This window comes from Sorex fumeus, unplaced genomic scaffold (assembly GCF_029834395.1).
Source record: "Sorex fumeus unplaced genomic scaffold, SorFum_2.1 ptg000039l, whole genome shotgun sequence".
Classification (NCBI taxonomy): domain Eukaryota; kingdom Metazoa; phylum Chordata; class Mammalia; order Eulipotyphla; family Soricidae; genus Sorex; species Sorex fumeus.
In genome coordinates, this window is record NW_026606096.1 from 36,904,386 (window position 1) to 36,975,144 (window position 70,759).

Sequence of the window (70,759 nt, forward strand, 5' to 3'; positions counted from 1 at the left end):
CATCCTGCCTTTCGGACCCAGGATTTGCACCAGCGTCGGCTGGGGCTCCATCCCCAGGGCCCGATGGTATGACACCGCGGGCCTGCAGACTGCAGAGGGACTTGTGGGATGTGGAGCTCTGGGGTCACCTCTCTCTCTCTCTCTCTCTCTCTCTCTCTCTCTCTCTCTGCCGTTCCGCATCATCCCCTCACTTTTCAGCTGAAAACTGCCTGACCTAGCAAGCAGAAGACTGGAGTTTCTACTCTGCAGTGTGGTGCTTAAGCAACTTGACAGCAGGTCCCCGCGTGCCCCTTCCTGGGGTGGGAAAGGAAGGGGGCTCCCCGGTCCCTCCCTTCCCACCCTGGCACAGCCCAGCCTGTTCTCAGGAAGCACACGCGGGAGGAAAGGAGGACCGGCTGCGTGTTCTATGCTCCCAGAAACCTTACTGAGAATTTCCTCGTGCATTGCGATGGAAAATGAGCAAAAGCTGGTACCGAGGTGGCCACCTAAAGAAGTCAGGCCCATCGCCGAGCCAAGACTGGCACTTGATCCCGCCTGCACAGTTCTGGTGGGGTTCCCACAAACTCTGCACTTCGCTCCAGAGGACCGGAGAACCTGCTCTTCCCTTCTCGCAGGCTGATGTTAAAAATGACCTTGTGTGGGGCTGGAGAGAGAGCACAGCGGGTAGGGCGTTTGCCTTGCACGCGGCCGACCCGGGTTCGATCCCCAGCATCCCATATGGTCCCCTGAGCATCACCAGGAGTAACTCCTGAGTGTGCATCGCCAGGTGTGATCCAACAAGCAAAAAAAAAAAGTGACCTTATGTGGTGCAGGGTCAGGGGTGAGTGACTAAGTGCTTCCTTGCTCTAATGGAATTTTTTTTCCTTTGGGGATTCCCAATAGTGCTCAGAAAGGGGGCACCTAATGTGCTTGGGCGGGGGGATGGCCACACCTCATGGCGCTGTGATGCTTAGGGTGTACTCTTGACACTGTGCTCAGGAATCACTTCCTGGTGCTGCCCAGGGTCTGTATGGGGTGCCTGGGATTGAACCTGGCTCCAATGTGTACAAGGCAAGGGCCCTCCCCAGTCTACTATTTTTCCATCTCCCTCCCTCCCCCTCTCCCCGCTTCTTTTTGGTTTGCTCACCTGCAGGTGCTCAGGCGCTACTCCTGGTTCTGTGCTCAGGCATGACTCCTAATGGTGCCCGGAGCGCTACTTCTCTGGCCCCTTTAATGTGGTGTTGTTTCTAAATACACACGTGATGTTGGTCCATATACATTGGACCCAACTTAGGGAGGCTAGGAAGTGGCTAGGCAGAACTCTGCATCAGGCCTGCTTTCTCCCGGGCAGTCATGTTTGGGTCTGAATAGACTGTTCAGAACATCCTCTTCCTCTAAATGTGGGGTTTGCATACAGCAGTCGTTTTACCACCAGCGTACAGAGCTCCACGTGCAAATCAGTTCAGCAGGACTTCCAGTAAGAATGACACCTGCCCTTTCCATTCTAAACTCCTATCAAAATACTCTCACAAAATAGATGGATGGGGGCTGGAGGGATAGACAGGGCTTAAGGCACTTGCCTTGCATCCTACCAACCCCTGCACCGAATGTGGTCCCTCCAACTCTGCCAGGGGTCACTCCTGAGCACAGAGAGAGGAATAGCCCCCAATATTACTGGGTCCCCCCTCCTCCAATAGACAAAGAGATTTCCCTCAAAATAACAGTCCAAAATTAGCAAAAGAACCAAGCTGATATCAGAAACCTAGCATTTGAATGACAAGGAGTCAAGTGTGACTTAAAAATGGCCTGTTAAGCTCCAATTAGATTTTTAATGTTCAGTTTTCCACTTTGCTGCCATTTTTGAAGGGAATCCCTTGGAAATCTTTCATAAGTATGCGTATTTGCTGTGAGTCATGGAATTATGTTGAATAAACAGACTGTTGGAATGCCTGGCACAAGAAGGTAAGAGGATGCTGGACGTCCCTGGTAGTTTTCTAAAAAGAAAAGAAAAAACTATCCACGTGCCTTTTTGACAGAGATACATACATATACATACATAAGTATGCATGTAAATTTACATATATTATCATGTACATAATATTTACGCATTCAGTTCCCCGCGTTGCCAACCGTTTGCATCAACGAACGCGTTAACAGCGGAGTTGTATGTTTACCAATGCACATAAACGTGTCTTTACACACACCCGCTGGACACAGGACGGCTCCCCGGAGTTGCACGCGAAGACCGCGGCATCTTAGCCCAGCGCCCTGCAGGCCAAGTCTGGGGGCGCCGATCCCGTTCTCCGGCGCGATGCCCCCGACCCCCAAGGGCGCGGGGCAAGGGCAGCGGGCGGCGGAGGCGGCCCAGGCGGCCCGGGCGCGCGGAGGGGAGGGAAGGTGCGGGGACGCGGCGCGCGGAGGCCCCGGGGCGCCCGTCGGCGGCCGTTGGGCAGCAGGTGCCGCGGGGCGCACGCGCATGCGCGGTTAGCAGTCGCTGCTGGGCGGCCGCCGGCGGCGTTGGTGTGCGAGACGCCGGCACCAAGTGGCAGCGACTCGGACATCTGAGCTGCCACCGCCGAGACGGGCCCGCCAGGCAGGTGCGTGCGCCGCGGGCCACTCGGCCGCGGGGGGCCGGACGGGGTGGGGGGCGGCGCCGCTTCTCCCACCTGCCCCCCGACAGGCGCCCGGCCGCGCCCCTCTCTCGGCTGGACGCTGGGCTGGAACCACCCTCCGCTGCCCGCACCGGGTCGGTCGGGGGCTCCTGGTGGGCGCGGGGCTCCCCCCACCCCCGTCCGGCCTGCGGGCACCCCGGGGCGCCGAGGCCGTTACTGCAGCGGTTACCTGCGCCGCCCCGTTCCACGCACTCCCCCAAGGCTGGACGGGGACCCCCCACGGGCGCGTCGGGGCGCTGCCCTGCCCGCTGCCCCGCGTCTCCCGAGCGCGCTCCCAGCCCGAATCGACCCCAGGCAGACCCCCGGCAGACCCCCGGCAGACCCCCGGCAGACCCCAGGCCCACCCCAGGCCCCGCCGGCCCCGCGCCCAGGCAGGCGCTGCCAGGAGCCAGGTGTGCGCGCCGGGGGACCGCGCGCCAGGGCTGGCTGGATCCTCGCGAAACCCTCATTACGGGAGACTCATTATCGCCTAAAGCCTGTTTACGATCAGACACTTTGGTTGCTTTTATTTATAGCTGCGGTCCCACGCTGCCAGAAGAGGCACGGGCCTGGGGGTTTCCAAGCAAACGGCCGCAAAACTGGCGCGCGGGTGGGCAGACCCCAGGGAAAGCGCAAGACTCACATTCCGAGTGTTCCTGTAGCTGCCTCGAACTTTTTCTTTTCTTTTTAACGCACCGACGCTCTGGTGCTGTGTTTCGGGCCACACGTGGCGACGCTCAGGGCTTCCTCCCGGCTCGGCGCTCGGGGATCACTCCTGGCTGGGCTCGGGGGACCGCACGGGTGCCGGGGATTGAACCCTGGTGACCTGCTGCAAGGCACATGCCCTACCAAACATGCCCTACCTACCACATGCTGTCCAATCTCTCCTAACTCCATCTTTCCCTTCCCTTCCCTTCCCTTCCCTTCCCTTCCCTTCCCTTCCCTTCCCTTCCCTTCCCTTCCCTTCCCTTCCCTTCCCTTCCCTTCCCTTCCCTTCCCAACAAACAAGCAACAAGAACAACAACAAGAAGAATTAGGTTCCGTGGTCATTCTGGGGGAAAACCCCCAAACACACACTTTGGGTCTTCTTCAGGTCTGATCGCTTTCCCCCAGATGGAGTTTTGCTTTCCCATCTAATTGGCTAAATCCTCCCACCACGTTGGAATATTGGATCTCCGCGTTCTTCAGGAGCACGGAGATCCCCGCATGCTCCCTGGGGAAGGGGTGGGGGGTGAATGAGATTCATGAATGAGACTCATTATTGCGTGGAGCCGATGTTAGATGATCAGGACCTGGAGCCCGCCCAGCTGGGCTGTGTGTTCCCGGGCTTTAGGGCTCCACATTAGCAGCTGCAATTGTGGATCTAAATGACTCTTTCTTTAAGGCCATTAAGTCCTTTCCCCCTCTCCCTGCCCAAGGGAACAAAAGGCCAGAGGGATTTTTTTGCCTTTTGAGTAGCAGCACTAGACACTGGTCTCGCCCCCAGCTGGTGTGTACATGGTGACATGGTTCAGTGGCTGAGTGCTCACGCAGCAGAGACTTGGGATCAGAGGTAATTTTTTCAACACCATCTATTTTTTTTTTTTTGCGGGGGGAGTCACGCCCGGTGATGCACAGGGGTTACTCCTGGCTCTGCACTCAGGAATTACTCCTGGTGGGACTCAGGGGACTATATGGGATGCTGGGAATCGAACCTGGGTCGGCCACATGCAAGGCAAATGCCCTACCCATTATGCTATTGCTGCAGCCCCTCAACACCATCTTGTGGCAGACCCCCGTGGGTGTATCCACAGGCACCCATGGACACTGAGTTGGACACAGTGGCAGGAAGGGCGGCAAGGGGCCCGGGAGTGTGGGCATGGCGGGGAGAAGGGCAAGGGACAACCAAAGGTCTTAGGGGTACAGAATTGAGACTGAAAACTGAGAACTGCCACGTGACCCCACAGGTAGTGGCCATCCTGTGAGAGCCTCAGCCTGAGCTGTCAGGCAGGCGACTGGTCAGTGCACAGGGGAGAGGCGGGGCCGACGGGCCTTTTCTAGAAATAGGGACTATAGTTAGGCTGTGGCCTGCAGGTAGGACCGCTAAGAAACTGGGAGGTGTGGGGCCAGAGCGATAGGACAGCGGGTAGGTGCTTGCCTTGCACACGGGCCAGCTGAGTTCGATTCCTGGCATCCTGCCTGTTCCCCCAGCACTGCCAGGAGTGGTCCCCGAGTTCACTGAGCATCGGTGACACCTGAGCATTGCCAGGTGTAGACCCCAAACTCCCCCAGTGAGAGAAAGAAATATGCAGATGTGTTTTTGTCACCAATCACCTCGAGGGGAGGGGAGCCAACCGAGACTGTCACTGGACTTGCGGCTCTCTGGTGGGAGGAATCCAGGGGCTAGGGGGAGCAGGTCTGGGGAGGACCCAGTTCCCAGTCGTTAGTAGTGATTGGGAGCTGACAGTGGTTCTCCTGCAGTGAGATCTGGCCAGACTTTGAAAGTTGAAACCGAGGGTAAGTATAATCATGTAAGAAGAGAACCAAAGAGAGAGCACGGGAAGGAGAGTACTTGCCTCCCAAGAGCCTAGTTCCAATAGCCAATATGCACCTGAGTGGCCGGAGATCACTCCTGTGCTCACAGGACCAGAAATAGCCCCTGAGTACCACTGTGACCCAGATCCCCACCCCCAAAGAGAGCCTTAGGATCAGAACTCCTAGGAGCTGCTTACCTCCCAGCAGATGGGCCCCTACCCTGGACCATATCACCTCTTTTAAACCAAGAGATGCCCGAGAGAGAGTACAGTGGATAAGGTGATTAGTTTGCAAGCAGCTAACCTAACTTTGATCCTCAGCACCCCATTGGGGCCCCTGAGATCACCAGGAGTGGTCCCTGAGCTCAGAGCCAGGAGTAAGCCCTGAACCCTGCACGTGTGGCCTAACCTCCACTCCCCTGCCAAAAAAAAAAAAGGAGGTATCATCCTTTTTTAGATTAAGAAATTTGGACTCTATTCAAAAGAGAATATAAATCCATGGACAGGATTAAAGAAAGGGGGTGAGATTAATTTAGATTTTGTATTTACATCCTCCCTCCACTGACCTATAATTGGTATGACTGTAATGAGATGCGTCTGTTACTGGTGCCCTCACATATGAAAGGTCCTCCCCACCCTCATCGCTCCCTCCCTGACCGCCTCTTCACTGAGTCCTGGGCATCATTTTGTTGTTTCTGTGCTTCCCTCTGCTTTCGTTACTCACATTCCACACACGAGCGAGAACTTCCAGCAATTCTTTCACTTGCTTATTCACACAGCACACCTCTGATTCCACCCATTTTATCCCAAGAGACACAAATTCATCTTTTTTAATGACAGTCACATCCCATAGAGAATACGGACCAACAGTCCTTTATTGAGTGACTGCCAAGATTTAAAGTGTCATGCAAATATAAGGTCATATTTTGAAGTTAATAATTAATGTATCTTAAAGCGGTTTTAAAATCTATGCTGGAAAGGTGTGTGTGTGTGTGTGTGTGTGTGTGTGTGTGTGTGTGTGTGTGTGTGTGGTGTCAGAGATCAAACCCATGACCAAACACAGGCAAAACAAGTGTTCTTTCACTGAGATGCATTCCTAACTGCTTTGCTGAAGAGTTTTAAAGTCTGTTTAGCCAACAGTATGTGTGCAGAAAACATATTTTGCAAATACCTAGACATAGGACCTTTAAAATCTAAAACCCACACAAATTGGAACATGTCAAAAGCTTGAAGTATCATTAAAAATTAGTCTTGTTTTATATTTTATAGACCTAGAACTACCTGGTTACTTAGCAAGGATCAAATTATTAGACCTTCAGGGGCTGGAGAGATAGTACAGGGGTTAAGGCACTTGGCTGAAATGCAGTAGTTCCAGTTTGAACTCCTGCCACTGCAGAGCCCAAGTTTTCCCCAAATCGAGCCAAGAGTGATCCCTGAGCACAGAGCCAGGAGTAAGCCCCAAGCATTGCTGCAATAACCATGACTCCCAGAGCCTTAGTCCAGGGATAGAGGCAGATGTCCCAGCCTAAGCCCGAGCCTGCCCCATCTGGATGGTAGCTGGGCTGTTCCTGGCCAAGTTACTGTCTCCTGAAAGTGTGGTCCTTACAGATCTGTGATAGGTTTACAGAGCATGTCAGAGAAATTGGGATTAGTATCTTGAAACACAGCAAGTACTTCCTCTTCCTGTTCTCTCTCCTTCCCTTTTAATTCTTCCTACTGCTTCCTTTGTTCTTAACCTAGGAAATCAGGGCTCCCTGTCTGGCCCCCTCACTTTGTGTCCATTTCTCTGACTCTCTTCACTGCCTCAGTGCGGTTCCCTGAGACAACTAAGTCTTAGACCTAGTTAGCTTTCCTCTGGCTTGCTATAGTTATTACACCCTGGGCATTGGTTTAGTGTGGAAACTTTTGCAGGTGGTGGTGGTGATGGAGTGCTGTGGGAGGCATATATGTTTCGCTGATTCCTGCAAACTCAGTGGCAAACCAGAGTACCTGGCACATAAGAGACAATCAAAATGTTTGTGAAGTGAAGTCATGAGTGATGAATTTCGTTATCTGCTGGCTGACCACGCCTGCATTTCTAGCATTAGCCATTGCAGAATGACTCCATCCCTGAGGCAGTTTATTCCACAGCAGGCTGCTTTCGGAGCCAAAGGAGACAGCCTCAGAGGAGAACCCGCCAGTACTGTTTCTCCTCTTTCTCTGTGCTCCGTGCAAACACATTTTCTTGAGGTGCTACAGCGCCAGACAATGCCCAAAATACCCTCTCATTCTGGTGGAAATTTGTCTGGTTTTATTTGTATGATGTGACAACACAAAACTTTTTCGTCTGAAGTTTCTGACGCTAACCTGTCTAGACGAGTAAATCATGAACTGAGCTGCTGAAAGCTGGTTGTCTGGAACAAGATTCTGAAATAGCTCCAGATAAGAGCTCTATACTCATCCACGTCGAGTGGTAGAGTGAAAACGACTTATTTCTGCTTGCACTCTTAGATCAGAACACGGCCGACTTTCTCAAGACCATCGCGTCTCTCATCCATAGAAATAGTTGTCAACAATGTGCCCTTACTATTGAAAATTTCTGTGAACAAACGTTGACATCATCAGTTCTTGCTCCTAAAACCAGAGTTAAAGACCTCTATTCTATGAAGATTCAGCCCAGATGTTTTCCCTAGGAGCTAATTCTAGAGAAAAATGTTTCCTTCCACAGATATTGTAGGTTTTTGCAGATACTAGGAAACTCCCCCCTCCCCCCACTTTTTCACTGGCCTCTCCCTAATTGCCTAGAAGTCTTCTGCTGACTTTTCTGCAACACACTGGTCCAGTCGGTTGCTTAGTAACATGCATCTCCGTCCTCTGCAGCCTTTCCTCCTGTCACTCCTGCACTGCCATGCGTTGTAGACAGGACCCTGCTCCACTTACCCAGCCCCCAGGAGCCCTCAGAAGGGAGAGTTCCAGTCCTGCCGAGCTCAGATTCTCTGTCTCTTTGGTGTTGGACAAATTGCTGTGGGCTGTTCTTTTGGAACTTTGTAGATGGTTCTCCAAACTATGGAATTTTTATCCTACATACCTTTAAGAAAATAATATCAAGCTTGTAACGACAGTATTCTCCCCCCTCTCTACCCCCCCCACACACCCTGTGGTAGAACCGGGTAGTTGAAGGCAGGCTGAAGGGAACAAAGACCCAGCGGGACGTCCTGGGTTCCCTGTCTTGGGCCTACCTGAAAGCCGTGCACTTCTTGGGCCAGGAAATGGGCTGGTTCCACCACCGACTCTCCTGGTTCTCCATCCTTCACTCAGACTAGTGCGATGTGCTGGCCTTTCCCTGGGTCTCCCCTAGCTCTCCTCCTCCTCTCTGACATCACACCTCACTCCCAGTCAGTCTCCGACTGCTCCCACTCTAGCATGGTGGCCCCAGGCCCGTGTGCAGGGTCTCTTAGAGACGCTGCTCCCAGGACGGGAGATTGAGCCTGACTTCCTCCCCTGAGTGAGCCGCACTTCACCATTGGTGGTTTGGCCTGGTGGTGGATTCGGCAGGGCTTTGAGGTGGTATCGGTGGAATCCTTTGCCTTGCGTCAGGGACTGGGGAGAAAAACTTCCCTGCCCGTCCCAGGTCGCTCCTGCTGCACGGTGCTGTGAGCGGGCCCAGGCGCAGTGCAGAGAACCAGCACAGGTTCATGCTCCCCAGGGTGCCTCTGCCCTGCTCAGCACCAAGGCATCCAGGGTACCTGATGATGCCAGGAGCATCCTCAGCTGGCCTGGCCTGGTTTCTGTACACGTGCCAGGAGGGAAGGCAGGTGGCACTAGCATTAAATACCATACCTCAGACCCCGTCAGCAAATTCCTGTTAAAACCATGTAAGAGCAGGCAACCCAAAGGAAGGGGACGCCTTGGGAAGGGAATACAGAAAACACGCATACAGAAAATTCCCGCCCCGTACTGATGCCTCACCAGGACTTGCCCATTCCCCGGACATGCATTTCCCCACTTATTTGTGTCTTCCAAATTTCTGTTAGCAATATTTGTTGGCTTTCCCATGCAAGACTTCTGTTTCTGCTAACATTTATTCCTGGCCTTTTCCTTTTTGAAGCCGTTGTCAGTGGAAGTGCTTTCTGAATTGTCTATTCATTGTTGATAAATGCAAATAAAGCTATTGTATACTGTTTTTTTTGTCCTAAAATTCCACGGAATTCCTTTATTTTAAAAGGCTTTTTTTTGGGGGAGATGGGGGGAAATGGGTGGGACTAGGTTTTACTCCACATAAAATAAATGTTGTATCTGGACAGAGAATTTTACATCTTTTTAATTTGGCTGTCTTTCACATCTCCCTCTTGCCTAGTTACTGTCACTTGGACTGAGTGGCACTGTAGCACTGTCCTCCCGTTGTTCATCAATTTGCTCAAGCGGGCACCAGTAACGTCTCACAACAAATTGTGAGACTTGGTTCTTACTGTTTTTGGCACATCGAATATGTCACGGGTAGCTTGCCAGGCTTTGCGGTGTGGGCGAGATACTCTCAGTAGCTTGCCGGGCCCTCCAAGAGGGGCGGAGGAATCGAACCCGGGTCAGCCGCGTGCAAGGTAAATGCCCTACCCACTGTGAGTAGAAAAGAAATAAACCAGATAGAAAACCATGCAGAGGAGAAAAGACATAAACAGGTGGCCTAGTTTTGTTCCAGGGGTTGAGAGGAAAGATCTCAGTCTTACATCATTAAGATGGTATCAGTTATTGGATTTTTCATAGAGGGTCTTTAAGGAAGTTTCTAGTCCAAGTTTATCGAGTGTTTCTATGATAAAAGGATGCCAAATCTTGTCATATTCTGTTTCTACACTAAATGAGACCATTATTTCTCACCTTCCCACCTCCATTTGGGATCTCATGAATTGAATTTCCTAAGTTGCAAAGGTGGTAACTGCTCACTACTCTGTCACTGGTGTGGCCGTGAATCCTGTAACCCTCTTAGTGCTTTAATTCTGCTATGATTGGGTTACAGCAGAATACTGTCAGGACAAGCTGTGGTCAAATACTTTTTCTTTTTGGTATTTTTATACAAATGTATTTAGGTTTCATGACAACATTTTCAGTTGTATGTTTAGATATCTCAATGGCATTGTAATTTTTTAAAAAGTGATTTAAACCTTTCAGAATCATGCATTATTTTCCTGTTTTTTTGGGGTGGGGTGGGGACCCTGTGTGATGTGAGTTTGAGTTTCTCAGACTCTGTGGTTATGATTTTGCTCCACTGTCTCTGGGTTTTGGAGGCAGCGGTAAAATTGGTGTTCATGAGACTTGAGGACTGAATTTTCACTCCTTCAAAGCATGGCTTAAATAATTTTGATGAGTTTGTATTAAAGGCTTAAATAATTTTGATGAGTTTGTATTAAAGGCTAGCCTCGATTAGAGAAAGTATTTGGGAAGAATTATTCTTTGTAAGTCTACCTGCATGTATTTTTCTCACCTTAATTTTTATTTTCACTTCAGAGACAACCAATATGCATTTCCAAGGCTTTTGGCTATGTTTGGGTCTTCTATTCACCTCAATTAATGCAGAATCTGTGGATGATGGTGTTGAGTTGGAAGACTTTGATGAAAAGTCAGAAGAGATTGATGGGAATGAAGGTGAATACTCCTCCGAGGTGAGATTATTAAAAGAGCGATAAACTCTTCCTTTACATGTCGGTAGGCAGGAAGACCTGGGTGCCCAAGACCGATCTCTGTCCTAAAGGTGTTGAGCTTCTAAATAAATAGAAAGCATGGCTTTGCTCGAACCAACTGATGCCCATCTTGTGCAGTGCCACTGACTATGGGGTATGAGCACAGCATGTCACAGGTTTCTCCCAGGAATCACAGCAGACGTGTTTAGGCAGGAAAGGAGAATGTCCCTAGCAGAAGGATGAAGGACTTAAGCTAAATAAAGGGTTTTCCAACCTGGTTTCTGACCCTCTGTGCCCTTTTCAGATAAAAGCAGAGGTGACTCTAGCTCTCCTACAAGTAAAATCAGTGTCTTTTATTTCCCTGAGGAGAGAATATTCCAAGTTGGAGGATGACTTAGAAAGAGAGGTGTGAGGGAAGGGATTTACTACAGCTTTCTCTCTCCACAGAGCTCAGATCTGTGTTTTGATCTGCTGTCTAACAGGAATTCTCCAGAAAATTTGGTAGTGTTTTGGACACTCTGATGATCCCTGAAAACGCACACATATAAGCACTTTAGGGGCTGGAGTGATAGTACAGGGTTAAGGCTCTTACCTTGAATGCGACTGGCCCGTGTCGGCTGACGGTTCCTGGCACATGCCCATGTGAAACTCCAGAGGCCTCTGAGCACCACCATGTGTCCTGTACCATCCCCAGTCCTGCAGGGCCCAAGAGCTGACGGGAACCGTGGGGAGGGGTCCCGGGTACGCCAGGAGACCCTCCCTCCACCCCAATAAGAAGGCTTTATCTGAAATCGGAGCGTTTTTTCCAGTAGTATTTTTGGTGCTGAGAAACGTCCATTTTGTGTGTGCCATACTGGCTACGGGTGAGTCACAGAGAAGGACGTGAGAGCACTGGCATAAGAATTCTCTCGGAATCACTTCCAGTGGAGGTCTGTATGAGCAGCAACGCGGTGTTGGTCAGCTGTTCATAGTACTCATTCATTCTCCCTTCATTTTTTTTCTTTTTGGGTCACACTTGTCGATGCACAGGGGTTACTCCTGGCTCTTCCCTCAGGAATTACTCCTGGCGGTCCTTGGGGGACCATATGGAATGCTGGGAATCGAACCCGGCTCGGCCGCGTGCAAGGCAAACACCCTACCCGCTGTGCTATCGCTCCAGCCCCTCTTTCTCCTTTACAATTCCAATTCCACAAGGTGTTTTGCTCACAGCTTATTCCTGTGGCCTGCAGAGAGGCAGACATGCACGTGCCCACCATGGGGGTGCCACTCCTGCAGGGGGCCTGTCGGGTGGTAGGAACTACCACTGGCAGCTGCCACTCCTCACTGGTGCTGGGGATCACTCACAAACATGGTTAGGGCGCGATTTTGAGACTTCTCGAGTCACTGAGATAGAATCACCTGTCAATCCAGTGTACGTAATGGCACGCATGCTGCTGGTGAGTGGAGGGTGGGCTGAGAAGGGCAACTCATGTGACACCAGAGCCCATCTGAGGCCAGAACCCACGGAGACATTGGAGCCCACGGGACCTGGCACCCACCAGAGGCTGGAGCCCAGGTGCTTTCCCAGTCGTGGCTGCCAGGGCAAGAGACAGCTCAAGGAGCAGAGGGCAGGCTTCGGACCTGCCACTGAGCACCACTGGGAGTGACCCGGGGAGCCAGAGCCACCCTGGGCATCCCTGGGTATCCCTGGGCAAGGCCTCTGCCCTCCACAGGCTGCGCTTGCTCTCTCTGGTGGGCCATCTGGGGGCAGGGAGGTATGTGGAACTGTGTTTCGTGCTTACAAACTTTTTTTTTTACAAGCTTTTGATCAGCCTAGTTCTATGGCTTCTAATCTTTATCCCCAGATGTTGCTGCCTGTTAGAATGTTAGAATCCTTCCAAGGGCATGTCAGCCATGATGGTGTCTTATTGATGACTCAGCTCCTATTCTCCTGTTAGGAGCCCCCAAATCTCTGTGTGTGTAAGCTGGTTCCCCGCCCCCCCCTCATAATTAGACTTCCATATTTACATATATTTTCACCACTAAAATGCAAAACCTAGAGATCAGAGATCCTGCACCCATGTGTTTTATTTTTCCCTGTGGGTGCATTACATCCTGCTGGGCCAGTGAATTTAATACAAGTATTTGTGGAGATGAGTACCTTCAGCTTCTTTCTTTTAAAAATCTGTTTTCTAGATTACATATAAGACACCGCAACCTTTAGGAGAGGTCTACTTTGCTGAAACGTTTGATAGTGGGAAGCTGGCTGGGTGAGTGTTTATTGAAGGGATCGTTTTCATTGATTTGGTTCTCTCTGGAAGCGACTGATTATTGGCCTATGGAAACTGCCTCTGCCTTAGAACTCTGGAAAGGACTTGAGTACTTTGACGACAAAAGGAGCACATTTTTGTTATTGATAGAAATGTTTAGTTTGAATGGTTACTTGTTTACCATTTATTTACAGTCTGTACTGAATATATCATTCATATACAAAGAAAATGCACTAATGAATTATGAATGTAAAGCATTTCTTCATTCCTAAGAACGGATTATATGACAAGCTCAACTTACTGTTATATCCTAAGTAATGGTACAAATAAAAGCTATTATTATAGATACTACCCTAAGAGATATTATTATTTTTTCTGAAAGTCTTTACTACCTTTTTTAAAAATTTTTCAGCAGCAGTGCCCACCCTGCATTTCTTTATTTTTATTTTATTGATGGGGAATTATTTCACAGCTAGAAAATTGAAGATTATAAGTTTATTTTATTGGTGGGGAATTATTTCATAGCTAGAAAATTGAAGATTCTAAGTTTACCTTAACACTAGCCTTGCAGGATAATGTATAGAGACATCCTTATTTAGTCATTTAGCCACTATTCTTGATTTTTTTTTTTAATGCACAGGGACTGTGGGTTGTCTTGTATTGTGTTTTGATGTTGTATTTATGGATTGTTAGTTTTCTTTTTAACGATAAACTTGTTCTCTGTATTTACAGGTGGGTCTTATCGAAAGCAAAGAAAGATGGCATAGAAGACGAGGAGATGTCCATCTATGATGGTAAAGCTTCTCTCTCTACACTGACTGGGGCCAGCCTGAGCCACGTGTGGTGGCTGTTGGGACTCTGGTTCTCGTCAGATAACCTGTGTGGGGCTCAGGCCCCCTGCTCCGTGTTCAGTCCCCTCTGGTCTTGGTGGAATCCCCAGTCATTCCGTCTACATCCCAATTCTTGGGGCGCCACTCCTGGCCAACCGTCTTCTACACCCCTGGGTTTCCCACCCGGGCACCTGGTTCCAGCCCAAAGCGCTGGGCTCCTCCCACCTCCCTCGAGTGTGGACAGGGCCCCACTGCTGTGCCACTGTGGTTGGTTGGCATGGGTTTGCTGGGCGGGTCTGCGTGGAAGTTTCACACACACACACACACACACACACACACACACACACACACAATGCTTATCGTCTCAGCCCTTCCAGAGAAAGGAGTCATTCCCCCAGCACAGCCAAGCTTCAGGGCACAGCACGGCCTAGAATGGTCATGCAAATAGACCCTGTCCAACAGAATGCCCGGCTTAACGCCTCTGACCTACCAGGGGCAGCGCACAACTGGCCATAACATTGAGGGAGCCTTTGCTTCACGTTTGAATTTTAGAAGAAGCCACTGGTGGGAGGTTTTAAAATGAAGATGCAGCTACTTTGTCTCCCTCTCACTGGATAAAAATGGTTTGTAGTATTTTCCTGCAGCTTAAAATAAAAACCCGTGTGAGTTAGCCACTATCAAACTTCTTAGCGCCCCAGTTGAGTGTCTGTAGTCTTAGTAAATGCGAATATCCCTAAAAGTCCATTTTTAGCATATTAGATTTAGTGGTGTTGGCCGATTTTTCAGCTCCTTGGAAGCAATGTTGAAGATAGGGGATCTTGTAAAGTTCTAGGTGCTAAAATGGGATTTTGGATTTTGGTACTTGCAGTGCTGGCTGTAGAATAATTGAGGCCAATACGTGATCTCTTTGCAGGAATATTTCGTATTTAGTGTAGTTGGCCACAGCTTTTGTTAAGCACCACATGAGTAAAAGTTATTCCTAGGCAAATCTGAATGAAAGGGCAAGTCCTAGGGAAAAATGGGTTTGTATTTGGAGGAATAAAAAGGTTTTCCTGGGCTGGAGCGATAGCACAGCGGTAGGGCGTTTGCCTTGCACGCAGCCAACATGGCCGACCTGAGTTCGATTCCTCTGCCCCTCTCGGAGAGCCCGGCAAGCTACCGAGAGTATCTCGCCCGCACAGCAGAGCCTGGCAAGCTCCCCATGACGTATTCGATATGCCAAACACAGTAACAACAAGTCTCCAATGGAGACATTACTGGGCCCGCTCGAGCAAATCGATGATCAACGGGAGGGCCTTTACTTTACTTTACTTTACTTTACTTTACTTTACTTTACTTTACAAAGGTTTTCAGATAAAGTTATTAACAAAAGAATAGATGCCATAAATACCAGTGCATAAGCAACCCACTCTCAGGCTATCTTATAAAACCATGTAAATTCTTTATAAAAAATTTTACTTATACTCGACTTTATATTACCTGGTCTAGTCTGGAGCTGGGGGAACTTACAAATAGAAAATGATTATGTAAGTTTGAAAAAAAACCTCTCATCAGAGAATAGTGTTGCCACAAGTTTTCTAAAATGAAGTGCTGGACACTCACTTTGCCATTCTCCCAGCGTGCATTCTCCCATTGTACAAGGCAGCTGGGCTTAAACTCGATGGCCAGTTTCCTGAACAGCCTAAACAGAACGTTTTAGTTCTTAAAGCAGAGTGTTTTGTTCAAACCATAGGTAAATTGTGATAATACAACTTGATGTGAGAGAAGTCAAATTCAACCTTTAAAGAAAAATATAGTGTAATTAAATTAGGGGAGGGGAATAGGGAAAGAAGAAAACTGAAAATTAAAAAAAAAAACGCACCTCCATTAAAAATTCCCATGAAAGCAAGACACTACAGAATGTGTCTGGCACTGTTCCATATGGACCACATGCTGGAAGGGTGCCTGGCGCTGCAGGCACTGGTGCCAGGCTGGGCTCTCTGTGAGGTCGGGGCTGCAGTTAGCGTTTCGGAAAGGAAGGAAAAGTGGAGAGCATCCGGGGCTCCCAAGCACCCTTTCCTGAGTGTTGCGATCTGACACACTGTCTGAAATCCGTCCACTTTTGCTAAATTGAGTTTTTCAATAGTTACCTGTTATTTCTGAAAACTAGAGTATTTTATGCAAATTATATGAGGTGGCTCTTTGCCACAGAGAGGAAAGGAGAAAAGTCTCGCACACACGTTTGGCCTCGCTCTGCGTGGAATGCTGCTTTGGGTTTGATTTCAGGAGCTTGTTCCTGACATTAACTGCAGGAAATCTCGGGCCCGGCCAAGGTCCAGCTTAGCAGTAGCCAGTGCCCACTGCGGGTGAGCGCTGAGTCTGCGAATGCCGATGGACTGTCCCCTTGCCTGGAAATGGGCTGCAGTTTGTGTTCCTGGGATGTGCCATTGTCAAGATGAAATTCCAATCTCTCCAATCACTTCAGCACAGGAAGAAGAGCAGCCCAAATGCCACACAGTTAGAAATCAATAGGCCTGGGCAAAAGGCTCATTTTGTGTCATGGATACTCCTTGTCTCATGTATAAAGTTTTGATATTTTAAAAAAAGCAGTGGTGTTAGATCCTAACATGTCAGACAAAACACTCACCAGAGAACAAACCAAGCCTTATGAGATATAAGGCCAGCCTTCTATCTTCAGGCAGACACTGCAGTGTTGGGCATTTGCTCATTTCCTATAATTTCAGTTAAGAACATGAAAGCACTTTCTGAAAAGGAGTCAGGTATCCCTGCAGCTGTGGAAATATCCTGATTGAGATCTTTCAATTTGTTTCTCCCAGATCAGTCGTGAAAAAAATGTTATTAGTTACAGTGCTGGTGATTAGAGTCAGTCTGTCTTGTTTCTGTTTGATCACTTTGCTTTCTATTTTAGGAAGATGGGAAATAGAAGAACTGAAAGAGAACCGAGTGCCTGGTGACAGAGGACTGGTGCTGAAGTCACGAGCCAAGCACCATGCAATATCTGCTATATTAGCAAAACCCTTTATTTTTGCCGATGAACCTTTGATAGTTCAGTAAGTTTTATTAGGCTCTTAAATACTTTCTCTGAAATTCTGTCACTTTTGTTAAGTTGGATTTTGTACATAGCTTGTGTATGCAGGACTGCTAGGTATAAAAATCCAGATTTTCCCTGTTATTATCACTACAATACACAATGCATGTGTATGTAGGAGTATCCTGAGGTTTTAAGTGAAAACTAGGTTAGAATAAATATTACATACATATGCTTTAACATGCAGAATTCTTCCTCCATAAATTCTTCAGTGCATATTAAAATCATTTTGACTTTTTTTAAAAAATTACTTGCTATTGAGTTTTCAGCCTCACATTCAAAAAGGAATTATAACTCTTGCTGTTCAATTAGCGGTAGGAGTCCAGGAAGCTAATTTATTTAACGAAGAAATACAACGGCTAGCCTTTCAAGTGAAGAGACCTCTTCAAGGGTACATGCCATCATGGACAGCCTCCTTCCCCTCGGAGGACAGGGCCAGTTTTATTTTGAAATTGCTTGCATGCATCCTGCTACATCCAGTGTAAACTATTCAAGCTTGTTTTACCTGTGCTAGTATAAAACCAGAATAGAGCTATACAAGTACAGTTACAGTGCAATAAAATTTGAATTAAAAAAACAAGGAGGAAATATATAAATGTTACTTCTGAGTGATAGCACAGCGGGTAGGGCATTTGCCTTGCATGCAGCTGACCCAGGTTTGATTCCTCCATCCCTCTCGGAGAGTCCGGCAAGCTACCAAGAGTATCCCGCCCGCATGGCAGAGCCTGGCAAGCTCCCCGTGACGTATTCGATATGCCAAACACAGTAACAACAAGCCTCACAATGGAGATGTTACTGGTGCCCGCTCAAGCAAATCAATGAACAATGGGAGGACAGTGCCCTCTGCTCTTGTTTTTATTTTTCTTTGCAATGAAGCGTGTTTTAGTTAAGGTGTGTATGCACTGTAGTACTGTAGCACTGTCCTCCCGTTGTTCATTGATTTGCTCGAGCGGGCCCAGTAACGTCTCCATTATGAGACTTGTTGTTACTGTGCTTGGCATATCGAACATGCCACAGGGAGCTTGCCAGGCTTTGCCGTGCAGGCGAGATACTCTCGGTAGCTTGCCGGGCTCTCCAGGAGGGACGGAAGAATCAAACCCGGGCCGGCCGGGTTGGCCGCGTGCAAGGCAAACACCCTACCACTGTGCTACAACTCCAGCCCTAGGTGTGTATAGTGTCCTTTTTTGACACTTGAGCAGAGTAGGGTAAACATTACTTTCATATGCCCTGGGACACCAAACAATGAGTGTCACTCGCTTAATGGAGACATCTGCTTTACGGCGCCTGGATCTGAATTCAAAGTAGTTGTATTTGGGCTTCATTATTTATCATTATTCAAGCTTGGTTTTTCTCATTTCTTGAAAGTCTGTAGGTTGTAGTATTCTGCTGGACCATAAAATAAGACAGTATAATTTTCTGATTTGAATGTTGGTGACCTTAAGAAAAGGGTCTCTTTCATGTTAACAAATATAATACTTAAAAAGGAATCAAATTTCTGATTTTGGCCATAATGTGAATTACCGCTTGCCAGGTAAGCCAAAGATAGCTTGAAAGTTAGAAGCAAAGATAGGAAAATAAGTCTAAAATTTATTAAAGCAGATACTAAATTACTGGCATCCAGAGAACCAGGAGGAACCGGTTTGAGGTCTTTATGTGTTTGAAAAGAGAAGTAATGGAAGTCTTTGTCTTCTCTTAATTTTTGTAACATGAAACAAAGGGGATTAATAAGATAAAGATGCTATCTCTCAAGTACTGTGAATATAATTTAAGATTTCATGACAACTTTTAAGCTGGGTCTCCCAAATTGGTGCATGTTGAAATGTGGGTGCATTATGCGATCCCCCAGACTCTGTGGGGGCCTCTGGTGAGGTTAAAAGTTCCTATTTAAATGAATCGATGAAAGTGAACTCAGGTCTTGAAGTGCTGTCCATCTGTCCTCTGCAGTTATCAGCAGTCTGATTCTTTCTCCCTTTATTTAGATATGAAGTGAATTTTCAAGACGGTATTGACTGTGGCGGTGCATACATTAAACTCCTAGCAGACACTGACGATTTGAATCTGGTATGCTATTTTAATGTTTACGGAAACCTTATCAATGCCTCAAGTATATTTAAGGGGTCATTAGAGAAGTTAAAAGGGTCCTTCTCAACTGAGCTTAGGGAATCTTGCCCCAGCCTGAGCGAGTAACTTCCTACTGTGACTTGCGAGCATCTGTCTGTAAATCAGTCACAACATCAAAGAGACCTTTGCCACATTTATAAGTTACAAGTAACACGAAGCCTCTCCATGTCACTGAAATCTCGGCCTAGAGTGGGTTTCTTCGCCGAGTGCAGTTCATGCACTTATTCAGAGTAGGACAAAGCCACAGAACGAAATGCCTGAGGGAGACCAAGAGTGGCAGGGGCATCAGGGGGCCGTATGCCATGGAGACCTTGCTCAGGACTTCTTCTGCAATGCTGTCAGGGTTTCTGCGAGGGCAGAGGTCGGTCAGTGAGCCGTGGGCAGGCAGCTGGCCAATGTGTGTGGGCACCCACTGGGCGCAGGGGGAGAGTGGCCCCGTTTCTGGTAGGCCTGGAAGCTACAAAGATTAAAATCCAGCACTGAGTGTTTCTAACCTGATGTGCTGTACCAAGGCTCTGGAGAAGCCTTAGGCAGAGCTGCCGGCCATTACCCAGTGTGGCAGTGAGGAGGCCGGGCCGAAGAGTGGACGTGCCCAGGAGCTTGGAGTCTTCCTCGTGCCGGCCTGTCAGATGCCGTAGTAGCACCACGGGGGCTTGTTTCTGGGTCTGTTTTGGTGGGTGGATCTCATTCCACTGTGGGTTCAGGAGCAGCATTTTCTGGTGTCTTCCAGAAAAACTGTCAATAGGGCGATCACCGTAGGGCTTCTTGCAGGGACAGTGCTCTCTCACGTGGAGGTCAGGGCCCACTGGAAACTCGCGTGTGTGTATGTGTGTGTAAATGTGTGTGTATGTTTATGTGTGTGTGTGCGTGAGAGAGAGAGAGAGAGAGAGAGAGAGAGAGAGAGAGCATTTGCTGTGCTATCACTCCAGCACCTTCATTAGTAATTCTTGGCCAATTGGGCCATTAGTTCAGTGTGTGTGTGTATGTGTGTGTGTGTGTGTGTGTGTGTGTGTGTGTGTGTGTTTTGGGTCACTCCTGGTCACTCCTGGTCAGGGGAGCACATGGGGTGCCAGGGATTGAATTCCGGTTGGATGTGTGCCAGGCAAATGCCCTCCTGGCGGTGCTATTGCTCCAGCACCACCTCTGGCAATTCTTGGCTAATTGGGCCATGAGTTCAAATATCGGGCCAGAGGATACAATGGTGCTTTGGCCCTGCGGTGCTGCAGATGTCCAGAGGTGCACCTGGCCAGGCTCAGGTGACCGTGTGGTGCTGGAACTCGGACTCAGGGCAGGTGCATTTGGGACGAGCACCTTGACGTCTCCTGACCCTGGACATGTTAGTGCCAAGACCGTAGGTTTGCCCTGTGCGTGACTCAGTTGCGACAGTGCAGATGGATCCAAGTCACCAGAGCTCTGGAGGGTGCTGCCAGGGCGCTCACAGTCCCCCATCTCCAGGAAGGGGGCAGAATGGGCTCTGGGACGTGCGTTTTGCCGGGGAAAGGTGTCATTTTCCTATACCTACACCTGCTTGGGTCACTTGTGTCAAGGATTCTTAGCTTTTGCCCATTGGTATAAGCCACCCGTTGTTGGGTAGAATAGAGGAGTTCCTGAAATACTCTAGTTGTGGACTAATCCCAATACTCGTCTCTCTTTGAAGGAAAACTTTTATGATAAAACATCTTACACCATTATGTTTGGACCAGATAAGTGTGGCGAAGATTATAAACTTCATTTTATCTTCAGACATAAACATCCCCAGACTGGAGTTTTTGAAGAGAAGCATGCCAGGCCTCCAGAGACGGACCTTAAAAAGTTCTTCACAGACAAGAAGACTCACCTCTATACCCTTGGTATGTCCTTCCAGCTCACTCACCCGAGCTGCTGCTCCCTGGGACTTCCTGGCGTGCTCCGGGGAGACGGGCACTCTGCTCCCCTCCGGCATTCATCCTCTTAAGAAAACACTTTAGCCCTTACCCTTGGGCACCCAAGTGTTTTCTCTTGGTGGTGGTGATCCAGTCTTGTGTCACAGCGGCTGCCGAGTAGGTCAGAAGCCTTAGGACAGGGAGAAGAGGAGGGCGAGAACATGGAGCGTTCCTGCAGTCTGTCCCACAAACGCCTTTAGTCGATGTCGCTACTAATCATTTGACAAAAGCCTGGACATTGGTTTTCTGGTTTTCAAGCCAAGGCGAAGCGCCTTCTCCCCTGCACCGTGTCTCCAGCCCGCCCCTCAGAGTGGGACCCCGTGGCCGGCATGATCCAAAGCCTGTTGATTACCCTAGTTTATGAAAGGCAGCGAGCAGGCAGTTGTTCTCATTTAACAGCCTTCCCAGATGAACTGTGTGTAGGAAATGCACATTAAACATGCAGGGTGAGGAAGTATGGGCCCAGTAACTTAAAGAAAAAATTTTAATTGAGTCACAGTGATATATAGTTAAAAAATTGTTTATGATTGGGTTTCAGTCATACAATGTTTCAATACCCGTCCCATCACCAGTGCACATTTCCCACCACCAGTGTCCTCTCTCTCTCTCTCTCTCTCTCTTTCTCTCTCTCTCTCTCTCTCTCTCTCTCTCCTTTTGGGCGTTATTCATTTTGCAATACAGATACTGAAAGGTTATCAGATAAATCCCTTTACCTGCTTTCAACACTAAGTTCCTGTCCAACGTGATCATTTCCAATGGGCCAAATAACTTAACTCACCAGTGAGTCAGGAAAAAAAATTTTTTTTGCTGTGTACTTGCAAACATTTTCAATTTGAGATGTTCCCCCCCCCTAAGATCTGTAAATATTAAAAAAGTGATTGAGTTGTACTCTACAGGAAAGAGTAAAGGTGACTGGTCCTGTACTGAGTTAGCTGTTGGGTATGTTTTACTTTAAAATGAATAACGCTTTTTTATTTTTACTTAAAATTATTTTTAATTTTAGAAGGCATCGTAGCTGGTGATCACCATGCAGTTTGACTTAGCACATTGGTATTGTTCCGCTTCTAGTTTGAAGAAAAGTTTATCCATGATATTTAGTTGTAGTTTATTTATAAGACTTGTCTAAATGTCCCTGCAGTGTGGTAATGTATTTAAATTGGTCTCTAGTGATGAATCCAGATGACACGTTTGAGATATTAATTGATCAAATAGTCGTGAATAAGGGGAGCCTGCTAGAAGACGTGGTTCCACCTATTAATCCCCCCAAAGAAATTGAAGACCCCATGGACAAGAAACCTCACGACTGGGACGACAGAGCCAAAATCCCCGACCCCAAGGCCGTCAAGCCAGATGACTGGTGAGCAGGGGCCTGACGCAGAGCAGGGGTGGCCAGCTGGAAGTGGGGGGCGCGTGTGTATGACCCACCACACCCAGCAGCAGGCAAGCAGGGATTGCCCCTGGCTGGGCACAGGGAACCCTGGAGGGCACCAGGACGTAGCCCGGGTCAGCCATGTACAAGGCGGCGCTTACACATTTAAACATATATTAAAACCACTGAGACTCTTTAGGGGTAAAACGCTTTCCTAAAATGGACTACTTTTATACCTTTAAAGTATATGTTTTATGACTTTAATATCTGAATTGAATTGCCTTTTCTTTTTTTCATTTATTTTTAAACTTCCTGTGCTTCAGGGAAAACGTTGGAACAAAAACACCAGCAGTGTTATTTGTGTGCAAATTTTATACAGTTGCAGTATTTTCAGTTTATTACCTGGTTTTGAAATGACCACATGCCTAGCAGCTTATATACATAGGATTCACTCGTGCCTCTGGTTAAGCTGGCTTAACCACAGCATTTTCGTTTGCTGAGTGCTTGTTCGGTTGCTGTTCTCCAGAACTCCAGCCACTTTCGATGACAGAAATGCTCAGTTCCCGTAACCTGAGCTCAGGTAAAGAGAGGAACTGGGTTTCTCTCTCATTCACCAAAATAATTTTTGTCCAGCAGATAGGTTTTGTGGTGTCTCCACGTAGACCTTATTACCTTCATTCACATAGATACATTTAAAAGCCGGTTGTTTGGGGACTCTAGCTGGACAGCTCTCTTCCCAGTTCCTGGGGGCCTGGAGGTGGGAGGCAGCTCTGGGGCTGCCTCGCAAACACCCACACTAGCAGACTGGAGTGCTAAGTGCCAGGAGTACTGGGGGTGTTATTGCAAAGAGAGAAGGGCAGTGCAGATGGTAGGGACCTTCTGCATTTTGGGGCGTGCATCTTACACATCCCGGTAACTCCCGATGAAAAGCAAATGCTGTTTCCCAGGGATGAAAGTGAACCTGCCCAAATAGAAGACACAAGTGTGACTAAACCGGAGGGCTGGCTTGACGACGAGCCGGAGAACATTCCAGACCCGAAGGCGGAGAAGCCTGACGACTGGTGAGCATTCCTCACCTTCCCATGCCAGTCCCATGCTTCTTTCTTTTTATTGTTTTGAGTGGACAGGGGGCACACCTGGCGGTGCCCAGGGTCAGGGGTTACTCCTGGCAGGTCGGGGGACAGGGGGGATGCCAGGGATTGACTCCAGGCAAGCGCCCCTCCAGCTGCCCTGTCGCTCCGGCCCCTCTTCTTGCCGCTGGTGCCGGTGACCGCCCGGAGCAGCCAGAGCACTGTCTGCTGTGTTCTCCTGCCCCAAGGAACGAGGACATGGACGGCCTGTGGGAGGCGCCTCTCATCGCCAACCCGGCGTGTCACATTGGGTGTGGTGAGTGGAAACCGCCCATGATAGACAACCCAGAGTACAAAGGAATCTGGACGCCTCCCCTGGTGGACAACCCGAGCTACCAGGTAGGTAATGACCATCCATCCACCCCTCCCGAGCAGGTCGACCAGGGCTCCACGTGAGTGGCTCGCATCTCATGCCGATGTGTCAACCCAGGGTGACTGGATGTGACCATCTCAGCCACCCAAAGTCAGACACTCCAGTTGATACATATATATTACACGTGTTTTTATTGAAGGATGGGCTACCCCCGGCGGTGCTCAGGGATCATTCCTGGTGGGGCTCAGGGAACATATGGGGTGTTGGGAACCAAACCTGTGTTGACCCCATTGCAAGACAGGCACCTTCCCCACTGTGCTGTCACTCCAGCTCCTCCAATTCGTTTACATTTCTCTTTTTTTGCCTTTTGGGTCACACCCAGCGATGCTCAAGGGTCACTCCTGGCTCTGCACTCAGGAATTAATCCTGGCGGTGTTTGGGGGACCATGGGATCGAACCCAGGTCAGCTGTGTGCAAAGCAAACGCCCTACCTGCTGTGCTGTCGCTCAGGCCCCCATTTACATTTTATTTACTTATTTATATATTTTTTGCTTTTGGGGGTCACACCTGGCGATGCACAGGGGTTCCTCCTGGCTCTGCACTCAGGAGTCACTCCTGGCGGTGCTCAGGGGACCATATGGGATACTGGGAATCGAACCCGGGGGGCCACGTGCAAGGCAAACGCCCTACCTCCTGTGCTATCTCTCCAGCCCCCGCCCCATTTACATTTTAAAAGTAAATCCTTCTTCTTGTTTTCTGAGCAGAATATTATAAGAATTGAGGACCTGTCACCTCAAGTTCTTTTTTATTGTTAGATACAGAAGTGAGTTCTGGTCAAGAGTAACTTGGGGGAGGATCCACTGAGTAACGATGCTTGTGTTTGATTACGTACAAAGTGTTCCCTCCCATCCTCCCATCCTCTAGTGCTGTTAAAATCTGGATTTTTCCTAAGGTGGACCAGATATCTATTGCCCCCCCCACCCCTAGATTTTTGCAGTACCCTGTGATACCTATTTCCCCCAGTAGTTTTATATCCCGCTAGTTAGTCTCTGGCCTTGTCTAGCCAGCGGGGGTCTGTATGCAGCACACACGGTCAGCCTCCGCTGAGGTTCTGCTTCACAAGAATGATGGTGCAGGTATGTTTCAGGGACTGCGTGTTTGCTGGCTGGACACTCCCTCACCCAGACCTGTACCTGGCCCAGGCTCCATCCTGGGGGTACACTGGGTCAGGTGGGGGGCAGGGAGGGTCTGCATACTCGACTTCACTGACTCTCATCACTCGAGACCTAACGCTATCAATTTCATGTTGACTGATTGTGTGCCTGTGATCAAGAGGAATTAAAGATGAGACCTGTCACGGGCAGACAGTGAAGGATTTGGCCCCTGTGGGGCCACACACGTGCTCATGGGACTGTGTGGGATTTCCCCATTGCTCTTTCTAGACATATTTACGGTGATTTTCATAGGGTGTCAGTATACCAAGTGAAAAAAAAATGTTTATGGCTAACGAATGAACTTGGATGCACTGGATTTTCCTTAGCTTGTGTCCCCACTGTCAGGGGGATGACTGCGTCTGACAACGTCACTGACTGACCCTTTCCCCTAGGGAGTGTGGAGCCCTCGGAAGATCCCCAACCCAGACTATTTCGAAGACGACCATCCGTTTCTTCTCACTGCTTTCCGGGCCCTTGGTTTAGAGCTGTGGTCGATGACCTCCGATATCTACTTTGATAACTTTATTATCTGTTCCGAAAGAGAAGTGGCAGATCGTTGGGCCATGGATGGCTGGGGAGTGAAGAGGAGGATCGCTCATGCAAATGAGGTACGTAGCGTGCTGCCCTCTGGGACGGCTAGACAAGGTGCCACCATGCCAGGGAGCATGTCGAGGCTCACTCATGTAGACAGGAGAGTTGGTTTCAGTTTAAACTGTACATTGAACTGTACATATATACACACATATATGTACATCTATGCTTCATGTCACTCATTAAATTATAACAACTTTCATGGGATCTGATGCCTTCTTGCTGTTTATAAAAATGAGGTGAATTCCCTTTACCATCTTGTCAACCCAAAGCCTAAAAGAACAGTCATCGAAATGATTTTGATTCATTTTAACTGCTTTTTATCTCAGGGGAGTGCAAAGAACTTTTAATTTTTTTTTAAGTACAAGCTTATCTCCACCCCCAACTTAACACTGTATAAAGTAAAGCTGAGTATTTCAACAAAATCATATTGGAGGATATATCTTTAAAAATCAAGTTATTGGCACTGGAGAGATAGTACAGGGGTTAAAGTGTTTGCCTTGCATGTGGCTGACCCGCACCCTGAGAGCACTGCTAGGAGTGATCTTGGAGCATAGAGTCAGAAGTAAGCCCTGAGTACCGCTGGGTGTGGTCCCAAAACAAAAACTAAAAGATCAATCACTGTAAGGAAAAATTTGTTCCTTACATCTACGTTTTGTTTCTTTGAACTTTAGAAAAAATGTGGAAATGCAAAGTAAAAATAGAGAGGTTCTCTTTTTGTAGGTGACACCTGTCTCTGTACTCACTAATCACCCAGGGAACCATATGGGATGCTGGGGATCGAATCTAGGTTGGCTAGCAGGGCCAGCAAGGCCAGCGTCCTGCCCGCTGTGCTATGGCTCTGGCCCCAGGAGGGTTCTCATTCTGAAACTCTTAAAACGTTTCATGGTTAGAAAGATTGGAGTTTTGTTTTCTTTCTGTTATGGGGCCAGTGCTCAGGAGCCACTCCTGGCTCTGTGCTCAAGGTTTGCTCCCAGAGGTCCTCGGGGGGACCCATAAAGCAGAGTTGGCTCGTTGAGCTCTCTCCATCCCAGTTAGGTTTTAATAAGCCCAAAAGTTTCAAGTGCTGTATAGATGGGGGAGGAGAGGATGAGGGGGTACAGAGAGGTGGGGGAAGGGGGTGTGCAAAAAAAAATGGTCATTTATCCGAGTCAGAAGATTAAATTTCCACCTAGAGCCAGACTTCAGTGTGTGGTGAGTTTCAAACCACTCCAGGGTCCAGCTTACGCCCTGCGGTTCCTGCTGCGGCCAGGCGTGGAGAGAGGCGAGCTGTGTGTGGGCAGCCTTTGCTCGATGGGATCCCTGGAGGAGGCCGGGGTGTCCCAGTGGCTCTGCTCTCGCCCGCAGCCCGGCGTGCTGAAGCAGTTGGTGGCCGCTGCCGAGGACCGCCCGTGGCTGTGGCTCATTTACTTGGTGACAACGGGACTTCCTGTCGTCCTCATCACTCTGTTCTGCTGGCCCAGAAAGGTCAAGGTAGGCGGGATGAGCTTCCTCCCCTTGAAAAAGACGTGCCCAAGTGCGCACACCCTCGGTCGTGAGTCGAGCAAGTGATTCTCCAGCCTAATCACCCAAGTCCCCATGGCCCTCGACCGCTGGATGCTGGGGCCGGGCGTGGCATCACCGGTGGCAGAAACGACGCTAATGGCATGTTGCGGAAACTGCTTGTGTTCAACCCCCACAGAAAAAATACGAAGAGGTCGAGTATAAGAAAGTGGACACCTGCAGGCCACAGACCAAGGGCGCCCTGGAGCAGGAGGTGACGGAGGTGGGAGAGGAGAAGGCCGACCTGGAGAAGCCGGAGGACTTGGAAGAGGACAGAAAGCCAAGGGATGGAGAAGCTGTTGAACAAGGTTAAGCCCGTGATGATGCTGTGTAGACCCGAAACCCAGTTCTCGGGGGTCTGCAATGCAGGACGCCCAGATCTGGTTATTGTCCCCTGAGCACTCCTGGGGGTGAGCCCGGAGCACAGAGCCCTGAGCAGTTCCCCGAGCACCCCCAGGCGTGGCCCAAAAGCCACACACACAAATCAGGGGCAGGGGGAGCGAGTTCAGTGGCCGAGCACCTGCTCTGCTCACGGGGAGCAACACACACACACACACAAACACACAAACACACACACACACAAGCACCAGATGGACGGGCAACTACTGACCACACACACAGCCTGGCCCTTGCTGGCCGTCCCTGCCCAGGTGGATGACTGGACGGTGCTTCTGTGCTGGGGTCCCTCGGGCTGGGGCCGGGGCCCGCTGCGCACCTCCCAGTCCTGCCTTCCCACTCAGAGCCCTGGGCTGCTGGCAAGACACCTGCAGCTGGCACGGCGGCTGTGGAGCCTGACAGCGCGGAGTCCCCGGAGTCCCCGGTGAGCCCCCCGGTGAGGACCTGCCTGGCTTCGGAGGCTGCAGGTGAGAGGCGCAGGCGCGGGGCAGGAGTGAGGGTGGGGTGGGCCCTGGCACAGCGCATCTTCCCAGAGCGGAGATACAACCCTCCCCTCGGGTGGGGGTGTGGGCGGGGGCGCGAGAGCTGCACTAAGACCCCCATACCCATGTTATGCAGAAATAAAGCTCAGGAAGCCCGACAGCCACAGCACGTCTGCGTCCAGATTGGGTCTTCTGCAGTTTGAATCTAACACTTTTTAAATTTTAACCCACCGATGAAAGATCGGACTTAAAAACTAATTACTGGGGCTGGAGCGATAGTATAGAGTAGGGTGTTTGCCTTGCACGCGGTCGACCTGGGTTCGATCCCCAGCATCCCATATGGTCCCCCGAGCACTGCCAGGAGTAATTCCTGAGTTCACAGCCAGGAGTAACTACTCTGCGTTGCCGAGTGTGACCCCAAAAGAAAAATAAATAAAAATAAACACTAATACTCTAGGATGCCAAGTTTAAATAAACCTCTTACATATATATGTAAACTATTTACTTTTTTTTTAAAAAAAAGCATGCTTTTCATCTAAATGTCAAAGCTTAAAAAAATTCTTTAAGCCTGCCCCTTACCTCTCAACTTCTGATATTTATGAAAATATAGTAAAATGATGTTATGATTTAAAAAAACATTTCTAATGGAACAAAGTTACTTTTATCAATTGGAATTTAAATAAATCCTCCCCTGTTATATGTATTGCTTTTCAACAGCAAAAGTCTAATATACTGACCCTCTGTCATTAATAAAATGTGTTCTAGAAGAGGAAGGTGAACCTGAGGAAAAGAGTGAAGAGGAAATTGAAATCATAGAGGGACAAGAAGAAGGCAATAAGTCAAACAAGTCTGGATCAGAGGATGAGGTAAACAGCTCCCTCTCTTCTCTCTCTCTCTCTCTCTCTCTCTCTCTCTCACACACACACACACACACACACACACACACACACACACTCTTCCTCTCTTCTTGTCTCTCCCTCTTAATCTTTCTCCCTTGGATGAGTGAAAATTTGTCTCTTTGACCTACTGGAGAGTGATGTAAATATTCTGTTCATGTGGAAAAAAAAGTCTCCCAAATGAACATGTTTTATTGTTTAATCATTTTCGAAAGCTTTTTCAGTCCATATACTTGGTCATCATTTCTGAGCTGCTGTGAGTTTTCAAAGTTAGTCTGTAAGTATCAGCGTAGACATGCGCCATCAAGTGCTCTCTTCTGGAGCAGAGTCCTTGGAGCTCGTGGTCGAGTTGCTAAAGACTCAGTGCACCTTTAATAGCATAAACATCTTCCAGACTTTTAATCCATATATATGTAAATATCTGTATTTACATATATATGTTAATAGCACTGCACTGCACTGTAATACTGTCCTCCACTGTTCATCTATTTGCTCGAGCAGGGGACCAGTAACGTCTCCATCGTGAGACTTGTTGTTACTGTTTTTGGCACATTGAATATGCCACAGGGAGCTCGCCAGGCTCTGCCGTGCAGATGGGATACTCTTGGTAGCTTACCGGGCTGTCCGAGAGGGACGAAGGAATCGAACCCGGGTCGGCTGTGTGCAAGGCAAACGCCCTACCCGCTGTGCTAGAAGTCAGGTTTTATGTACAACCTTGGGAAGAATTCTAGCTAGTATAATACCTGCATTTGATTTTTTGGTCATACAGGTTTATACAGTAATGCTCATCTGGGAAGCATAAAACTAAACGGGGAAAATTCTAAACCTAAATTTGATAGTTCCCTTTCCACTTTTTTCAAAGTGCTAGAAGTTCTAAAAATGTCTCTGTGGGGCTAGAGCAGTAACACAGCGGGTAGGGCATTTGCCTTGCACGAGGCCAACCCGGGTTCAATTCCCAGCATCCCATATGGTCTCCTGAGCACCGCCAGGGGTGATTCCTGAGTGCAGAGCAAGGAGTCACCCCTGTGCATGGCCAGGTGTGACCCAAACAGCAAATAAATAAAATAAAAATGTCTCTGCAAAACCACCTTCATAATGCACTCCTCAAATGTTATGCTGAGTAGTTGTTGGTAGTACGCAGGCACCAATCTGTGACACATCAACACTGGTGCACAACATGTTCACTAAATGTCATTTAAGTGTGAGGCACTGGAGGAAGGTGTCGGTTTGTCAATGTGTTAATGCACTCTGGCCGTGATTTTTAAAATCAAAATGGAATCATCACGCAGCTCTTGTCCAGTTGCAAGATCAGACTTGCCCTGGAACTGCAACCATGCCCAAAGAACCACAGGCCAGGGCCATTTCTCGATGGTGGTCTCCAGCTGTGTGGGGGACAGGACAACTCGGGCATGTTGGCTCGAATGTGCATGTAAAGCATGGACTGTCCCCAGCGGGGGGAGCCGGGTGCGAGAGGACGCTTTCTGCTCTGTTTTCCAGATGAAAGAAGCCGATGAGAGCACAGGATCTGGAGACGGGCCGGTGAAGACGGTTCGGAAGAGAAGGGTGCGGAAGGAGTAAGCGACGGCGAGTATTCCCACTCGGGGAGCGCAGCGGGCCAGCCCCACAAAGCCCGGGCGGCCGAACCTGACTCCCCACCCCACCCAGCGTGTTTCTAACTCAGAGCAACTCAACTCAGACATTTATTTTAGGAAAAGAAAACCTCTGAAGTTCCCAGGTACTTTGCTTTTAGAATAAAAGAGACGCGTTACCAATCAGATTTCAATGACTGCTGTCATTAGGAGTTCCCCAGTTTTCAGTTTGGAGGTTTTGTTTTGTACAGAGCGGGGGACGATGCCCACGGCTTCCTATCGGTTACGGCATGTCCTCTTGACGGCGATGCGACACTTAGCGCTGCTGGCCCTCCTCAGACGAGGGCGCCTTCGCTGTACAGAGCTGCCTGCAATAAAGTTTGTGTGGTTGTTTGAGTCTATGAACCGTCGCGAGTCTTGTCTGCCACCCACATGACCTAGTCTGGATGCAGTTAGCAGGAGGGTCCCGGGCCACTTCAAACCAGAGATTCCTCGAGAGAGGTGCTTGGTGATGAGAAATGCATTGAAAAGCACAATTTTTTTAAAAAAATTTTTACTAGTGAAACACCATGAGGTACAGTTGTAGACTTACAAATTTTTGTGCTTGGGTTATATAGCATCCATATGATCAAATTTAATACAATGATCAAATATCCATCCCTCCACCAGTACCCATTTTCCACCACCATGGATCCCAGTATCCCTCCTACCCCCATCCCCCCCATCCCACCCTGCCTCTGTGGCAGGGCATTCCCTTTTGTTCTATCTCTCCTTTTGGGTGTTGTGGTCTGTGAAATGCACAATTTTTTAAATTTATTTATTTTACTGAACCACCGTGAGATACAGTTACAAAGCTTTCATGTTTGAGATTCAGTCATCAACGATCGAACACCCATCCCTCCACCAGGGCAAACTTTCTACCACCAAGTCCCCAGTATCCTCCCCTCCTCCCCATTCCAGTCCTCACCCTGCCTCTATGGCAGACAATTTCTCAGATACTCTCTAATTTTGTGCATGAAATGCACAATTTTGGGGGGGAGAGGGTCACACCCGGCGATGCACAGGGGTTACTCCTGGCTCTGCACTCAGGAATTACTCCTGGCTGTGCTTAGGGGACCATATGGGATGCTGGGAATTGAACCCGGGTCTGCGACATGCAAGGCGAATGCTCTACCCGCTATGCTATCACTCCAGCCCCGAAATGCACAACTTTTAATGCATCCTGACATCAGAATAGAAACGTCCAAGTGCCGCTCACAATCACTGGGCAATTGTGTGGCATTTCCCGCAATACAAAGGTGACAGATGACCAGCACAAGGGCCGTCGCTTTTCCTCTCCTCCGGCTGCCAGCGTGGGTTAAGGCCAGAAGGGCTCCCTCTGCTGTTCTTGGAAACCACTGTACCCTTCTGACAAGATAAACGATTGGGGAAGATGCAAAATTATTGGCTGTGAGCTGCCAAGATTTCCTGAGAACAGACATCAGCATCCTGATTTGTATTTGCGGCTTTCCCTTTTGCCTGACACCGCCCATCTCCTTGAAGTGGGTTACTTATCTGCGGCAATGCCCCCTGCAGTCACCAGCAGCAATTATTGCCGCGCCTAAAGCCGCAGAGCAGCTGCCAAATTTCACGATTTTAGCAGCCGTGCTGCTGCACCGACAATTTCCAGGCCTTTCCGTGCCCGAGTTCGAGGCTGGCTCCTGGGGAGTGATCTCAGTCTGCGAGAAAACGAAAGTGCTTGCTATTAAGGACTTTCTCCCAGCTGGGGAGTGGTCTGGAGTCCTGGATAAACACACAGACCCCATCCTTGGACACACCCCAAGGTGCCTCCACCCTGCCCCGCTAGCACCTATCCTTTTAGCTAAAGGAGGCCAAACATCTCAGGACATCGTTCTCACCCCTGACATCAGTGACATGACAATGAAATAAGAGCAGCACCTCCCCGCTCTGTGTGTGGCAGCAGAGACAGGCTTTTTCCTACTCACCGAATGGATCCCATCTTGCAATCACTCCCTTTTCCTGCTCTGCCTGTGGAGCGCCCAAAGGAACCAGACGGAGTTAGTACCTACCCACCCAACAGTACCCAGCCACATAATGTGTTCCAGGCGTGCAGTTTCCAGCCTTTATAAAATTGGGGATTATCTTCAAGCTCCGAGAACATGAAACATTTGACAAGCCACCTAGAAACACATGATCTTAAAGTAACTATTATGTAGCTGATTTCTTTTAGCATCATTCCCCACCACCACCCCAATATGACATGGGTCTAAATTTTATACTTTACAAATGATAAAAAAAAAAAAGGACTTTCTTCAACAAAATCCTTTTTATAACTTGACTTTGATCACCAGGATATAGGGAGGCTATTTCAGAGGAGCCAGAGGATAAGAAAATCCTCCTCTCCTAGTTCCGAGCCCTCCCTGAACCCCCGTCTCCTGCTCCATGGTTCACCAGTGGTCCAGACAACTTAGGGTGATCTCTGATCTTCGTGACATTGAAGAACTATCCACCCTGCTGGAGGGTATTGGGAGGGAGAAATACAGTTAATGGGGAACATCTAAGGTTATCCTGAGACTTGAGATCGATTTTGCAGGGATGGAGAAAATCCAGTGCTTAACATGCATGCATTGCCCGTGGCTGCCTGAGTCACATCAGGTCACGGGGCGGGACCTTGGTAAGACTTTTTCTCTTTTTTCTTTTTGGGTCACACCCGGCGATGCACAGGGGTTACTCCTGGCTCATGCACTCAGGAATTACTCCTGGCGGTGCTCGGGGGACCATATGGGATGCTGGGAATCAAACCTGGGTTGGTCACATGCAAGGCAAACGCCCTATCTGCCGTGCTATCGCTCCAGTCCCTGACCACTGGGAAAGTCAGAGAGGCGTGCCTTCCACGGAGGCCCAATGGGGGACAAGAGAGTGCCAGTGTCCCCTCCACTAGAGGCACAGGTCTGTTGGTGACTCTGATCTAGGAAAGAGCCCAGGGTTTCCGTGGACTCGGGCTGAGTTTGGGAGCCTTGCAGAACAGGGAACTTGGCCTGAAGTAATGGGCCCAAGCTCCCAGCAGCATGTGCTGAGCGTCCCAGGAAGAGAATGGGCCCAGCCTCTCCTCAGAGCCAGGGCAGTGGCGCAGTGCAGTACACTATGCGGGTAGACCGGGGGTCAGGCAGGAGCATTGGGGGATGGCACGTCAGACTTTCCTCGCTGGTGTCCCTGGGTGTTTCTCTGCGGCCCACCTGTCTCTACCAACCCCCTTAGAATGGGGGGGGGGTCAAGGTGAGAACAAATCCTCTGCCATTGGGTGGTCAGACCACTCCAAGGTGGACCTAGATAGAATTCCTGGGTTTTGAGCCAATGGGAATGGGACCGGAAGGAGTCAAAAACATTCTCCGTGTGGGAACCAAGCCATGCAGATGTACCAGCAGGAGTCGTAGCACCTGCTTCTGCAGCCACCAAGCTGTAAATGGCCGATGCTTCCAGCTGGAGGCCACATTCCCGGGCTGCTCTTGCGGGTGTGACTCATCCTCCAGCCACAGGAGGGAGTCCGGGGCAGCTTCGGGCTCCCGGACACTCCCTTGGCATGGATCTCGGGAAGGGATCTCCTGTGCTCTCTATCACCGTGTCACAGGAGCTGAGCCCAGCCTACAAAGCACAACCATCTTTCCTCGATTTCTTCAATCCTTTGAATTATTTACTTTAAAAGTATTTTTTTTATATATATAAATTTAAAATATTCCCCTAAATAACTCGTGGCCGTTTCTTTTTTTTTTTTTTTTTTTGCTTTTGGGATCACACCTGGCGATGCACAGGGGACCATATGGGATGCTGGGAATCGAACCCGGGTTGGCCACGTGCAAGGCAAATGCCCTACCCGCTGTGCTATTGCTCCAACCCCCTCGTGGCCGTTTCTTGACAGAGATCTGCTCCATCCCTGTTTCGAACAAATCCTGGAAACGCCACTGCATCTCTCACCATACACCCCAGTTTCTTAACAACCACATCAAGACACACAGTTTCTCAAACAGCTTTTATTAAACAGCAAAGCAGAATTGCGACACAATCTTAAGTGTAAATTAGTTCACAAAAAGGAAGTAAAATGTTTGTAGCTTATCTATTATAGTCATTCAGCTGAATTCATTCACCAAATTTGTACACCAATACAACCCAAGATTATTCCACGTCAAAGTAGCTCAAACCTGCTAATACAGAGTTATATTAGTGGCTCTTGTCCTATGTAACAGCTTAGTATCACTTCTAATTCCGCAATTTCTTTACCAAAGGTCATCTACACATTAATTTTTTAAGAAACTATTAAAGACTAATAACTCTGCAAACCAAATAGTTGGATTTACAGAAAATTCTGGGAGAAAGTAGTGAGATAAAATACTGAATATGCATCTCTTATTATGCAGGTAAAACACTCCCACTTTATTCATGATTCTGATACTATTAAATTCAAGCTATTTTGCAAAGTTGATCTCCAGGTACTATAAATACTGAGACCAAACTCTCTTCTTTTCCAGATGTGGCTGGAATGTGACTAACAAGGTTAGTCAAACTTCTATCCACTTTCATACATACATATATATGTATATTCCCCAAGGATCTCATCTGTGCTGAAGATAACGCAAATCTGGAGAGACACATTTGAATCTGGTTACTACTGTTTGCCAAGTACTCTTCCATCCGATTTGTTTCCCTCAAAAGAAATTAAAAAAACTTGTTTCAAACACATTTAATCGGAGCTCATCTTTTCGGATAGAGAATGGGTTATTTTGTGCAACGGGAAGCTTGAGCCCATCTTCCCAATTTGACAAATCGATCTCAAAGACATTAAAATCCATTTGTATAGCTTCTGCTTTCAACTGATCAAAGAGAAAACAACACAACACGATTTCTAGTCTTGATCCTAAGTATAACAAGAAGCCCCAACTGAGCCAGCGCCTTATTTTGGTTGAGTTTCAACAAACAGATTTCAGAATATTCTCACAGATGATCGACTACTGAAGTTACGCTGACACAGGAGAGACCAGAGTTTCCCGCAGGGGAAGGGCAGGGGAGGAGGAGGCAGACGAGAAGAGGCACACAACGGCGGGCAGGGACATAAAGCTGTGCATTCAGTACATGATTTTGGTCACTTTTTCACAACGGGGTTAATTTCTTATATCGCTTACTATGTCTAGAATAAAAGACAGTGCTAAGTCTATAAATCCAAGCAAATTGCATAAAACATTCATTTTTTCAAGTTTCATAAATATATGCATTTCTAATTATAAAGTCTCTACAATACACCTGCACGTTTTTAGAGACTAACACAAACCACAGGAGTCTTCTGTTCTGCTCTGAAAATTTCTGCCGAGATCTGAATCCCCTTCAAAAAGAGTCAATGAAGCCACGGACAAAAGCACTCTAACTTTTGGAACCTACCCAAATTTTAAAGGAAAAGATCAGCAGCAATTTCATAAAATCAAAGGGACGTCAGTCCCTACTTTCTTTTGCTTTTTGTGTCAGTGGTTTGAAAAACACTAGAAGCTGACATGAGGTTTTCTATATATTGTCCAAGAACTTGATTTTCCGACTTCAGCTTCAGATTTTCTTCCTTAACTGCATCTACTCTTGCAGAAAGATCTAGATTAAAACACACACACACACACACACACACACACACACACACACACACACACACAGGTCCATTATTAGTAAAATGGTAGCAAATGACTCCACATTGTTAAATGCTTACTGATAATCATTTTAATATCATCCCCAGGTCCTTAAGGTTCATTTTGAATCAGAATACTTTCAAAGCTGAGGTACAGGGCAGGAGAGACGGAACGGCCACTCAGGTACTTGCTCTGCATGTGGTGGACCCTAGTCCAAGACATGCCACCACCTGGTCCCCCTCATGAGTACTGCCTACAGAGTAGACCCGAACACCTCCAGGTGTGGTCAGGAAACAACCCCCAAAAAAGTTAAGTAGACAGTGATTATCAATAGCCAAATTCTCTTAAAATTTTGGGATTTCATCAATCAATAATAATAAAAAAATTTTTTGAGATTTCATATTAGTTTTAATGCTATTCTTTGTAAATACCATTTATGGTAAGTGGCCACACTTTAAAAAGTGGTTACTTTAAAAAAGATGAAAAAATGGACTTTGCTTTTAAGATGTGGATTTGGTTCATGTCTTACCAACATAAAGATGTCCATCAGAAATATTTAAGAAAATGTGATCACAATTGAATTCAAATCCTGGATACAAGCAGGGTCCAAAGTGATCGTTCCGTATCTTTTACAACCCTCCATTCGCTCATGCGACTAAGGACTGAACAACGTTCTCGAAGGGCTAGAGGCAGCGGGGACAAAAGAACCCTCTGCCAAGCGGGACTTACGTGCTACCACGTGGGCGCATGCGCGCTCAAGGGGGCCGGAGCAAGGGGCAGGAGGAAAGGAAAACGGGGTGAACTTCATGGGAAACCACACAGAAGCTGCCCGTCTGGGATGCTCAGTCAGGGAAACCCCTTTTCGGATTCTCTCAATTTTATTGAATCACCGGGAGGCAGTTACAAGCTTTCACACCCAGAAGTGCTCAGGGCTTACTCCTGGCTCCACGCTCAGGGGTCACTCCGAGTGGTACTTAGGGGACCATATGGGGCTCTGGGGACTGAGCCAAGAGCCGTTCCCGCGGCACTGTCCGCAGCCAAAGCACCGTCTCTGGATAAGTTGAGTGTGACCCACGGGAAAGGGAGGAAAGCGCCAGGCTGAGCTGTGGGTGCCTCCAGGGTGAGGCCTGGCAGGACCAGGCTGAGCCGACAGGAGGCGGCGGGAGCGGCAGGACCCTGAGGAGTGGAGGAGGGCGCCTGGCTTTCCTCAGTGTGGCACGAAGGGTGCCACCAACGAGACACCACCTGCTCACGGTGGCATCAGAAAACCAACACCCCACGAGAAACCCAGAGGCAGGAGTGCTGGTATGCTTGTAAGAAAATGAGAAGCCTCGGGCCGGAGTAATAGCACAGCGGGTTGGGCGTTTGCCTTGCACACGGCTGATCCGACTCGGGTTCGATTACCAGCATCCCATATGGTCCCCTGAGCACCGCCAGAAGTGATTTCCTGACTGCAGAGCCAGGAGTAACCCTTGTGCATCGCCAAGTGTGACCCAAAAAGCCAAAAAAAAAAAAAAAAAAAGAGAGAGCGAGAGAGAGAAAGAGAGAGAGAGGGAGAGAAGCCTGTTATCAACTCCTGCTTCATCTGAGGCTCGGACACTGTTTTCCCTAGCGTCACGATGAACTGAGAAGCACAGAATGCTGACATCCTGAGGCACAGCTATGCTTCAGAACCACCAGCAAAGGGCCAAGAAAGGAGGGTCGTTGGGGGGGGCAGGGGGCAGGCACTTGCCCTGCATGAGACCAAACCCAGCTGGATACCTGGTACCGCATGTGACCCCCCCTTACCGCCAACAGTCACTCCTGAACACAGGCCAGGAATGGCCTCCTGAGCACCACAGGGTACAGCCCAACACCCTCCTCCCCGAACAGAAATAAAATCAGCAACCAGTGGTTAGGGATGTAGTTCAGGAGTGGTACCGGCCTTACAAGGGAAAGCCCTGGGTTTGGGCTCCAAAATGATATACAAAAATGATAAAGTAACCACTGTATCTCTGTCCTCCTGTTGTTCATCGATTTGCTTGAGCAGGCCCAGTAACGTCTCCATTGTGAGACTTGCTGTTACTGCAATAAAGTAACAACAACAACAAGACCCACACAAAATAAAACCTGTCCAAGTTACAGGGAAAAGGGGTAAAGGTGATGAAAATGGACTTTGGGAAACTGTGCACGCTAACGAGAAAAATTCAGCATCACAAATCCTTACGCTGTCAGCTAGATGTTATCCAAGAGAACCGAAAAATGCAAGCTCACCTTCGAGTGTGTGCTGGAGTTCCAACACTTGGTTAATGAGGCGCGTCTTTTCCTCCAGTTCCACCTGATTTTCAGCATCAACTGCTGTAACGAAAAGCTTCAAATTTACTGGGAGCAGTAGACAGCCCGTGTGCAGCGTGGCACTTGAAGATCCGCAAAATATTTTCTATTCATTGTTTTACTTATACGAGGCTGTAAAATCAAAAAGCTACATCCCCACACGAGAGATGCGGGCCCCGAGAGGGAGACGGACGTTGCCCACAATCTCGGTCAATGAATGCAAGAGGCTTGAGCCCCGTCTCAAGCCAGCCAAGCGCCAAGCCTGCCTGATGCTCCCTGCCCGCTCTCTTCACCGCTCATGAAGCAAAGGCAGCCACACGGCCAGGAAGGGACAAAGGGGATGAGGAAGAACGTACCGTCCATGTCCGCGTTCATCATCGTGGCTAGCGAGCCTCTGTGCCTTGGACACCAAGTCCTGGATGGACGGTCTGCAAGAGGGAAAAGTCAGAGGCGTGAACACAGACAGCGACCAGACCTAAGCGTGCCTTCAGGAAACAATCATGTGATCCAGAAGGAGCCTTTCACATGGTTTTCTATTTCTAAGAAAAAAGACCCAATGGGAAAACAAGCAAAGCATTCGCACAAACAGTTGACAAAAAGTCATAAATAAACAAAAGAAACATGGAGTTTCTTGGTGATCAGAGAAATATATTATAGCACTGTTTATGATTCTTCGAAAAGGGATGTTAGCAAATTATGGGGGTAAAAAACATTAAATACTGGGCATAAATTTAAAATGTGTGATCTTTTTTGTAAAGCTGCACAACAAAGTAAAATTTATAATGTTTAAATATGTTTCTTTTAAACACTGTGCTTGGAAAAGTTGCTGATATACAGCTGTTCCGGACACTCAGTGTGCCCACCCAGTCCCCCGCTGCCCCCACTGTCCCGCCCAGCCCTGACCTTGTCCCTCAGTAGAACCATCACACCAACTTCACATTACTTGTTACAACAACAAAATGGCAAACGAATGATCAGGAAACAGGTGATAAAAGTCAATCTGTGATCACTGTCACAATGTTACTAACATCTCTGTCTGAGCTGGTTCACACCGAGTCTGGGGGCTTCTAGGGGACTTTCCCATCCAGCGTGCGGGCTCACACTGGGCTCTCGGTGGGCCATCCAAAGGTGTGGGAGAGGATGGTAGCAGATGCCTACTGGGAAGGGAGGAGACTCGGCTCACCCCCACTCCCAGAAGCCTGCAGTTTTCTGCCTGAGATCCACCGTTGGATCAAGAGCACTGGATCAAACCACCAGTTTGTCAAGAGCACTGAAATATTTTTCATCAAGTATTTTCTTTTGGAAATATAGTTGAAAAATATTTCAAAGAAGGAAACAAATTATACATATATATATTGAGTGTTTATATATATATATATATATATATATATATATATATATAATTTGCTCAAGCGGGCCCAGTAACGTCTCCATTGGAGACTTTGTTGTTACTGTGTTTGGCATATCGAATACGTCACGGGGAGCTTGCCAGGCTCTGCCATGTGGGCGAGATCCTCTCGGTAGCTTGCCGGGCTCTCCGAGAGGGGCGAAGAAATTGAACCTGGGTCGGCCAGGCCAGCTGCGTGCAAGGCAAACGCCCTACCGCTGTGCTATCGCTCCAGCCCTGCAACATCTAATCTACAATCTAGTAAACTGCCAACAGTGAAACACCCTTTCAGAATCTAGTTAAAGTCACGACTTCTAATGGAGTGGCAACTAAAAACAATTATGATTGTATAACAACGTGTATAATAACATGAAAACATGTTTAGAAAATTAGACAATCACCAGTGTTAATTGCATGAAATATATATAACTATGAATAAAGAAAAACAAGGTGAAAAAATCCTACATTGTTTGATGGCAATAATGAAAAAAGTATCTTTGAAAATATTATTTGTGAGCCAGAGAGATAGTACAGAGAGTAAGGTGCTTGCCTTGCATGCAGCTGACCAGGTTTGGTCTCTGGCATTGCACAGGGTCCTCTGAGACACACAAGTGACTTCTGGGCACAGAGCCAGGAGTGGTTTAAACATCAAAATAAAAAATATACTAGCTGTTCTTTAAAAATTATTATTAAAATATTGTTTTCCCATAAAGCATTTAATACCTTTGCACATGAAAGTTCAGAAGAAAAATACTAGGCATTCAAAATTCATATTCAAAATATGAAACAAAAAAATGTCAACTTGTCATCTTCAAGTTCTGGTTAAAATAAGTTAGGATGTAAGTGCGCACATATTAACAGTTGATTATTTCCATTCAAGACTCAAAAAAGGTTAAAAGCACAAAGTTCTGTGGAAAGTGTTCCACCCTATTGCTGATACTCTTCTGCCTTCAATGCGCACAACATTTACTAAATAATGCTACCAGCTCTTATTGGCGAAAACTGGCGATCAGAGCTACTTCCTGAAGGAACTTGGGAGTGTCTGTCAACGTTACCCTTTTAAGTATTTGCTGAACATCTACTATAGAGCCAAGACGTCATGTCTCCCCGGCCTGAGCAGTGACACCCAAACCCGCTGCATCCAGAACTAGAATCCCAACCCGTTCGGGAAAGGGTCCCTCTCCGTTGCAACAAAAGCATGTGACCATCAGATGCTAGCATGGAACCCACGCGGAGCCCTTGGTGTCCACACACAGGGCTAGCCCTCATGGAAGACAGTGCTGCATCTAAAAGCTGCAGGCACTGCACTGCACCGCTGGAGAATGAACTCACTGCACATGATTGGGGGGTGAACAGCTTGCCTTCCGTCAGCTCTTCGCATGGTCTGATTTCCCAGGTTATCACTCCAGTAAAGAAAACGTGTACACACACACAGTAGATACAGCGCGTGCGCACACACACACACACACACATGCATATACATCTACATAAACCCAAGCAGTCTGCTGTTAAAAACCCTTTCAAAAGTAGTTTTGTTACTCGACCTATCTAACTGCAGTGGAAAGATTCTCCCTCTCATTCTCTCGGGGTGTCTCTGAGTGGAAAAGTTCCGCTGGCATGTTCCCCCAGAGAAGAGCACGTTCCACTCCTGCCTCTGGTGTGGCGAATGGAGTGTGGACAGAGACGCCAACGGAGCGTGATCTTGGGAGCACTCAGCAACCGCAGGCAGCAACTTGGCTGACCCTCCGGCTCAGCAATATGTGAAAGTGCTTCAAATGTGAAATACGCACTATCTCGGCTGTTGTTTGGGGGCCTTCCTGGCCAGGCTCATGGCAAAGCATGCGCCCAGCCCAAGATCCAGTCCTTTTCAGAATACAGCTGGAATACTGCGACAGTGAAGAACAGTATGCCATACGTGTTAACACAACAAATAACCGTGAAATCCGTATACCCGACTTTGAACTCCAACACAGCGCAAGGAGGCGATACTCTTTTCTGCTTATGTTCCTGTTCGATACTAAAATCAACAAGTTATCTACAATGTCCGTGTTCCAGAATGACAAAGTAATAGATAAAGAAAAATCATTTTCTGGGATTTGGGCCACATATAAATCAATACACTGATATCTAATCATGACGGAAAAGAACCTAGAATTATTTTGATGCTTTGGTCCGCAGAGGGTAGAGAGAACTGAAGCACAGGGAGCATCAGGCGAGACCCATTTTCTACCCAACACCCTTCAGCATGAATAGACTCTCCTTTTACCATACACCTCACTCTTCTTCAACAATGCTCCCCAAAGCAGCACTGCCTCCCTCCTCTTCCCAGAAACCTCAGCACCACCATCAGAACAGGAATTTCAGGAAGGAACTAAAACCCAACAGTTCGGCTCCGAGCTCCCCAACCTAGAGCCTTGCAAACACGCCTCCTGCCTCAGTGTCCTCATTGTGTAATGAGGATAACAGTCTGTTCTCAGAGGTTTGCTGCGACCAGTTAATGAGTTGGGATGTAAACTCCGACTGTAACAGCACACAGTGGATATTTCATGAATGGAAGCAATCATCTTCTCTTTTAGCTCTAATCCCAGCCACAAAAGGACAAGATTTTACAAAGATCCGGCCCAGCTGTCTTGTATTACAAACCAAGGCCCAAGACCATAATGGCTTAGCCAGGGTCCGGCCCAGAAGCAGTTACCAACAGAACCAGGAACCGCCAGTCCAGTTCACCGAGCCAGTTACAGGGAAGGTCACAGCTGAGACTTGAGATTTTGAGACTTTCCCCCAATTCCCCCAGCTAATCTCAGCTGACTGCTCCCCCCTTCTTTTCTGGGGGCCACACCCAGCAGTGTGCAGGGCTTCCTCTTAGCTCTGTGCTCAAGGACCACTCCTCCAGCAGTGCTCCAGGATCGAATCAGGCAGGTTGGCCACAAGTGAGGCAAGTGTCCTGCCCACTGGACTATCTCTCTGGCCCCTCAACGGCTTTGCACCTAAGGCTGACTTTCGGCCTCTGGCATGCAAGAGAGCTAGCAAGAATCCTCCAATAACGCTCACTGGGTCTTTAGATAGGAAACACTGGTATGTTGTCCTATCAACACACAGCGTCTGAAACTTGGTCCACTCGGGACCCCTTTTCCAACACTGAGAAATGCCACCACCGGGGCGAACGGCGCCCGCACACCTGGGCTTCATCACCCACCGGATCACGCATCTGGGTCCAGGGGTCCCCACCACCCACCGGGCACCGCGGCTCCGCACCTGGGCCCTGCTTTGCCTCGCCCTGAGATGCCACAGCGCGCGTGGGGGCCAGGTCTAGACGCCCGGTCTGTAACACCCCTGCCATCGCGCCCACGCGGCCCTCAGCAAGCTGAGTTTGCTGGACCCCCTGCAAGCCCCCACCCCGCCCCGACGTGCATCTCGTCGGCAGTTTCTACTAACACGGCAGCCGATGTGAAATCCCGTTCCCTTGCTGCGGCATGGATGCTCCACGATTGTTCGGGTGGCGGTGCAGGGAGACGGGGTGGGTGGGTGGGTGATGGTGGTGAGATGGGTGGGTGGGTTCCCGGCTGGGGTCACGCAAGGGCGTGAAGGGGGGGCACTGGACCGGCGGACACGGGAGAGGCTGCAGCCCGGGCGCGCTCCGGGGACGTCACAAACCCGGGGAGCGCCGGGTCCGAGCCGGCCTCTGCAGGACCCTCAGGCCGAGCCGGGGGTGGGCGGCTGCGGGAGCCGGGAGGGACCGGGCCGGGTGTCCGCCCAGGCCCGACGCCGGGGCCCGTCCGCCCGGCTCGCCGAGCTCGCGGAGCTTCTGCGGCGGCAGCTGCCGGCGCCCGGGCCCGGCCCCGCGCCGCCCCGGAACGGTCCTCACCTGCCGCCGGAGGGATGCGCAGGTCGCCCAGGGCCCAGGCTCCGGGTCCAACAGACACCGCTGACTCCGCCCTCTTCCCCCCACGGAGCATGCGCCGAGAGGGAGTTCCCGCCCCGTCCCGCCCCGCAGCCCACCAATCACGACTCCTGGAGGCACTCCGGCCGCCTCCGCCACGCGGCTCCTCCAATCGGAGGGCCCGAAAAGCCCGAGCTCGCCTTTTTTTGGCCACAACAAAAGGCCGTTCGCCTCCAATCAGGATGGAGGTCGCGGTGGGCGGGACCGGGAAGAGCGAGCCAATCAAAGCGCAGAGGCGAAGTGGAGCGCGCGTGAAAGCGGGTCCTAGCGGAGCTCCTCCTCGGTCCCAGCGGGACCCTGGGCGCCCGGGTGGAATTCCTGGGTGCAGGATTCTGACAGCTGTCAGGAAGGAGGTCAGGGAGAAGCGAGGCTCGGCATGAGAGAAAGCATTCAAATTCGAGGAAAGGGCGTTTGTGAACAAAATGCAACGCCCAAAGCACGCCGATGCAACACCCTGGATCTTCAGTTAAAATTAAAAAAAAAAAAAATTTTTTTTCCTGATTTTATTCCACTACCCGAGAGTTCTAAGTTCTTAGTACTCGTAGAACGTTCCTCTCCACAACCTCCTCAAACTATTATTAATCCCCTAGTCGTAGTACAGCTGGACCGTTTAATAATATAATGTTTTAGAACTGAGAAAAATATCCCTACCCTCATTTTGTGCATGTGACATTCTCCATCATTTAACGCCACTGGATCCTAAAGACGACCCGCAGAAACAAGAGACAAGTCGCTGATGTCTTGCTCGAGGTCACACGCAGTGTCAAATGCCTGCCTGACAGGCGGAATTGGGGGAGCAATGTTACCTGGCTTTTTGCAGTCCTTAGACACACCGGACACAAAGCAGTTTTTGTTTTCTTGTTTTAACTGGCAGTTCCTTATTCTATCTACCTGTTTCTTGATATTTTGTTTCTGACCTTCATCCCTTGAAGCAATTGAGTGATACACTTACATAAACTCCCGGGATTATATACAAAGTCTATAGATACTTTGTGTGTATATATATATATATTATATATACACTTTGTATATATTATATAAACTTTATATATATTATATATACACTTAGTATATATACACTATATGTACATATATACACTGGTGTATATATATACAATATTGTATATAAATATATACACTAGCATCTGCTGTTTGAAAACTAGACATTTAGCTTCAACAATGATCTATAATTTAGCAGATTTTGCTTGCATGCAATGCAGGCACTGAATAAATGGAAGATTGATTTGATGTAAATGAAATATCCCAGAGAGACTGGAGAGACTTTGAAAGCTCACACTCTACCTTAATCAAATGCTTATTTACCTCTCCCTGCAGCCTCTGATAATAACCTTTCTTTTGGCTCTGAATCTCTGCTTTTGGGGGCTCAGTGGAATCTACACTTCTTGTCTTTAGCTCACTGCCTTCAAGTTCCTCCCACTGCAATGTTTGAACTTGCACCCTCCCTCCCTCCCTCCCCCTCCCTCCCTCCCTCCCTTCTTCCCTCCCTCCCTCCCTTCCCCTCCCTTCCTCCCCCTTCCTCCCTCCCTCCCTCCCTTCCTCCCTCCCTCCTTCCCTTCCCCTCCCTCCCTCCTTCCCTTCCCCTCCCCTCCCTCCCTCCCTCTTCTTCCCTCTCCCTTCCTCCCTTCCTCCCTCCCTTTCTCCCTTCCTTCCTCCCTCCCTCTCCTTCTGCCTTCCTTCCTCCCTCCCTCTTTCTCCCTTCCTCCCTCCCTCCCTCCCTCCCTCCCTTCGTCCCTTCCTTCCTTCTTTTCTTCCTTCCTTCCTTCCTTCCTCCCTCCCTCTCTCCTTCCCTTTCTCCCTTCCTCCCTCCCTCTTTCTCCCTTCCTCCCTCCCTTTTCCTCCCTCCTCCCTCCTTCCCTCCCTCCCTCCCTCCCTCCCTTCCTTCCTTCCTCCCTTCCTTCCTTTCTCCCTCCCTCCCTCCTTCCCTCCCTCCCTTTCTCCCTTCCTTCCTCCTTCCCTCCCTCCCTTTCTCCCTTCCTTCCTCCCTCCCTCCCTCCCTTTCTCCCTTCCTTCCTCCTTCCCTCCCTCCCTTTCTCCCTTCCTTCCTCCCTCCCTCCCTCCCTTCCTTCCTTCCTTCCTTCCTCCCTCCTCCCTCCCTTACTTCCTCCCTCCCTTCTTCCCCACCCCCAGTCCAGAACTGTTCCTCTTTTGCACATTTTGTCCATTTGGGTTGCTTAGAGAATGCTTTTTTTAAGCCACTAAATCAAATCATGATTAGAAAAACAAAGAGGGTTTCAAATCATGAGCCTTAGCATTCACTGAGAAAATTAGAAAAACAAATGCAAAAATATGAAAATGTAGAACAAAAAATAAATCATACTGAATAATGATAAAACAGATAAAGTAAACCAAAAGGTGGTTATTTTTAAAGAGTAATCAAATTAAAGCCTTGGACATAATTAGAAAGAGATCATAAATTACCAATAATAATAGTGAAGAGAGGACCTCACTATAGACTATTATGAACAACCTTATGCCAATAAGTTGGATTATTTACATAAAATAGACAATCCTTGAAAGTGAAAATTATAAAAGCCTACCTCAAGAACAGAGATGAGGTCATTTAAGTGCATTAATGGCCGTGGTCCAGACGCACAAATGAATCGTGGAAGAGAGCAACAACTGCAGAAATTCCTCCAGACCCCAAAGTCACCATACAGTTAAAAAAAATTTAATTTCTGTTATAGCACCCAATGAAAAAATTGTAGAATTCCAAGAACCCAAGGCTGAAAAAGTAGTCACATGACATTTCATACAATTATGCCACTGATACACCAGGAATAGCATACCACATTTGATGGGATATCAGGTAGAAGACAACCAATCTTGATAAAAATATATACATACATACATGTGTACATATATATGTATATATATTAGCATACGAGATTCAAACTCTAACAACATGTTAATGATCTCTAATTCAGGGTTTAATGGCTCCAAGATGAGATACAACAATTTTCACATACTTTCCTCTAAGGAAACGTTTTTGGATCATTTTAACAAGCAATACAAAATAAATTATTTAGCATCTGCTATTGAGGCAGGCTTGGGTAGTGGTGGGAAAACTCGAAACAAAAGTGGTGGGAAGGTGTAATGGTGATGGGATTGGTGTTGAAGTATTGAATGTTATCAGTTACTGTGAACAACTCTTTGAGAAGAAAATAGAGATGAAGAGCTCTATGTTTACTGTTAGAGTACAAGGAGCTTAGGTTTATCAGGTTGCACCCATCACAGTGCTCCCAAGTCTCTCCCATTACTTTGTTTGTCTGTAACCACTTCTATGCTCTCTTCCCCAACTAATTTGTAAGGTCTCATCCTTCTAGGACACTGAACTTGTACTGCAAGTTAATATTGCCTTTATCCTCTCCTTATGTCGTTTGAATAGTTTAATGCAATGTCCTTTTTGTATAGATACAGGAAGACAATTAATATTATGCTTTATAACCTAGGAGTTGATTGGCCTTGAATATTATTCACTCCCGGGCATCTGCTTTCTCAACTTAAGCCTCAGTTGCCCTCACTTCCTAGCACCCCGAAAGCAGGGTCCCGACGTGGGACTGGATGGAACCAGGGCAAGCCAGTAAGTTATGTGCTACCCTGGCATCGCTATGGGCCAGGCCAAGGTGCCACGATTCTTAACTATAGGTTAAGAGTTTGATCATAGGCAAATGCTGTCATGATCCAAAAATAACGACGAGACTAGGACCCTGATGCTAAGAATAGGAAAGGTGTCTGGTCTCAGCACTGCAGTCTGAGATCGAGATGGCCCTAGGAAAGCAATTCTATAAGCTTGAAGTATTTCTTACTGTATCCATACAAAACGACTTATATTATATATGCTTATATGTTGATCAGACAAGGAGAAGAGAAACACATCCAGGGAATTCTGTTCTAGTGTGGGTTGATCTGCTAAATGAGAATCTGTCCTAGAAGCAGCCTTCCCATGTGTCCTGACTAGCTTGGATGAGATTGAGCATTTCTCCTCTTCATCTGCCTTCAGTAAGAGGCAGCTTCCCTTATCTCACAGAGACCTTACTGTAAGAGGCAGGCTAGTCTTTGAGATGTAGATTCCAAGCTCTAGCCGGCTGGTCTTCGATATGCTAATCCAAGTGCTTGTAGCTTGTGAAAGGTGAGGCCAAGATTACTGGCCTGGATGTAAAGAAGCAATGTATGTTTTGCCATCTCATTGTTCTTTCCATAACTCCTTTTGATGAAATCATTGTATTGCGCCCTTTAGAGGTACCATGATCTTTATAAGGGAGATTTCAGGGCTCTCTGGGGGAACACTTGCGTTAGAGAACCTGGGAAGATGGGGCTGAGGACAGAAGCTGAGAGAACAAGAAAGCACGTGTTTGAGAGATCCTGAGGCCTCTATGACATACACTTCTTCCATGTATTAAACTGCTGCTAAGACCAACTAGCCTGGCCCTCTTTTCCTTTCATCGCCTGACCATCGCCATCGACACCCTGGAGTGGGGAAACGGCTGAGACTACCTAACGCGGGCGGTGGGAGAGATAGGCCGCTACCCTCCCCTTGCCCGTCATTTGTGTGTGTTTACACAGTTTACAAATATTGTTACTAGGATCTGGAATAGCCAAAATGGTTTGGTAAAATAATGCAGTGTTAGAAGACGTGTATTATTTAATTTCAAGTCTTATTATATGCCAAACACAGTAACAACAAAGTCTCCAATGGAGACGTTACTGGGCCCGCTCAAGCAAATCGACGATCAACGGGAGGGCCTTTACTTTTTTACTATTATAAAGAGAAAGCAATAAAAAGGAATATTGGCATAAAGCTAGTCATCCAGGTAAAGGAGAGAATAGAATCTAGGACTAAACTCATACATGCATGTGTGGTCAATTTATTTTCACAATGGTACTAAGGAAATTCTCTGAAAATGGATAGATTTATTTTAACAAGTGGTTCTGAAACAACTGAATATCAGTATGGGGATGGGGAGAACCACAGCCAATACCTTCTTATGGCGTATACAAAATTGTTCATTCAAAATGGGTCATAGACCAAACATAAAAGCCACAACCAGAGGAAAATCTCCTTGCTAGCTATTGTTGGTGTTCTAGAAAGATCAGAAAAACAACTCTAACATTTAAAAAGATTAATTACATTTTATGAAATTTTAAATGTCTACTCTTTGAAAGACATTTTTTAAATGTCAGAAAAATGGTTAGGCTGGGAGGGAAAAAAATTATTCCAGTACCTTTTATCAAAAACTGGAATTCAGAATATCTGAGAACTGGGATTGGAGAAATAATTCGGTGGGCAGAGTGCTCGCCTTGTATGAGTCTGATGACAGGGAGTTTTGATCCCTGGAACCCCAGAGGGATGCCCCGAGCCCTGCCAGGAGTGATTGCTGAGCTCAGAGCTAGGAGTAAGCCCTGAGCACTGCCAGAGTGGCTAAAAAACAAAGCAGCAATCATGTTTCTCCCATCCTGGGAGGATCCTCCCAACACCCTTTATTTGGTGATTGCCACTCAACGCCTCTTTTGCAAACCACAGCACCCAATAGGAGAGAGAAAACAGAGGGGAATGCCCTGCCACAGAGGCAGGGTGGGTTGGGGGGTTGGGGGGTGGGAAGGATACTGGGATCCGTAGTGGTGAGAAATGGGCACTGGTGGAGGGATGGGTATTTGATCATTGTATAATTGAAACCCAAGCACAAAAATTTGTAAGTCTACAACTGTACCTCATGGTGTCTCACTAATAACAATTTTTTAAAAAGCAGCAACAAACCCAGAATACAACGAAGGAAGACAAAAATGATCGTCTGTACTTTCAATGCACGTACGCTAGCATCAGATGCATCCATCGAGGACCTGATGGTACAAGCACGAATGATCAAGTACGACATCATTGGTCTGACCGAGACAAGAAGACACGAATCTCACCATGCCGTTTTCGACACTGGAGAAGAATTGTTCCTCGGAACATGTGATAAAAGAGGTGTTGGAGGCGTCGGTGTCCTTATCAACACAAACTTGGCCAAGAGCATTGATTCATTCGAATGCCTAACAACCCGAATCGGACGTTTACATTTGAATAGATGTGGCTCACTGCCTGCAGTTTCTATCTTCGTTGTCTACGCACCAACATCTCATTATGATGAAAGAGAAATCGAGAAGTTCTACATGGAGCTAGAGAAGTTCTATAAAGAAGACCACACCTTCTACAAGATCATTGTGGGTGATTTTAATGCCAAGATAGGACCGAGAAGATCAGCTGAAGAACTTCACATCGGAACCCATGGCCTAGAATGGAACGAACAGGGTGAGAGACTGTCTGAGTTCATCATGTCGACCAAGACCATTCATGGTAACTCACAGTTCCAGAAGGCAGAATCTAAACGATGGACATGGGAGTCTCCCGGTGGACGATTCCACAACGAAATAGACCACATCATATTCAATCGACGGTTTTGCCTGACTGATGTCGCTGTTGTCCCAAAATTTCGAACGGGATCGGACCACCGTCTCCTTCGTGCAAAATTCTACTTCACAGAGCGGGGAGAAAGGGCTGCAAAGTTCAAAAAGAGAACTCCCAGAACGACCACCAACTGGGAACTCTTTGGTACTATTGCGGCAACATGGGAAGATGCCATTGTTGACAACATTGACGAGGAATACGATCGACTGGTTCAGCACCTCCATGAATGTGCGAGGAACGCCAAGAGAGAGATAGCCACAAAAAGTCGCCTATCTTCGAAAACTCTTGAGCTAATTCGCCAGCGTGGTTTGGCGCATGCCTCAGGCAACCGCAAGCTAACGTCCGAGCTTGCAAAGCAGTGCAGAGATGCGATCAAGGAAGACCTCAAAGAGAGAAGAGCAGAAGTACTGGTAGATGCGGCAGAAGCCGGGAAAAGTATTCGTAACGCCCGCCTGTCCTTCGCCAACTATAAGACCAAGATGACTGCCCTCCGACGTCCTGATGGATCCATCACATCCTCCAGAACGGCAATGGAGAAGATTATCCATGACTTCTACTCAAATCTCTTCGATAGCCATGTCCACTTGCCGACATACCAAATTCCACAGGATGGGTATGTCGTTCCCAACGTTCTCCCTTCCGAAATCCGACACGCCATTTCGTCAGTAAAGAAGCAAACAGCACCCGGCCCAGACAAGGTCAGACCTGAACACCTGAAGAACCTGCCGTCAGTACTCATCAATACACTGGCTCGGCTCTTCACTCGCTACCTGTCTGAATGCAAGGTTCCATCTCAATGGAAAACCAGCAGGACCGTACTACTGTTCAAGAAGGGAGACATCCATGACATTGGCAACTATAGCCCGATCTGCCTATTGTCTGTCATCTACAAGTTGTTCACTCGAGTCATCCTGAATAGGATTGGCAGAACACTAGATGAAGGACAACCATGCGAGCAAGCAGGGTTCCGCAAAGGATTCAGCACCATCGACCATATCCACACGATAACCAAACTCATTGAGGTTTCTCGGGAGTTCAAGATGCCGCTCTGCTTAACGTTCATTGATTTAAAGAAGGCCTTTGATTCTGTTGAGACGGAAGCGGTCATTGAAGCCCTAGCCAATCAGGGCATTCAAGCCCAATACATCAGGATCCTCCGTGAGCTCTATTGCGGATTCACTACCAGGATCTCACCATTCTACAAAGAAGTGATCGTTGATGTCAAGAGAGGGGTGCGGCAGGGTGATACCATTTCACCAAAACTCTTCAGTGCCACCCTCGAGAACATCATGCGACGACTGGAATGGGAAGGAATGGGAGTGAAGATAGATGGTCGGCAACTACACCACCTCCGCTTTGCTGATGACATTGTTTTAATAACACCAAACATCAGCCAAGCGGCACAAATGCTGGCCGACTTTGACCGTGAGTGTGGAAAGGTAGGACTACAGCTGAATCTTACGAAGACAATGTTTATGAGAAACAGCCTTGTTCCTGACGCCCCATTCGCTCTCAATGGAACGACCATCTCCGAATGCAACAGCTATGTGTACCTAGGTCGAGAGGTCAACATGAGAAATGACCTGGCACCCGAGCTGCGCAGGAGGAAGAGAGCTGCTTGGAACGCCTTCAAGAACGTCGAAGAAATAGCTAAGAGGACGAAGAACCTCCGGCTCCGGGCACATCTCTTTGATTCCACTGTTCTTCCTGCATTAACATATGCCTCAGAGACCTGGGCCCTACGCAAACAAGATGAGAACGCCATTCAGGTCTCCCAAAGAAGAATAGAAAGAGCTATGCTTGGAATATCACGTTTCACTCAAATGAGAGAACGAATCCGGAGTTCTGACATCCGTCGACGATCAAGGATCAGGGACGCTGTCTCATTTGCCAAGGTGTCGAAAATCAGATGGGCTGGTCACGTAATGAGATTTAAAGACGACCGTTGGACTAGAGCTGTTACTGATTGGATTCCACGGGATGTCAAGAGACCGCGTGGCCGCCCACCTACCAGATGGTCAGACTTCTTTGTCAAGGTCATGAACGATCGGTTTGAGGCCCTCCATGTTCCCGGAGCGAAGAGATGCCATTGGGCTACACTAGCACGCGACAGGGACAAATGGAGACGTTACTGGCGCCCGCTCGAGCAAATCGACGACTAACGGGAAGTTAAGTGATAAGTGATAAGTGATTTAAATCAATAACAGAATTACCATAAAATAGCTCACTAGCAATAAAAGAAAAAGGAATAACCTGTAGGTTTGAATTATGTTATGCTGAATGAAAATAACAAGAGAGAAATTGTCCACACTGTCTGTGTGTTTTAGTAAGAACAAACGCCAGAGCAGACAAAACTTGGCTGTTGAACTGGAGTGGCCTGGGTGGGAGGGGGAAGTTCAGCTCAAAGGGGCAGGAGGGAACCTTAAGGGTTAATGGCGAGGCTCTGTGATATCTTGATTAGTGTAATAGTGACAGTATGCACACTGGCAAAAGCTGTCTCCTATAACTTTAAATGTGTGTATTTGGTTGTGTGTTATTTTTCCTCAGTAAAATTGGAGGTGTGGTGATGGGGGCTCTCTTGAACACCCAGCAGTGCTAAGGGCTTACTCCTAAATGCTCAGGGATTGCTCTTGGCAGTGCTTGACAGCAGTATGCATTGCTGGGAGTCAAACCAGGGTAAACTACAAGTAAAGCACATGCCTTGATCTCTCTCTCTCTCTCTCTCTCTCTCTCTCTCTCTCTCTCTCTCTCTCTCTCGCCTCAAACTGATGCTTTTTAATTAGGAGAGGACCAGCCAGGACTTGGGAGGTCTTGCAGTATGAAGGTGAGCTGCTTGATGTTTCATTTTACAGAACTTTAAAACAAGTGGCTCAGATAGTCTCAATCCTGTTTTATAGTTGAGGACACAGAATCAGTGTCTTGTCGGTGTCATATGGACTAGAGTGATATAGGCCGAATGCATTCTGCAAAACGAGTATCATTATACCCACTTAATGAATCACTATGAGGATTGTTGGAATTAAGGAAAAAATAGAGCCCTGAAAAAACTTCTAAACGAAAATGACGCTGAAGCCTGGAGAAGGTGGAACTCGCAGCCTCAGTCTAACCAAATCAACTTCCTACTGAATACAAAAGTATGAACTTAATCTACAGGATTTTCAACAGGACCCAGGGCATCAAAACATAATAGTGCAGATGTCTGACAAATATCCAGTCCATAAAGATCCAGGAAAATTCAATTCACACGAGACTCCTCAGGAGACACTCACATCAAGATAACACAAATTGAAAACTATCTTGGAGAATATTTGAAGTTGCCTCTATAAAACTGCATAAACAAGTGACCGTGACCATTTCTGAAGCAGAAGTGGTGATTGAACATCTGAGCAAGAGAGCTGAGGCTATGAAAAAGAACCAAAGGGGCGTTTCAGAACTAGACAGAAAGAAAAAGGAAGTTAAAGCTGTCTGAAAACTTAAATGGGCGCTGAAAATGAAGAGAGAATTTGGAGCTTGAGGAATCATCCCATTGGAATGACTGGAAGTCATTGAAAACAATTTTTTTAAAAAGATGCGATTGTACTCTGAGACCCAGAGGAAGGGAAAAGAGGATTATTGGAGTTCTTCCCGGAAGCTCCCAGATCACCTGGACCTTCGTGCTTGTGGACAAGCTCTGAACACCAGCCTTGGAGGGGGGCGGGGGGGGGGGGGGGTGAGCTGTTGCCGGGGGAACCGGCATTCCCTGATGATTATCATGACTCAGAGGCCTTGCAACTGCCCAGGGTTTGCGATAGGGAGAGCTGATAGCTGTGGTATCTGTAAAACTCTTTGTTCCACCTGGGTATTAGCTCATGGAAATCCCGTGACACCTTGCGACACTCCTTCTCATCTAGCCCATGTAACCACAGAATTCATCTTCCTCTTCCCATCTCGTCACCTGCGTGTAATGCGTTCCTTTCTGTCCCTATGTAAAACCATTATCCTCCTCAATTAACATTGTCATATGACCATCAGTCTATGACATGCGTGGATGGTGACCTCCGCTTATCCGTGGTGTGCAGATGTTTGAGCCATCAGCCCTAGATCACATGAACAAGCGATGGTGTTTTCCAGGTCTCGTAGCTGCACCGACAGCTACAGAGGATCTTACTGCAAGTTTGGCAAAAGACTTTAAACTTTAAAGTTTTATAAAAATGTTTAAAAACATCTTTAAAAACGTCTTTAGAGGGGCGGGGTCGACAGCAAAACGGGTAGGGCATTTGCCTTGCACGCAGCCGACCTGAGTTTGATTCCCAGCATCCTGTATGGTCCCCTGAGCACTGCCAGGAGTAATTCCTGAGCGCAGAGCCAGGAGTAACCCCTGTGCATTGCCGGGTGTGACCCAAAAAGCAAAAAAAAAAAAAGTCTTTAGAAAAACATCTTTAAAAAGCAGCATTCAAAATACAATGATAAAGTTATAAAACAATATATCATTCACAAAATGTTTACAAATTGGACAAACAGTGGGGCTGATACTCCAGATATGCCCTTGAATGAACAGGGAAAAGTTCCTTAAAATGACAAAAGGGTGATTTTTTTTATTAAGTACAAACTTAAATGGATATAAAAAGCAAACTGAAATTTTGTCAAGTTAGTTATGAAGTGGATGTATATGAGCTGTATATATGTATATGTATGCAACATATCTTATTTGTTATGGGACACTATGTGTCCCATATTCATATAATATTTTTAAATTTAAAAAGTTTAGCAATACCATGAATAGACCTGGAGGTATTCTATTTAGTGAAATAAGCCAGAGATATACGAGATTTCATTCAAATGTAACATAAAGAAAATAAATAAACTGGATCAAATCAAATGAGTGTTTGAACCATAAGACCTATAAAGAGTTACCAGAAATGATATAAAGAGACTCTGGGTAGACAAAGGGTGCAAGAGCTTGGTAAAGGATAGAATGTCTGCATCAAGTTTGCATCATTTGAAACGTATATAAAATTCTAATGCATTGTGACTCCAGTTGAAAATATTAAAATATGGTTTTGAAAAAAACCACAGGAGTTTCCTTTCTCTGAACAAAGAGCAGATGCAGTACCAGTAGAAGCCACCAAGATGGCAGGGAAATATTTGTTTATGGGCCGAATACATGGGGACTACAACATGCATATTTTAATACGATAAATCACATTAATATTTTAGATGAAAGCTCCAAATTAAATCGCTCTTCCTAGAGAGTGGGAGAACTCCAAGCAGAAGACAGTTGTTGCAAGGGAAGATGATCTGGAAGGAATCAGCGATGAGAAAAGAGAGAACTTCCCAGATTGGTCTCATGTTCCCTTCTGGGCCCCCTGTCTAGTCCTCAGAGGCTCCCCATGCCCTGTGGGTATTTTAATGAAATATGCTAACTACGGCATTTTGATAACTTTCGAGTGGAACCAGGTGTCTTTTCTGATACTTTAGAGCTCATTAATTTACAAAAATGTGCTACATCTCTTTCCCAAATAAGAACTTCACCTTTTCCTTTTTACTTATTTGCACTGAAAGGTTATCGAATTCACTGGGGAATGAGAACTGTCTTGAGTCGAGTGAATACAGAATATATTCCACTTGGTTGACGAGGCCAGAGCAATAATACAGTGGGGGAGGGGGAGGCATTTGCCTTGCTCAAGGCCGATGTAGGTTCGATCCTTGGCATCCCATATGGTCCACCAAGCACCACAAGGAGTGGTTTCTGAGTGCAGAGCCAGGAGAAGGCCATGAGCACCACCAGGTGTGGCCCCCAAACAAAACAAACAAAAGGAATATATTCTACTTGTTGAAACTTGATTTCAAAACCCAACTAGAAGCGTCCCACACTACTGTAAAGCAACTTGCCCGCGTCTACCGTCCTCAAGTTTTATATTTCCTGATAATGGCCAATAGTTTGGGGATTGAATAAATCCTTCACATTTATTCATCTGATAGAGAAAATAGAATAACCAGTGCAGCATTCAAATTTCCGAAATGATACCTTAGAAGGATTTTCGGGTTTCTATTTGAATTTTATGACTACCATGAAAATAATTAGACACGATTCTATGATGTGGTGGTCCTTATCTTTCCTCAGAAAAGACATTCTCCTGTCAGTATCTCTCAAAGATTGAGGTCTATATCTGTGGAAGATGATGAGTCTTTAAAAATAAGTATGCGTCTCATTATAGAGAAAAATATGAATACTACAGCGCCTCTTCGATCTGCAGGTGTTGTTGGCTGAGCCATGCTAAGTTCAAAAATGATGCTAATTGAGTGGTTTGTTTAAGGTGGAGGAAAATGGTAGTGTTGATAGGTGGATGGCGGGTTTGCGAAACTCTGGCCTTATCCTATTCTCAACTTTAGTTTGAAGAGGAGGAAACGTGGGAGCTTCTGACTCCAACTCAGATATTGGTTCATTCTATTCTTAATTCCCTGTGCTAGTTTCAGAGTTTGGTTGGCTGTTTGTTCTGGGCTAGATCTCATGAAGATTTAAATACTGGTTGGAGCGATAGCACAGCGGTAGGGCGTTCGCCTTACAAGCGGCCAACATGGCCGACCCGAGTTCGATTCCTCCGCCCCTCTCGGAGAGCCCGGCAAGCTACCGAGAGTATTCGATATGCCAGACACAGTAACAACAAAGTCTCCAATGGAGACGTTACTGGGCCCGCTCGAGCAAATCGACGATCAACGGGAGGGCCTTTGTAATCTTTGTTGTAATCTTTTGTAATTGCAGGACGAGTGGTCAGCATGGAGGACCCTTTCTGTAGACGCAGCTATCCTGGAATTGAGTTAACTGATTCTGCTTTTCTGAGAAGGTCTAAAGTGTGAGGGGTTTATCAGATGATGCTACCACACCTTCTAGAATGGTACCTCGTGTTCAGTTGCATCTGGGCTGAGCAATGCACCAGCCCTGTGTCAGGGAGCATCTGCCTGGTCATCTGTGAGTCTGTGTCTGTGACGTGCCAACTCTGTGGCTTCTTACACACGGATCTGCCCACCAACCATTTCAGCCAGGTGTACAGCCCACTACCTTTTAGACAAAACAATGTGCTTTAAAATCAACACCTGTGGGCCGGCTCTTGGAAATCAAGAGGCACTTAGGTTTACCGAAACCCAAAGTGTCCCTTCGAGTTAAGCAGGGATGCGTGATAACTGACAGTGCTAGCCCGCCAATGGCCCCTCAGGGTAGGCTGGTGACGTGTTTTCTTACGGTTCATAGGCAGCAGAAGCCTCAGAGTTTTCTGTTTCCTGAGCGACAGAGGAAATAATAAGCTAGGGAGAGTTCCAGGAGGTGAGACTGTGACGACTTACAAGCTAACAAGTGGCCTGCGCTGCTCCCATGGGTGTGGGGGAAGAACGCAAAGCCTCCTGGGTCAGCAGCAGCCTGAGCTGCGACCCTGGGTCCCACAGTAGAGGCGCAGAGGCCTGGGAAGTGCCTGGACAGGTCATGCACTATGGTCCAGGAGAGAAGCCCAAGGAGCAGGAAGTTTGGTGCTTGTACGGCAAGTGGCCTAGCCACGCCAGGCCTTCTCTCTCCCAGACACGCCTGAGCAAGAGCCGGAGAGGCGGTCACGCAGGGCCTGGCCCTCCCGGCTGACCAGCAAGAAGCCGAGGAGATGCTCGGGACCCTCTGCAGACACTCTCCACAAAATGTCTAACTTGAATCACCTGCAATTTGGCGATGCTCCTATTTTTTTTTAATATTTATTTATTGAATCACTGTGGGAAAAGTTACTAAGCTTTCAGGTTTAAGTCTTGGTCATACAATGATCAAACACCTTTCCCTTCACCAGTACTCATTTTTCACCACCAAGCTCCTATTTTGATTCCTGGCTTCTATAGTTAACTTAAAGGAAACGCTACAAAATGTCTCAACCAGTTGTTGGAGGTTTGTGTGATGGTCAAACAGGAAGAGAACCATCCTGGCGGGCACTGCTGAAAGTTGAGAGCGATGGAAGTAAATACAGTAATTTTTTTTTTTTTTTTTTTTTTTAGTGCTCAGGGGCTCTTCCTGGCTCCCTGCCCAGAAGTGACCCCTGATGGTGCTCGGGGGACCATCTATGTGTAGTGCGAAGGATCCAACCACGGTGGTCACGACAAGGCAAATACCTTAACCCCTGCCCCATCTCTCCAGCTCTCTCACTAGCATCTGTTCTTGTTTTGTCAAACCTTACAGCCGCGGAAGGGAGGACAAGCTTCGTTTCCAACACAGTGCTTAGCAGAGCTGGGAGCGAGAGAGAGATAGGAAGAGCGAACCCCTGAGGAAGAAAGAACCCGGGAGCCATGGGAAGAGCCCGGAGCCACTGTCCCAACCCCAGAGGACACACCTGGGCATCCCCTGGAGCACTCTCAAGCCAGGTGGTCCTCCAGCTTTCTCCGGGATCCGTCCTCCCGCACACCTCTTTTTTCAGAGAAAAGTCCCACCCCGGTGAGTCTCCCCAACCATCTCTCTCCCCTCCACACACTTTCTCGCTGCCCTGCCTGTCCCTGGGGGTGTTGCTCCCCCTCTTGTTGTGTGTCCTCACAACGGGGACTTGTTCTCTGTAGCCACATGGGCAGCACTGGGGGTTGCGCCCAGGGCCTCACGCACGCAAGGCAGGCACTCACCACGCAGACGCATTTTAATGCCAAAATTAATTTGGAGGCTTTGGAGGGGAATTAGCCCAGCGGGGCTTAGAGCACAACAGGGCAGCGCAGGGGACTGAACCGGGGCCAGTCGTGTGCACAGGAAGTGCCCTGCACACGGTACTCTGTCTCCATCCATACAAATTCATCTTAACATTTTCTCCTAACTCTCATGGACCAGGACCCAGCTATGCACAAATACCCAGCTATTTCCCATTTCTTTGCAAGCGTTCCTTTCAGAGATCAGAGGAATTCTGTCCACTCTTAACACCCCTCAGAAAAGGCTCCTCAAGTCAAAGGCCACTGACCCCAAAGGAACAAATTGTCTGGCTCCACACCGTCCCCCAACGCCCAGCACTGCTAGGAGTTCAGACTGACCTCTGAGTAGAGCCAGGAGTGGGCCCTGAGCACCGCGGCTGTGACCCAAACACAAACCAACAAAACCACAAACAAAAGCACAGGCCACAGGCTCTTGCTGTGTCCCACTGACCCCTGGCATGGGGGCTTGGGGTGGGGGTGGGGGGGGTCACAGGCCTGTCCTGAAGATCTGCTGGGGAGATGGCAAAGAACCTGAAGGCAGTGGCTGACCTGGTGGGTGTAAGGGCCGTGTGCAGAGACGCTCGCCCTGTGCCCCTCCAGCCCAGCATGGAACCGGCTGTGTCCTCTGCAGCAATGCAGCCCGCGGCCCAGCAGGCCTGACCATAGGGGTGTGTGGGACAAACGAGCAAACAACCCTGCTGGGTGTGCCTCTCTCTCTCTCTCTCTCTCTCTCTCTCTCTCTCTCTCTCTCTCTCTCTCTCTCCCTCCCTCCCTCCTCCCCCTCTCTCCTCTCCCTCCCCTTCTCTCCCTTTCCCTCTATCTCTTTTCCTCTCTCCCTCTCTCCCCTTTCACACACCCTCTCTTTCTTTTACTCTCTCTCTCTGTTCCCTTCTCTCCACCTCTCCCCTCTCTCTCCCTCTCTCCTATTATTTCTCTTCTTTTCTCTCCCTCTCTCTCTTCCCTTCCTCCCCTCCCCCTGTCTCTCCCCCTCCTTCACACTCTTTCTCTCTCTTTCTTTTTTTTTCTTTTTTTTGGGGGGGGGTCACACCCAGCGATGCTCAGGGGTTACTCCTGGCTCATGCACTCAGGAATTGCTCCTGGCAGTGCTCAGGGGACCATATGGGATGCTGGGAATCGAACCTGTGTTGGCCATGTTGGCTGCGTGCAAGGCAAATGTCCTACCTGCTGTGCTATCGCTCCAGCCCTCTCTCTCTTTCTTTTACTCTCTCTTCTTTCTCCCTCTCTCTCCCCTCTCTCTGCCTCTCTCTCCTCCTCCCTCTCCTCCTCCCCTTCCCGCTCTCCTTCTCTTCTCTGTCCTCCCTCCCTCCTGTCCCTCCCCTCCTCTCCCTCTCTCTCTCCTCTCTTTCCTCTCTCTCTCTCTCTCTCTCTCTCTCTCTCTCTCTCTCTCTCTCTCTCTCTCTCTCTCTCTCCCTCTCTCCCCCTCTCCCTCTCCTCCTCCTCCCCGCCCCCCTCCGGTTCCTACTACAGTGCTCAGAGCCCACCCAGGCCTATCACGGTCCCCGGTCCCCGACTCGGGTTCAATTCCCAGCATCCCTTGGTGCCTGGCGCATCTCTGGGTGCAGCCCCGGAGGCCCCGAGCGGCGCAGGTGACCCCCACACCGCAGGGCCCGTGCAGCCCCTCGGCGGCCCCAGCTGGCCGAGAGCCCCCGGGAGGGTCGCCCCCGCCCGAGTCCCGCGGGGGAGACCCCCCCCCCCAGCCAAAGTCAGATCCGCCCGACGCAGACCCGTCCCTCTCGGTCGCCTGGGGTCACTGCCCCCCGCAGGTGCAGGGAGGGCGCGGAGGGGGACAGCTGCACGCGCGGGCGGGGCGCACCAGGACAGCGGCCGCTGTCCACTGCGTGGCAAGAGGCCACTGGGCGGCCGGAGCCGGGCCGGACCCGCCGCGTGTCCCCGAGGCGGCGCCCTGGCGCCCTCTAGCGGCCTGCCGGAGCCAACGCGTTTCCCGCACTCGGACGCGTTTGCTCGGACCGTCCTCAGCCCCACCTGTCCAGCAGTGGTCAGCACTGGGGGGCGTGATCTGGACCCTGTCCGCCCAGAAGCGTCCCGGGAGCGTTCCGCAGAGCCCCGGGACGGGACGTCTGAGCTGAAGGACAGTCACGGGCCTCGTGGCCAGCGCAGGGGAGGCCGGGCCAGCGGGGATGGGGCTGGGCCGGGGCTGTGGGCGTCCGTGGGCCTCCTGTGCCGCAGAAGGGAAGAGGGGTCGCCCGTGTCGTGGCCCCCCAGACACCTCGCAGTTCTCAGCCCCGCATGCACCAGCTCTGCCTGGGGGCCACCGCCCCGGGAGCCCCAGCCAGGCCCTTCCACGCCGGGTCCCCAGCCCCGTCCTGCACCGGGACTAGCACTGCCCCGGGAGAGGTGGACGCCGCCCACGAGAGGGACAGAAGCAATTCCCGAAATTTCAGTCCAGAGGTGCGACTCGGTGGCTTCGTGGAAGGCTGCGAACGCTCAGCTACCACCCCCGACACACAACCCATACCTACTGATGTGTTCTCCTGTGTTGCCCACTTCGCCCCGCTGGGCCCCATCTCTGCAGGCTGGCTGGATCCCAGACCAGAGGGGGACAGGAGGGGACAAGGCCGCTTTGAAGGGTCTGTCAGAAGCGGCCGCAATGTACACAGTCAGAACAGAGAGTTCATTGAGTTCACTCACACACAAGCACACCTTCACACACGCAGACACACACACACGAAACACACAAAATGACGTACACTTTTCAACTACTTCTGGCCTCTTAGCTGACCTCCTGTGACCAGTCCTAATAAACCACAGAGCTCTCCATCTCTCCGTCTCAGAGGACACAGTCTATTTGATTAAAATAGAAGTTCTCCTTCCTCCGTTTGATTGCAATTCTTAAAAACATCTACGTGGATGAAAATGTGGAGTCCCAAGTTCCCAAGAAGATATGGGTTCTGCATCCTTCACAATCAATTGGGTTGATTCCATTGAAATGGTTTATTATTATTATTATTGTATTTTATGGCTTGAGGACCACACCCGGCAGTGCTCAGGGTTGACTCCTAACTCTGCACTCAGGGGTCACTCCTGATGGTGCTGGGGATCAAATTGAGGTTGACCACAGCAAGGGAAGCACTTTAACCCTCTCCTACCCCTCAGGCTCCCCCAAATATTTTTGGATTCCATACATCTTAGTCACTGAAGATATGGAAGTTCCCCAAAGAGTCTAACGGGGTTGGTTAGACACGAAGAAGCCACGAGGTAAAATTTGTGAGAGAGAGAAAGAGGTATAGGATAACAGAGAGAGAGAGGGAGACAGAGACAGAAGGAGAGACAGAGAGAGAGAGGGAGAGGGAGAGGAAGCGAGAGAGGAGGAGAGGGAGAGAGAGAGAAGGAGGGGGAGAGAGAAGGAGAGGGAGAGAGGGAGAAGGAGAGAGAGAGAGTAGGAGAGGGGGAGGGGGGAGGGAGAGAGAGAGGGAGAAAGGGAGGGAGAGAGAGAGGTTGGCGTGGGCTGGGTGAGAGACATAAAGGACACATCAGGGCTTGATGCATCGAGAACCCGATAAAGAGAATCTCTGACGTGTTACCTCAGCTGTGTGCTCCCTGAGCACTGTTTCTGCTTCAGCCTTATTTCTCCACTGACCTCTGCGATGGGTCTACACGCTGATAAGCAAGTGAATGGCTGAGTGGTACCTGTTTGGTAGAAAGAGGGGTTTGGCATCTGGTGTCAAAATGAGAGCAGACAGAGCAGGTGACGACGTGAGGAGGAGGGGGAAGATCTACTGGCAGATTCAGGAAGAGAGAGAAAAGGGAGAGAGACGGAGGGACAGAAACCAGGAGAGGAAGTGAGAAATGGGGCAAACCAGGGGAGTAAGAAACAAGAAAATTAACCAAATCCTTAGAACTTGCCATTGTTCTAAGCCAAACAATTTATCATAAGACCAGGTTCTTGAATAAGGTCATTTTGTTCCATATTGATTGTTTTTTCTCTAAAGCGGAAATCCTAACGAGCATTCTAATGGAACAAAATGACACTATTCAGGGACTTGTTGTATTTTTTTTAAAAGGGAAGAAAGCCAAGGCAGGGGGAGGCGTAACTAAAGAGGCTGCTATTAACCAACCACTCCTAGAGCTTCAAGTGGGACCCAGTGAAGGTGTTTCTCTTTCACGCTCTCTTTGGGGGAGGGGGTTGTCGGGAACGGAAACCAGGGCCACCCACTTGGGGAAGGCATTCTCACCCTGAGCCGCATTCCTGTCCATAACTGTCTTTCTTAAATTGAAGGAGAAGGGAGCTTTGGGAGAGCACTGCTGGGGAGCACTAGGATCTACAGAGTCAGAGTAGCACAGCTGAGATGCAGAGCACCTCTCCGTAATTCTAACACGAACCCTGACTTTAGAGTCTGTGTGAAAAATGCCAGTTTCTGGCTTGGGGGCATGCCCTCTCCTTCGAGAAGTTCAGGTGAACAGCTTTGGGGGTCTCCATCGCCCCATACATTGCATCATAATAGAAACTCCCTCTGCAGGGCTCTGCACGCCTCCCTCCAGGGGCTGTTTCACTGCAGGACGAGCCCAGAGTGACCTTCAACCTGCACACACGGAGGTACCCTCTGGGTGGAGGGTCTGAGACACTGTCAACTCCTCGTGTTTACTCAGTGATCGGAAGGAGGAAGCAATATTCAGCATGTCCTGCTGCCCATCCTTCCCTCTCTTCTGGAAATAAATGTACTGCATGCACACATGCAGTGCAGTGAGTCTAAGTGAGGGCTTTACGAACAGCGGGCAGAAGGAGCAGAGTAAGATGATCAGTGAAACGGGATGTATACAAGAATTCAACGCACTCTCTCGTTCTTCTTATCTCCCAAGTATGTACCGAGGATTAGAACTTTTCCAATACAGGAGGAAACTCTGTATTCTACTATAAACAGTTTGAAGTGAAATGGGTCGCTTCCATCTTCTCAAAACTTTCCTCCCCTCACATTTGCTAATCTCTAAAAGAAAAGGAGAGGCCACCACAAAGAGCGGCTAGCGTGACCGCATTAGGAGAAGGGACAAGGAGGAGTCCGGGGCCCAGACGCAGCTGGCTGGGGGCAGCCTACCCGACAGTCACCTGCAGGACTGCTCCCCCACCCCCCAACCATGGCCCTGGAACCTCTGAAAGCATCGGTCAAGGCCCCGAAGCCATGTCAAGATTAACAGACAGTTCTGGAAGACTGAAGGGGACTCAAGGAATCTGAGTGCTCGGTGCCACCTGTGTTCCCAATGCGTTTGCTGTAGAGACAGCGCCAGGCTTGCTCTTGAGTCCATGCTCCTCTTGAACGGGGAACCTGCTTGCTTGTCTCTAAGTTTCTTTGTGACCGTGTTCCCTCCTGAACACAGGCCCCTGCCTTTTCTCCCCTCTCACAGATTTCTCAATGTTAAAAATAAAAACTAGCGAAGAAGCACTACCTTGCTTCTCTCTCTCTCTCTCTCTCTCTCTCTCTCTCTCTCTCTCTGACACACACACACATATATGCACACACACATGCACACACACAAAGACAACATCAGGTCAGCCTGCAAACCCACACACACGTTGAGGCTCGGGGCTCGTCCCCTCGGTGTGCCATTCTCTTGACGCTGCCGCCTGTGTGTGGGCATGAGGGAAAGGTCCTTGTTTGTAGGAACCCCATGATGTTGGCTAGCATCTGGCTCTTAAAAATCTCTGGGGGTGGGGGATGGGGGTTGGATGCTTCTCCAGGTGCTTGCAAGTTTTCTGTACCTGAGACTGTTTCCAAATAAAAATAGAATGAAAACAAATGAATGAAGGGTGAGCTTTAAGAATTCTGTCTTAACTCCTCCCCCGTCCCCCGGTCCTGAGTGCCGGGACTCAGTTCTCTGCATTTCATTTCTCCCAACCACATTTTGCAGACACCTCCCACACACACACACACCAAAAGCAAAAGGCAGTGGCATTGTTTTGATAGACGCCCCCCTAATCCAAGTCCCAGTGTCTCCACATCGGCGCTCATGGAAGGGCGGATGTGTTCCTGCCATATGTTAGAACAACTCAGATGCTCATATTATTTTTAAGGGGGAAAAATGATTGCCTAAATATAACATGAAGTGCGAATCCCTTCACATGAATCAATGCTTTCCCAAGTTCCCTTCTTATCCTCGTCCATATACATAAATTACTACTCTGTGGTTGTAATCACAGTCTAGAGCGGGTATCCTATTCTCCCTTTCTTGTCGCAGCCTATTCCAATCTTGTGTGAGGGCCCCGGGGGGCTCTCCTTGCCCTCTGCTTCTCTGATTACATTTTTGAAACACTGACCTCATCACATAACCAGGGGCCTATATTTCATTATTCAATACCTGCTGTGCGAGCCCCTTATTGCCTGGGCCCACCCTGTGAAATGCCATCTGTACTCTAACTCATCAACTTTCACTGGGCGCAATGTCGCTCCACAGACTTTGAAGTCACTCAAACCCGGACTGGAATTTTTCAGCTCTACCCTGTTCAGCTTACTAAACTTCGTGGGTCCTGGTTTCCCACCCAGAAAGCAGCAAGTGTTATATCTGTCACGGGACATTTAGGGGAAATTAAATGAGATCCACGAACATGAAGCTTTTAGCAGAGCGACTAAATATTTGCTCTCACCAGTTGTCCACCGAAGAGACTCGGTAGTGAGACAGAGGCGACCCCAGATCTTTTTGTTTGTGATTCTGTGAGGTGTTTGTTTGTTTGTTTGGGGGTCACTCGCACCAGAGTGTAGGGCTTACTTCTGCTGGCATGCAGGAGATCCTACGTGGCACCAAGGATTCAACCAGAGTCAGCAACATGCGAGGCAAGAGCTCTAAGCCCTGTCCTGTCTCTCTGGCTCCCTGAGCTTCTGTTATGATGAGTGATCGGTTACTTTCTAGGGAGCGTTGGGGATCCAAAGAGTTAATGAAGAAACCAAGAGTTCTAAAAAAAAAAAAACATAAAAACTGATTTTCTAATCACTCCTAGAATTGAGAACTTATAGGAAAAGACGCTTGACAGCTGATTAATCATCTCTAACACCTGTTTTCATTTCTCTGCCTTCCAAAAGAAGACTGAGGAAAAAATAAAATAAAATAAAGATGTAATCATTGGAACATGACGGAAATATTCGGCAGAGTGTGCTTTTTAAAACACTGATCAGTGGGCTGTGAATTCACCTGATTCTTTTCACAGTCAAGTGAATATGCGAGGGGAGCCGGACAAGGAGCTGTTGTTCGTGTTGGCGAGAAAGTGTCCAGCAGGATTCTGTGAGCAAGCCTGTGAGGTGGGGCTTGTCCAGGGGCCACTGTGCGCGTCCTCAGTGGCTCGGACGCTGGACGGCTCGGAGGAACTGGCTGAGAAACTCCTCCTGCCCCCTGCTGTGGCCTGGGTTCTCAAATTAGACCCCCACTGTGTCTAATTTACAGAAACTCTGCCCCTACATGATTTGGAAGCAGAAAGCGCCTCGGGACCGCTTTGGACTAGTGGGGGCCTTCAGGAAGGGCACTCGCTGGGTTTCCCAAACCAGAACGGGCAAGCGGCCGGCTCAGTGGGCCAACGGGAACGGGAACGTTTTTCCAAAGGAGGCTTTCTAAAGAGTTCTCGTGACCTTGAGGGAGAGCCCCAGATAAACAGCGAAAGCCCCGAAGGCCCCTCCTGGAAAGGAACGCTAATTGTCTTCGCGTGCAGGGGCAGCAGTCAGGATTCTGGGGGCAAGGAAGCCCGTGTTTGCAGACGCTCCCACCCCGTCGCCGGGAAAACTGGAGCATGCGCAGCCCAGCTCTCCTGCCACTCACGAGATGACAATGAAGCATGTATGTGTGTGTGTGTGTGTGTGTGTGTGTGAGAGAGAGAGAGAGAGGAGAGAGAGAGAGAGAGAGAAGAGAGAGAGAGAGAGAAAGAGAAAGAGAGTGAAAGAGGGGGGGAGTGTGTGTGTATGTGTGTGAGTGTGTGCATGTGTGTGTGAGCGTGTGTGAGAGTATGTGTGTGCCTGTGTGAGCATGTGTGAGAGTGTGTGTTTGTGCGCGCCTGTGTGAGTGTGTGTGTGTGCGTGTGAGAGAGAGAGAGAAAGAGTGAAAGAGAGAGGGGGGAGTGTGTGTGTATGTGTGTGAGAGTGTGTGCATGTGTGTGTGTTCCTTGTGAGCGTGTGTGAGAGTATGTGTGTGCCTGTGTGAGCATGTGTGAGAGTGTGTGTTTGTGCGCGCCTGTGTGAGTGTGTGTGTGTGCGTGAGAGAGAGAGAGAAAGAGTGAAAGAGAGAGGGCGGAGTGTGTGTATATGTGTGTGTGAGAGTGTGTGTGCGAGAGTGTGTGTTCCTTGTGAGTGTGTGTGAGAGTATGTGTGTGCCTGTGTGAGCATGTGTGAGAGTGTGTGTGTGTGCGCGCCTGTGTGAGTGTGTGTCTGTGCGTGCGCGTGTGAGAGAGAGAGAGAAAGAGTGAAAGAGAGAGGGGGGAGTGTGTGTGTATGTGTGTGTGAGAGTGTGTGTGCGAGAGTGTGTGTTCCTTGTGAGTGTGTGTGAGAGTATGTGTGTGCCTGTGTGAGTATGTGTGAGTGTGTGTGTGCGCACACCTGTGTGAGTGTGTGTCTGTGTGTGCGCGTGTGAGAGAGAGAGTGAAAGAGGGAGGAGTGTGTGTGCACGTGTGTGTGTTCCTTGTGAGTGTGTGCGTGTGTGTGCGCGCCTGTGTGTGTGTGAGAAACAGGGAACAATGGCTAAAGAGGAGAGAAGAAAGCTGGGCTGGGCTCAAGAGCGTCCCCTGGTAGCTGAGTGCGCCCGCAAAGAGCAGGCCTGGTGCACAGCGTAGCCACTCTGTGTCTCAGACCCCTCCTGTGAGCTCCCACAGTCCCCTCGGTGGCCACTGCCCCCGACAGTGCACGTCTGGCTCCATCAGGGAGCACAAAGCCTGTCCTTCCGGAAGCACACTTACAGTGACTTCAGAACCTCGGAACTGGGCCCTGACCCTTCCTGTTGGATCCTCCAGCCATTTGCTTCCGGGTGGAGGTGCCCAGGGAAGCTGCTCACCCCTCAGCCTGTTCTCTGCTCCTCTCTCCCTACTCCCCATGGGCTTCGGCGGCCCAGAGAGAACCTTCCGGAAGTCTCTCAGGGAACCCCACGGGCTCTGAGGAAACTAGGCCCCAACCCTCAAGTGTGAGCAGGCCAGAGAGCAGGTCCTTGAGGGGGGTATGTGTCCAGGGGCCTGTGGGTCTGACGGTCCCATGCTGGGAACCCCCTAACCCCTCTCCCCATAGGAAGAGGGCAGAAAGCCAGTCACCCAAGAGGGCAAAAATCAGCATTCACCTGGAATTTGGGGGTTACTAATGGATTTTTTTTTCTGCCTCCCCCCCCCCCCCACCCCACACACACAAAGAATGGCACAATTACAAAAGATTTTCTCTCAATCCAGAGTTAAACACTGTCTGGATTCCCATTTGGTTGGTCACATTCACTCTAAGGAGGAAGAGAAGACACACGTCTACTACGAAAGCAGCTGACGGAAGAACTTGAAAGGAAGACGCCAAATATTTTTGGTTTGGTTTGGTTTGGTTTGGTTTGGGGGCCACAACCCGGCGGTGCTCAGGGCTTACTCCTGCCTCTGCACTCAGGGACCAATCCTGGCAGTGTTTGGAAAACCATATGAGGGTGCCGCGGATCGAACCCATGTTACCCATGTGCAAGATAAGTGCCCTCCCCGCTGCATGCTCTCTTGGGCCCAGGAAGAGTCCAAATGTTAAGGCTAGGGCTGGGGCCAGCTCAGAGACAGCACCCGCCTGCACGAGTGAGGCTTCCGCCTCAGGGCACCTGCCCAGCACTGCTAGAGGCAGCCTCTGGGTGGCCCTTCACAGTGACTTAAGAACATGTTCATAGTTATCCTTCGAGGAGAGAATTAGAGTACGTTTTTGATTAATGAAAACATTTAGCTGCCCGCCCTCACACTCCATTTTTTTAGGTTTGTTTATTCAAACTAGTTTCTGCATTATGCTAGATCGTTTTGTTTCCCTAAAGTGGATTTCTTCTGATTGAAATTGTTCCCTCCCCCTTTTTTTTTCACCAAGCACTTACAATTTCTCACGATACTGTGCTGACCCCAGAGTCGGACAGCTCTCTGGAGCTACTAGAAGCCGAGTAAATCTCCTTCTTACTGAATCTCTTATGCCAAGTCTCTAAGGTATTAGGGGGGACCAGGAGAGGTTTTCTAACGCCACTGTCCAGATTATCGTTAGCTTCCAGAAACAGATACTCCACTCGACCCATGTCCTTATCGAAACGTAGATGGAGCCCAAGTGCCAATTAAGATTTGCCAAAACTTTCTGCTATTGCTGATGTAATGAACACCTGTTTAATTCTCTACACACACACACACACACACACACACACACACACACACACACCTTCTAGCAGTACTCTTAAAAGAAATGCCTGGATAATCTTTCCATCCAATTAATATTCATGGCCAAATGCACGGGAGAGGGGACGCAGGGAGACCAGCCCATATGGCAGCCACCGGCCGCAGCGCTGTGGGCCTGTTGAGAGATGGCACCGCCCTGGCCCGCTCACCTCCAGGACACCCTCGCCAAGGCCCAGCGCGACGGGCACAATCTCCCTCTGCAGCGGCAATGCGGGCAGGCCGGGGCAGGCTGCTGGCCGCTGGCCCCGACTGCCACCAGCGTCAGGAGGAACGGTTTCTGCCCCAGCCGACTCCCGGCATCTGCCAGCTGGGCCGCCACCAGCCTTATTTCCTCCTCCAGCCTGGATCATAATGGAGGGGCGAGATGAAAAGGGACACAGGCCTTTGATACCTTTTCCTCGGAGTGCTAACTAATGCAGGGCCTGGAGTCCGAGCTGCGTGGCGGAGGGGTGGCAGATGGCCTTCTGAAAGCTTTTCAGGCCCCGGCTGCTTTCAGCGCGGGCAGGAGGGGGGTATTGTTCCATTTTCCGGCGAGTGCTAGGAAGCAGCCCCGAATAAAAGCCCACAACAATCGCGCCACTTCTCCGGGAAGCTTATTACAACCTTACAATGGGGGCTAATTGGCTGATGGCAAAAGCAGCCGCCAAAAGCCGCGCTGAATATTATTCAGGAGAGGTTTGAGAGCACAGAGCCGAGAAGGAGCCTCGCCAGGGAGGACGCGGTGAGGGCCCGCGCCGAGAAGAGGAAGAGGAGCCGTATTATTTTTATCCGCCAAGAATCATGCTCTTGTTTAAAGACTCTGTTCACAAGCCCACCCCTCCGCCCCTCTCCCACCACCTCCTTATCGGGAGGACAGGGACACTCCTGCTCACAGAGCCCTATCCCCAGGACACTGCCGTTACCATGGCAACGGATAAGGCCAAATCTTGGAGCCTTTTAAGAAACTTGGTGTGAGCGCCTTGAAGTTGGCAGAGCAGGCACCAAGACGTGCAGCACGCATAGCAGATGCCAGGCCGGTTCAAGAAGCTTCCTTAAGTGCTGCGTTTAATCTTCCGAACGTTTCAGAGGCTATTCTCGGGTTCAGTCACAGTGAAGGACCGCGAGGTGCAGGGATGGCCGATCACTTGCTTGAAGAGCAACATTCACACACAGGCGTTTTTGGCTCCTAAGCCCAGGACTTAGCTGGCACAAATTCTTAGAATGATGGACTTACTGGAACCCCAAGGTTGGTGCCCAGTGAATTTTTTTTTCTAAAAATCAGAACTAAATTGACCTAGGAGTAGAGATGGGGGAAGGACTACTAAGACGTAGAAATAGGGGTTGGAGAGACGGTACCATGATTAAAGCACTTGATTTGCAGGCAGCCAACTCTGATTTGATCCCCAGAACCAAGTACGGTTCTCCAAGCACTAG

General features: G+C 48.8%; 2 protein-coding genes across 3 annotated transcripts; one reads left to right on the forward strand and one right to left on the reverse strand.

Annotated features, from left to right (window-relative positions):
* The first annotated feature begins 2,495 nt into the window (after window positions 1-2,495).
* Window positions 2,496-30,747, forward strand: CLGN (calmegin). Its single transcript, XM_056119095.1, has 15 exons — window positions 2,496-2,576; window positions 10,622-10,776; window positions 12,970-13,043; window positions 13,776-13,837; window positions 16,782-16,923; window positions 18,941-19,022; window positions 20,740-20,932; window positions 22,172-22,361; window positions 23,321-23,434; window positions 23,692-23,842; window positions 25,423-25,638; window positions 26,969-27,094; window positions 27,303-27,471; window positions 28,807-28,907; window positions 30,435-30,747. Exons 2-15 carry the CDS (start codon window positions 10,633-10,635, stop codon window positions 30,513-30,515), a joined length of 1,845 nt encoding a protein of 614 aa, XP_055975070.1. The 5' UTR covers window positions 2,496-2,576; window positions 10,622-10,632; the 3' UTR covers window positions 30,516-30,747.
* Window positions 30,748-34,790: 4,043 nt separating this feature from the next.
* On the reverse strand, window positions 34,791-38,927 carry SCOC (short coiled-coil protein). Of its 2 annotated transcripts, none has more exons than XM_056118971.1 (3): window positions 38,856-38,927; window positions 38,440-38,520; window positions 34,791-36,154 (listed from the first exon to the last, which is right to left on the reverse strand). In XM_056118971.1, exons 1-3 carry the CDS (start codon window positions 38,875-38,877, stop codon window positions 36,012-36,014), a joined length of 246 nt encoding a protein of 81 aa, XP_055974946.1. In that variant the 5' UTR covers window positions 38,878-38,927; the 3' UTR covers window positions 34,791-36,011. The 2 variants fall into 2 exon arrangements, with proteins under 2 accessions (XP_055974946.1, XP_055974945.1); XM_056118970.1 differs by having other exon boundaries at window positions 38,440-38,523.
* Between the last annotated feature and the right edge of the window lie 31,832 nt (window positions 38,928-70,759).

What these genes read in the sequence shown, in the direction of transcription:
- CLGN (XM_056119095.1), top strand. Translation starts at nt 10,633, where the DNA reads ATGCATTTCCAAGGCTTTTGGCTATGTTTGGGTCTTCTATTCACCTCA. An exon ending in GATAGTGGGAAGCTGGCTGG is followed by an intron (nt 13,044 to 13,775) that starts GTGAGTGTTTAT and finishes CTGTATTTACAG; the next exon opens with GTGGGTCTTATCGAAAGCAA. An exon ending in TGGAGAAGCTGTTGAACAAG is followed by an intron (nt 27,472 to 28,806) that starts GTTAAGCCCGTG and finishes AATGTGTTCTAG; the next exon opens with AAGAGGAAGGTGAACCTGAG.
- SCOC (XM_056118970.1), bottom strand. Translation starts at nt 38,877, where the DNA reads ATGATGAACGCGGACATGGACG. An exon ending in GATGAACGCGGACATGGACG is followed by an intron (nt 38,524 to 38,855) that starts GTACGTTCTTCC and finishes TTTTCGTTACAG; the next exon opens with CAGTTGATGCTGAAAATCAG. An exon ending in ACTCCAGCACACACTCGAAG is followed by an intron (nt 36,155 to 38,439) that starts GTGAGCTTGCAT and finishes GTTTTAATCTAG; the next exon opens with ATCTTTCTGCAAGAGTAGAT.